The sequence below is a fragment of the Liolophura sinensis genome, chromosome 7 (assembly GCF_032854445.1).
Source record: "Liolophura sinensis isolate JHLJ2023 chromosome 7, CUHK_Ljap_v2, whole genome shotgun sequence".
NCBI classification, from domain to species: domain Eukaryota; kingdom Metazoa; phylum Mollusca; class Polyplacophora; order Chitonida; family Chitonidae; genus Liolophura; species Liolophura sinensis.
The window spans coordinates 15,620,311-15,692,399 of NC_088301.1; the positions used below are offsets into that span (position 1 = coordinate 15,620,311).

Below are 72,089 nucleotides of genomic sequence, written 5' to 3' on the forward strand. Positions count from 1 at the left end.
AGAAACCTACTCTTCCGACAGCCAATGGTATGGCCGGCCCTCGTATTTCGTCCAGGGCCTTTCAGCCAATCATTGATCGTCCCTTGTCAAAATGTATTTGTTTGTTTTCGAAGCAAATGCATGTACGTCAGATCCAACTTTTTCCTAGACTAAACTTTATACAACATGAACAAGCACTGTTGTGAACGGTGAAGTGCTTTAATCGGCACAAACACGGAACAAAAAGTCACTGTCCTATCAGGCATTACCGGTAATAGCGTACCAGGTTGAAGTGACAGTGTTACCAATGTTGTTGTTGTTTCGCCACTTATTTCTAGCCTCAAAATAGCCCTAACAAGATCTATGTGCAGGGAGTTATTTTTGCGCTAGTACTTGTTCTAAGACTACAGTGAAATAAATGTATTCCATCTAATTCTCATAGTTGTTACTCCAGATACTTCCAATGCCACGTTGTTTGCAATGCCAAAAGGTACCTAAGATACATTTTGACCTTTATAAAGTGAAACCTGATTTGGCCGCCAATCGTGCATATTTATGAAGGAAAGTTCCCGGCTTTCAAGAGTTAAATCAAGTAAATCACGATAAACCAAGGTAGATGATGCTTAATTAAAGCCCAAGTATACTTTATGAGCCCGAGGTCAGTACACTTTGACTGGGCGTTGTTAATATATATCTCGATGGATATGGTGTGATCATGTAATAGCCCTAGTATACGTTGTGGTCCCGATGTCAGTATACTCTGTCTGGATGGGATATCATCAAGTGATAGCCCGAGTATACTTTGTGGTTCTGATGTCACTATACTCATAAGATAGCCCAAGTATACTTTTGTGGGCCTGATGTTAGTGTGCTCTGGATGGATGGGGCGTCATAATGTGATAGCGCGAGAATACTTTGTGGGCCTGATGTCACTATACTCTTAGGATAGCCCAAGTATACCTTGTGGGGCTGATGTTAGTGTGCTCTGGATGGATGGGGCGTCATAATATGATAGCCCGAGTATACTTTGTGGTTCTGATATCACTATACTCTTAGGATAGCCCAAGTATACCTTGTGGGCCTGATGTTAGTGTGCTCTGGATGGATGGGGCGTCATAATGTGATAGCCCGAGAATACTTTGTGGGCCTGATGTCACTATACTCATAGGATAGCCCAAGTATACCTTGTTGGCCTGATGTTAGTGTGCTCTGGATGGATGGGGCGTCATAATGTGATAGCGCGAGAATACTTTGTGGGCCTGATGTCACTATACTCATAGGATAGCCCAAGTATACCTTGTGGGCCTGATGTTAGTGTGCTCTGGGTGGATGTGGGGTCATAATGTGATAGCGCGAGAATACTCTGTGGGCCTGATGTCACTATACTCATAGGATAGCCCAAGTATACCTTGTGGGCCTGATGTTAGTGTGCTCTGGATGGATGGGGCGTCATAATGTGATAGCCCGAGAATACTTTGTGGGCCTAATGTCACTATACTCATAGGATAGCCCAAGTATACCTTGTGGGCCTGATGTTAGTGTGCTCTGGATGGATGGGGCGTCATAATGTGATAGCGCGAGAATACTTTGTGGGCCTGATGTCACTATACTCATAGGATAGCCCAAGTATACTTTTGTGGGCCTGATGTTAGTGTGCTCTGGATGGATGGGGCGTCATAATGTGATAGCCCGAGAATACTTTGTGGGCCTGATGTCACTATACTCATAGGATAGCCCAAGTATACCTTGTGGGCCTGATGTTAGTGTGCTCTGGATGGATGGGGCGTCATAATGTGATAGCCCGAGAATACTTTGTGGTTCTGATGTCACTATACTCATAGGATAGCCCAAGTATACCTTGTGGGCCTGATGTTAGTGTGCTCTGGATGGATGGGGCGTCATAATGTGATAGCGCGAGAATACTTTGTGGGCCTGATGTCACTATACTCATAGGATAGCCCAAGTATACCTTGTGGGCCTGATGTTAGTGTGCTCTGGATGGATGGGATATCATCAAGTGATAGCCCGAGAATACTTTGTGGGCCTGATGTCACTATACTCTGAATGAATGGGCCGTCATCATGTGACAGTCCAAGTATACTTTGTGGTTCCGATGCCAGTATACTCTGGCTGGATGGGGCGGCACCAGGGAATAGCCCAAATATAATATGTAGGCCTGATATCACTATACTTTGGCTGGATGGGGCGTCATCATGTGATAGCCCAAGTGTCGTTTGTTGGCTTGCTATCACTACGCTCTCGCTGGATGAGGCGTCATCATGTTATGGTGCAACAATGTCCTAAATCCTTTCGGAAACATCGCTTTGAAATTTTATAATTGCTGCCACATGCACTATGAAATAAGAAGAGCGAATTTCAAGGAATGTAGAACTACGTGTAGGTAGATTGTATATTTAGAACTTGTCACAATTGCGTCAGCAACAGTCTGCTGCTCTTCCGGGACTCATTTCCCGGCAACTGTACAAATTAAAGCCCTCCCACCCATAGGAGAATAAGCAAATCTCCACATCCGGGCGCCCTGAGGACTTGCCTCTTAGGATCATCTCAAATTAGCCTTATAATAAATTATTTAGCCAACAGGGCTAAGGCTGAAGATATATGGTATTCAGTCTCAGACACGGTATAATGTCCTTATTTCGTATCGATCACTGGTTGGAAATTGTGCAGGGGTCTATTGTCAGATCAGTGTTCAGTGATTACTACTAAAATGGTTCGTGTGTGGGGTAATAGATTTGGCAAGTTCAGCATACACGAAAGCTTACGACGCATCTCAGTTCACTTGCCCCAGTGGCTGATAGCTGTAGGGCATAACGATTCACAGCGGACAAGTAGTAAGTGGAGTACAAGTCCAGTTGTAGCGTCGTTATTTCGTATACACGAGCTCTGCATAAACGAGAGCTTATAGCACGCAACTCAGCTTAACTCAATTGGTCTTACGGAGTTGGTTCCAGCCGGAATACACATAACGACTGGAGTACAACTTCACTTCAATTGCGTCGTTATTTCATGTTTCGCTTAGAGTCCTCCGCAACAGTCGAGTTGAGCAGAGTTATGTCCTAAACTCTCGTGTAAGCCGAACTTTAGATAGAAAAGCTTGCACAAGCTAGTATACCGTCAAGTTGTTTGAACATTATCTGTGGGCGAGAATCTCGGACAAAAATTTGATCACCGCTCAAGGTTCAGTCCCATGGTAGCATACAGTGACATGTTAAAGTTTAAATATAGTCAAATATAATGTGCCCGGGAAATGAAAGGAAACATAGAACTGTGGCCAAAATACTTAAAATTATTTTCGTTACCAAAAAGTTTCTTACCAAAAAATTTCACAAGAGTAAAATTGTTTTTTTTTTCAGACAATATTTTGCGAACTTTTTTCAGACCATACTTTGCGAAATGTTTCACATTATTTTACCTCTAAAAGACAGTTAGAAGTTATTGCAAAGATCATAAGAAAATAGCTATTTTCTAAATGTTCCGTAGACAAATAAGGTAAGCTCTCATAAATAAGTGATGTAACGTCACATCACTTAGATGTGATCCAAAAACGCCACCGGAATTTATCCTAGTTTAAATACAGGTTTGTCTACAGAAATCATGCAGGGTATCTTACTTCCAGGAAATACGTATAGGTAGGTCATTTTGTCCAGATTGAGTTGTATATCATTCAAAGAACTTAAGAACGGTAAGTGAGAAATCATTACTGGTAGAGATGAATGATAAAGAAAATGTAACCAAAAATATACAGCTGGTGGATCTGTTCCATATGAGAAATGAAACTAGAGTTTTTTTTACAGGAAACACCTGCTATATTTCTATCCATTGCATCACAGTTTTAAAGTATATAACAAAGAACGAAGTATAATACACAAGTGTCACAACAGTCTTCCTCATCCGATTTACACTCGTTGCCGTTATCTATATGCCTGTAAACCTTTAATTGTGGTATAGAATTGTTAGTTAAAGAGCTAAAGAGCTGGCTTTGCATAGGGCTGACCGCTTTTGATAATGCGCTGTGCGATGGATATACACTTAAGATGTCGCCTTACCGTCTGTCGCCTTACCGTCAAAAGCGATTTTAGTCGATTTTCGACCCTGAGTAAGATTAAATATAAGTCCTTGAGCCATGTTTCCGCGTGTTAGTTAATTAGAAGTATACAGAAGGTACAGGAGCCTTACGAAAAACCTTTTCATGTGGACTTCGGAATATACTCAGTAAGATCTGAAGTAATGGCACCTTAACATTGCTATCAAATACGCCCACATCTTAAAAAGCGAGATATTCAAACTTATGCCCATAGTTGGACCTGTCTTAGCATGTACTTTTTCCTGCAAAACAGTTTAAAGCGCCTGTACTGGAGATTTCTGGCAACAAATCTATATTCGCTAATTAAATCACAGTTTCTGTAATCAACCAGAATAGACCCACGCCATATTAGACGCACGCCTGTACTATTTAGAGTTCTAAAGTTTCAAACAGTTACAATGCCTCCATTTTTGAAGTTTTATGAACTTTAATGCGGATTTACCGAGGCAAATCTAAAATCTAATAGCCATACAGGATCGAAAAAGGATCAACACAGTTTTAATCATTGTGCTACTAATAACAACTTAAACTGCTTTCGTATTTTCCACGATAATATCTTGTTGGTGGAAGTTTGTTTCTGGTATCACGCCCAAACCTAAGGGCAAAAAAGAGCAAAGCCAAGTCCAACATTTAAAAGACATTCGATGACATTCTAACTTCTTCTCGCAGTATAGCTAATAAGCTGGCTGAAACAACTTCTCATAAAACATATTCAGAGAATTATTCTGTTGAAGTTTTAACATATTAAAAAGCAGCAAGAGAAAATTTAATTGCCCTTTACAATTGTCCTTTTTCTACTGAAGAGCTTAAAACTTCATTTATAAAGGCACATGACACTGTTTGTGGACCAGGTAACGTTTATTTTAGGTTTCTGAACCATTTACCATCTGAGCAACATGAGACGATCTTGGATTTACTTAATAATATTTGAATAACTGGTTAATTTCCACGGTCATGGAGGGAGGTGTGTGTTATCCAGGTTCCCAAACCGTATTAGGATCATACTGATCCGTCTAATCACCGCTCCAGCTGTATCAGTAAGGCTATGGACCGGATGATAAGGGATAAACTTGTTTGGTTCCTGGAAACATACAGTGAGGTTGGTCAACTTTAGGTCTCGTTGTTCGATTCCAAACGTCTATTCGTTCGGGTTTTACACTCTGTGGTTTCCGTCAAGGTCGATCATCTATAGACCATCTTATTCCATTTGGAACCTTTATTCCTGATAACTTTATGAATAAAGCCGGTCTCACACGTGCGATATTATAAGCGTTAATACGTTGTCTTTATATCAGATATATCATCGCGTATTATCGCAACTGAAAATTGTAACATATAACAATAGTTGGGCTAAGTATAGTAAAGGCGATATACACTTGGTGTCCCAAGAGTTTTGGTCATAAAAAGTCATTTTATCTCAAATATCGCTCGTAATCGCAGTATTTGGGACTATTTATGCATTAAGAAACGTACGTAAGTTAATCGCGATTTTTTTATCTCATTCAGTGATGTAACAATTTAACTATTTGCGATAAATGTGGCAAAAAATGGCGATGCCTATCTTTTGCAATAAGATTGATATCTCAATTACTGCGTTATATGACCTTTTCATTGTGCGAGACAACTATCTTATTTTTAGACATTAGTATCGCACTTAATTGCAATAATTACCGTAAGTAATAATTATCGCGTCATCTTTCCGAATCTATATAAAGGGGCTAACCACTCCGCCACTCTTCATCCTCATTTTTATGTTGGGTGTGACGAAGGAAACAGCTGACAGAATAATGGCAACACTAACACGTGCAATGGACGCCGATGGCATTTACCGCCGAAATTTGACACCGAAACTTACTATCGCAGTATTATCGATGTATTTTCGCATACATTGTGATAATTATCGCATATTATCTCAACTAAATCGCTATACAATCGGACAAAGCTATATCGTAACTAGATATCGCGAAATAAAAACCATTTGTGAGAGAGGTTTTATGAACAATGTGGTGTCGACATTTTTCGATATTTAAAAGGCCTATAACAACATTTGGGAATTTTAGGAGACCTTTCGGATATGGGAATTACAGGTTACTTACCATTATTTATATTAGAATTTTTTATTTGATCCCATGAGTAAGAAATGGTGCTACAACATCGCAATGTTTCATTACTAACAGTATTATCAAAGCTGATAACTTAACCAAAACATTAACATCTGCCACAGAGTGCTCTTTATATGTTGACGATTTCCTTATATGCTATACTAACATGCTAAAATATGAATTACATTGAACGTGAGCTGCAGCTTTGTGTCAATAAGATCGAGAAATTGGCAGCTGAAAGAGGTTTTGAATTTTCAACGTCTAAAACCGTCGGTATGTTTTTGTGTTGTAAACGGAAGCTTCATCGATACCCTTCGCTAATATTTTATGGTAAACTACTGAACCTTGTTGGAGAATATAAATTATTAGTGTTATATTTGATAGTATATTATCATTTATAACCCATATAAATTTGTTATAAGTTAAATGTACGAAGGCTCTCGATACAATTTAGGTCGAGTCTAGAGCTAACTGGGGTGTTAACCGATCTGTTTTACTAAATCGATTGTCAGTGAAATGTAAATTGGGCTATGAGTCCATCATTTACTGCTCCGCAAGGGAACCGTACATAAAAATGTTGGATCTTGTCCATCGCCATGGTTTAAAGCTCAGCTTTGGTGCTTTTAGAGCATAACCAGTAGAGAGTTTATGTGTTGAGGCTAACGATGCTTCATTATATAACGAGCCTTCAATACATCCGCCTTGAAGTCGGGCGGTCATGTAAAAAAATGGTACTTGTTGCTGCCTCACTTGGCGCCCAACACTGAAAGGGTAGAGCATGGGATCAGAGCTAGTTTGCCAGGTGTCCGTATAAAGTTACTGGGTGAGGTGTCATGTCGGGTGTCTTCGGCATGATACTTAAGTGGCGGCAGCACTTTGGCGGCAAGTGGCGGCAAGTTTGTATTCAAAGATGGGTCGAAGGATGTAGAGAACAGCCACTGACTGAGAACAGTGAATATCTTCTCTCCATCTTCCACCTTCATCTTCTATTTATCCGACCGAGGCCAGGGCCTTATCATATCATCTCCTGACCTTAGGCTTTTTGTCCTTGCACAGAAAGCAGTTATATGCAGCGACACACTCTCCGGCCTGTTGACTACAGTTAATAATAAATGTAACAATCCGGCAAGTCTTCAGATTCTAGCCTTTCATTAGGAAACTAATTAAAAAAGGTAAGGACGTTATAATCTGTTAGATACCAAGTCTCATTGATACCTTTGGAAACTCAGTCGTGGACAAGGAAGCTAAATCTGCCCTTAATAAAGCTATATCTAGAAGATTCCTTTTACTGGCTCTTGCTGTAATATTCTTAAGTATATTTGTCGACTGTGGCAAGATGAATGGGATCTACAAGCTCGTTAATAAACTGCAAGACATTTGTCATTGATTATAATTCATACACAGGTGGTATGTTTAGCACAGCAGTTTTGGTGAGGTGCCGTTTCGGGTATTCTCGTTTGACGCTTAAATTTATCCTGATGGCGGTATTGCTCCCGAGTGTGTTGGATGTGATGCTCCATAAGGCATCAAATATATCTTTGTGACAGTCAACACTATGTGTGATTTTTTTTGGACGTATCGCTGTTTGTTGTATATTTTTTTAAACTAAGGTTTAGTTCTTTAGGTCGGATTTTAAACATGTTCTTTTTTTTCTGGATGTTCATTATATTCAAAGCACACTCGCCGCTGCATGTGATACGGCTGAAGTATTGCCAATTTGGCGTTCAGCAATAATCATTTATTCATTCATTCGTTCATACATTTCGTGTGGATTTTGAACGGCAACGCGCGCATAGACCAGGCTGATATTTTGTTCATGGTCATCATTTGGTAATAGGGAAAATTCGATTGGAATTGTACTGATCGATTTTTTGCCGACATTCTCCAGTAAAACATTTAAGCTTCCACTGGATAAATGGCAATGCTGGTTAATTTATTTATTTATTTATTTGACCGTACTCAAGAATATTTCACTTATACGACGGTGGGCAACATTATAGTCTGGGGGAAACCCACAACCATCCGCAGGTTGCTGGAGACCGGAAAGGAACAGGTTAATTAATTTAGCAAACAATGCCATACATTCTTAGGGATGGGGTCATGTCCACCATTTCATAAATTCCATATATGTATAAGTGTTGACATTGACGTTCTTGTGCCATTCGTCAGCCATAGTGGACGTTCTTTTTACCTTAGGCCATGAATCCCTCAATAAATTCCAAAAACAAGACAAAGCCGAAAATCCATCATGCACGTGAGCACGTGCTGACAGTTCCAGATTACCTTTTGGCAACATTAGTATTCCAGAACATACCAAAAGCTTGTCCGCTTATTAAGAAAAAATGGAATCTATCAAATTTGTGAAAGAGCTTTTCAAAGATTCACCGTGATGAGACATATGCGTGTCGCATAAGAACTGGTGGGAATGCAAAAGAAATATTGTGAAAGTTTTATAACAACGATATATTGACGTAACCGTTTAATTTTGATAAACCGGTTCTAACCAAGGTCGTTTCCGAATATAACTGCTCGGTTTTTCACCTGTGACTAAACTAATGGAACATTTAACACTAGGTTTGTTGATTTAACCTATGATGTTGCTCTTCATCATAACATAAAACGTTAAATGGTAAACGTTAAATAAAACGTTAAATAATGCGCCTCTAAACGTTGTGCGTCAGAGTTGCTTTAAATGTTGTAAGCTTAAATGTAGTTTAATGCTGTTATAAACACTTACACTGATGTTGCTTTGAACCCTGTACGCTAAATTGGCGCTGCCTTAAACGCAATGCATTATGTTGTTTTAAACGCTATATATATTAATGCTGCTCTGAACGCTCTACATTAATGCTGTCCTAAACCACGCGCCGTAATGCTGATAAAAGGGATAAGGGTGAAGCCATGGACTGTAAGCAATGAATGCACTGTCATTGCCCTAATGAATTGCTGTGCATAAGTGCTGCTTTGAACACTGTGTAGGTACATTAATTCTGTTTTAAATTATTAATTTTATTGCTATGCTAACGTCAACACAAGTGTCATCAACCTGTTATTATCACCAAGACCCCAAGAAAAACGGGTGAAGGGGAATCCAGTGTCGATGGTCGGGGTAAAACCTTTGCTTTGGGTGCCTTGTTGGCACATGAGACGCGTACCTTACTTAATGAGCCACATTGCTATGACACACAGAGATCAGGTTCAAACCCGCCGTTGGACAAGAAATTTGTTTCCCCTGATCTCACTGCTTGGGGGAGCCTTGGTATAATAGGCGGTCGGTGATACTCCTGTGGCAGCTTGCACAGGTCACCGTTAGTTGAAAAGCGCTAGTCTTCCACCAGTATAATATGCACATCTGTATGTCCCACATGGAAAAAAATGTCAGTGAATTGCCAACGGATGGCGGTTTACGCCGGGCACTCAGATTTACTCCCCTCTCCCACTTATGAAATTGGCCGCCATCGTGCAATTGAAAACTTCATGAGTATAGTATTAAGCAACAAGCAAATTGATAACTTAAATCAATGAACTTCCACCAGAATGGCGAACACACCGCGACTGTCATGATACAGCAGAATAACCCTCAAAAAGGTTTAAAACGATTTATAAAACTAAAAAGACCTGGGCTTTCTAACAACATGTGGTGAACATAACCTGACGTCTAACTTTGCCCTCTGCATAGTCCATTATAAAGCCAAAAGTACTTTCCTAGTACCACAAGACGCATATTCTCCGAAGCAATACGTGACAAGCATAAATGAAACACCTCCAAAAGGAAACCGACGTTCAGGAAAATCCAATACAGTTCAACCTGGCCAGTACTCTCCTTATGCAGAGAACCGTAACCGTAAGTCTACTCAACCTCTGCTGAATAGCCTGCACATCTCGCATATGGTGACTTAAACATAGTTATTTAACATAATCCTGACCGATCAATGGAAACAACTCTACTATCTTCCGGCGGGACGTCGTTAACAGCAAATGACAGTTGTCATGTGCAGACACCTATAGCTCTATATACGACAATAATCCGATTCGATGGCGAGGCCAAAGAATTGAAAAGATTATGTGGATTTCAAGGTTTACTGTAGAATTTGTGTAGCACAGCTATTATCCACAGTGAATAGTCGTGTTGTAATAGCTCAAAGGCGCGATTTGACGACGGAAAGTAAAGACTTCCAAAGAGCTCCTGGACGCTTCCATGTCGTTTTCTCTGACGTTTTTGTGGTATAAGGACAGGGCTATGTCTGCATGCCATGTTCTGTGAGATTAAATAAATTAGTAAAAGCTATACAGAAAGAGAAAACCTGCAAACGAGAGAGAGAGAGGGGATATTTGCAAGGATATTAAAATGCAATGGGAAACGAACAAACAGAGAGTGGCTCAAATGGCCGTCGGAATTCCATTTGCCCGCATTAAGTAGAGATTTAGAGCTATCGCCTTCATGGCTGTGAAAGAAAATGTTTCAACCAGTTCTGCTCCAGTACTACAACCTGTTACTGTACGTTAGAGGAAGTTTTATTTTCTTAAATATAATTACTTACAACCCTTTTTGACAAACAAGGGCCTCAGCTTCTCTGCTAATTTCCTCGCATTCGTGTTCTTCGGTCGACATCTTACTTTTGCTAGTTCTTGTTTGATGATGAATATTAATGAAGACCCACCCCTACTTCAACCAATGAAAATTTGTAGCCTTCCGCGAAGGCTTTTCTCTGCGTTCGCTTTATATTACTGCCACCACTTGACTAGCCTTACCTTTGGAGCTTGCGCGATGCACGTGGGTTTATTTTGGTATAGCCTCATCACAATATCTTCACGCCGACCTGTAATCATCCTTTGTGAGTAAAATTGTTTCCGACAAAGACAATGCGTGAGTATTAAGTATAACAGACACGGACAAGGCTGAGAGAGAGTTTGTGTTTTATTACTACCTTTAAGCTCTTCGGATAGAGAAAGGGAGGTAATGCCGAACAAACAATGCACATGGCATATGCCTGGATACACTGTAGCAAGCAGTCTAGTATACATATTAAATTGACGTTACGACTTTCTTGAAGAGTAGCATCTCTATATTCAGCATTTGAGGAAATTATCCCTAACGTCAAAACTAGCCTAAACAATGATTTAAGACACCATTCAATATATAAAAAAAACAACAGCATGTAGAGTAAAGCAAGAGCAAATAATACAAAAAACGTTACATCCCAATTAGCGTCAATGAATGTCCTTTCGTGCCGACTCATTGGCATTTATTTGCATATTTTAAAATAATACATAGCATGGTTGATCTTTTGTGACGGTGTTACGTGAAGTTTTAGTGCAACAGCATTTGAGGTTTTGGGCAATGGGAGTCCAGTCGGTTGTACTCTATATGGGTTACTGCATGAGCATACAGTCTGTGTGTAAGATTATGGACAGTGACCCGGACGGGAATCATTATTCTTGGCCCAGTGCAATAATAGCGCAAATCCCACCATCGGTGCATTTCTTTGAAAATGTGAATGTCGTCTGTTACGCAATAAAGTACTACACATCTGCTCGTCAGCACATTTTTCACTGGTCATAATTCTACAAGGGCCTTATATGACATGGCGTTAGAATTTATACTCTTACCTTGTATCCACACAAGCTCCAGAAAACAATTACAGAGAGCAAAGCAATTAACTGAAACAACCAAAGTTGGCATACTGCCACAAATAATGAGAAATATGTTGTATTTTTTTTTGTATTGTGACAGCCACCGATTCGCAGCTGTATTTGTTGTCACTGTTCTGTTACATACAGGTTCTGTGCGAGTTTACTTTGTAGGTGGAGCCTGATGACTGTCCCTGGCAAAGATTAGGGCAGTATGCAATTTGGTGTTAGGCAAAGGACTGACGTCAGAACAAGCGTTTAAAGTCGACTTAAAGAAGAACGTTGCGTGATCTTCCCGGATAGCTCAGTGGGATATTGGAATGTTTTGGAGCTTTGTGTGTGTGAATTCGAAACACGCTCTACCATATACCAAAGGAAGGCGCACTCAGCACTAGTCGTCACAAAAAACACAAATTCCCAAGTGTGGTTTACTGCAAAATAATCAACAGCCCAGACGTTAGCGTGGCTTCACAGCAAACTTTTAAGTAGTAGAGAAACGACGAGCAACAGTTGAACTTGATTGTAGTAACGTCAAAACTATGGATTCTTTTTCAAGAATCGCACAGTGTCATTTCAAGCAAATAATAAAAAGACATTACATCACAATTAGCGTCAATGAATGCGTCATCACAATTAGCGCCAATGAATGCGTTTTTTTGCCGGCTGAGCCGCAATATTTGCATAGTTGAAAATGATGCGTAGCATGGTTTATCTTTCGTGACGATGTTACATGAAGTTTTAGCGTCAACTAGAGCCCAGTTCTTTGTTACTCTATATAGACTACTACCTGAGCATACACTGGGTGTGTACGATTATGGACGGTGACCCAGTCTATGACAAATAATGCGGGAAAGTAAATCTGAATTGATTGAAGCTTAATCTGGCGAATTGTGATAGTAGATTACTAAACTTCTGTCACATTGACGTCAAGGCTCCGAGATATCCAAAGTGTTCTTAATCAGAATGCCACAAATTAGGCCTACTAGTTCATCTTAGTACAAACTCTGTTTTCCTGTTCACATTTGTGCCTAAAAGAATTGATGACGCCACTCTGCAATTTCTCACACTGGCAACATTTGTTGTATTTGAAATGAAGGCGAAGAACGAAACCGTCAGAAAATAAATATCACAAACGAATGGACCCTTCATATATAACATTCTCATATTAGGTAAAGGGTTGACGTCACAACAAACGTTTCAAGTCGTCGAATCCAGCTCTACCGTACACCAATCGAAGGCGCACTCATGTGGTTTAAATTGTCACCCATCACCACTCCAACCACAAACTCGCAAGTGTGAAATATTGCGACCTCGCTAGCACAGTTGGTAGATCGTCCGCTTCAGGTGTGGTAGATTCAGGATCAATCTTGAATCTGTAAGGCGTCTCAGTGACGCAGCACTGGATGAAAGAGCCGTGGAAATCCGTCCTGCAAAAAGGAGATACATTACATGCACTCTAAGGATTCCTTCGTCGTCATATGACAGCAAAATTGTTGAGCATGACGTTAAACTCCAAGCACTCACTCACTCGCAAGTGTGAAAAATAATCAACTGCGCAGACAATAGCGTGACGTCACAGCAAACCTTAAATTTTGGATAGTTTTCACATAAATCCGTCGTGACCGCTATGTCACGTGACGTAAGTTACCACATTTTTTGATTTACAATACTTCAGTCCACAGGCAAACAGCCTGAGCAGTTTGAGCAGTTTTGTTTCCTCTGCAGCTGCTCATAAAATTGTGATTAATACACCATTCTATCCTTCGTATTCCCCATGGCTATGCAGACATTTTCGGCAAAGTGGCTGGCTGTATTGAAGGTAGTTGGCTCACTTATCCGTTAAAATGATGACGTTGCTTTAGAGTTTTCATAGGCATTCTAAAACTATATTATTAAGTGGGAATTTAAGTGCAGTAACAAAAAGGAGTAATTGTCAGTCAGTGGAAATATGATTTGAATCTATATTCAAAATTATTATTTTTACATTATCTGAAAAAAGTAATAATAATTCTGGGGTAATTGGACGACATTGATACATTTATTTATTTATTTCAGTGGTGTTTTACAAGAATATTTTACTTATAGACGACGGCGGCCAGCATTATGTTGAGAGGAAACCGGACAGAGCACAGGGAGATACAAATGCCATGCATTCATGTACAACTTACTTTTCATTTTTCACTTTCATTTCGTCTTTTGGTAGAAACAAATGGTGACGTCAGTGACAACAATAAACCCTGGTCATGTTCGTGCAAGTGCATTTGCACTGAAACCTAATGAATGGAAGTAAAGCCACTGACTTAACAGATGTAATTGGATTCCGCCACGTGACCTCATTTAGCAAAGTCGTAAATATTGTCTCCATGCCCGCTGAACCAGTTTGGACAAGTTTTTATAGAGCATTAGTACTTTGAGGTACTAATTTAGTCGACGACACTGAAAAAATTGTTGGATCATTTTATTGGTCACCATAATGAGCGTACCAGCGTAAGCTGGATTCGGTCACACGACCTCTTTGATACATCTGGATATGTATGCTTTAATTTTGCAACATCATATTTTGCAACATCTTCATCAATGTTGCGATCGTTTAATAAATTAAACGCATTTTTTTTCATAACCTATAAAACACAAAATAAACCTATAGGATTAAATTTCAGATTACTAACAATGTTTTAATTGATTAATTTGGAGTTTGTCGTCGTTTTTAATTCAGCATCAATCTGATACGTGAGCCTATCGCCAACGACGCTGACGTGGCGTTTGAACAGTGCTTCTGCTACGTTCGTAATCGGTGATCCCTACCAGCACTGCCTTGCGAAGCACAAGCGATATTCAAGCGATATGATTGTCGAGTCAACCCGTCAACTGTCCACCCTTATTCGACTAGTCGAAAAATAGGACATACGGTATTTCATGCGATTACGGCACTCGACAAATCGCATCGTCTGAACGCGACGTGTTAAATAAACTCATATTTTCATTTAAATTGTCGACTTTGACAAATCGCATCACCTGAAAGAGACGTATGGAATTGAATTGTCCGATTTTTATTCCAATTGTCGAATTCGACAAATCGCGTCGCCTGAACGCCACATATGACATAGACTTACCCGATTTCATTCGTTCCTTTGAACGTGGTTGCAAGAAGAATATATAAGTGAGGACATGTAGATATTATGCTGGTCACTCTGTTTCATTCTATTGCCAACCAATCAACGGCTTCATTTTCACAAAGCGTACTTCATAAATCAAAGATCACGTGTCTTTTTTTAATTTCACTACACCAGTTAATGACTTTGTAGGCTCTTCCGACGGCGGGATTTGCGAGGAAAGTTAAGAAAACGTGATTTACTAAGCGTCGTGGAAATGGTGCATGAGCACTGAGAAAAATTAAGAACTATACAAATCATATATTACATGTACATGTATATAAATCATGACCTTGTGTGTTGGAAATTTGGGTTTGCATAATACAGCACTGCCTATACGTCAGATGAAATCGCAAGCTCTTACAATAGCACGATTGGTGGTTCGAACCAAAATCAATGTTTATATCGCGAGCAATATATTTCATAGGTCTCGTTCAAACTGCATGTCAATTATAAGACTGACATCGAAGATAGAAAAAGAGGAAATATACATGTGGTGGTGTACATGCATATAAGAGACAGGCATAGCCACTCTCCTAAAACTGACATATTTTCATATAGCTTTATTTTAATAATGTTAAATTCAAGATTTTGGCAGTTGTGGAGAAAGGAAACTATTTATAAATTTAGAGTAACACTACAAAATGTTAAGAAATGTTGTATAATCTAACACTACCTTCATGTAAAATTCACATTTTTGTTTTTGAATGCGCCGAACCTTATTAATGCATTTCCCACCATAAACGTTGACAACGTGTTACAACTACATATACATGTAGAATGTAGGTGCGTTGTATCATTTGATCAAATAGAAAATGTTGAGTTTTAAGAATGTCAGGCTTATACCATATCAGAAGGACACAAAAGTCAAGACTCACAGAACTGTAAACGTGTACAGGCATGTACGGTTGGTTTATTCTAGTTCTTCAAGCATGGATCATATATACAACAGAAGTTGAAATTTTAACACACTGGTGCAAAAGATAACGTTTATGACGTGGTCAAAACCTTAATGTCAAAATGTCTCAAAAACAGGCTCTTGCAACGTATTTTAAATGTTGACCTACAGCATGTCCGAAGCCAAATCGTAGGGTTATAGTCTTAATATTCAACGTTTTACCTTTTCTACAATGTGTGTAAGTCAATAGTTCACATGTTTTGTTCTGGGTGATTTGTACATTAATCCAATACTCCAGAACAATCCAACGCCCACATTTTGAGTTTTTTCCTGTTCTAAGTTTGGCCTTTTAAGCACTAGCAACTTCTGACTTCAGTCTTACGTTGCTGAACACATACGGGCTGATTCCACAAACCCATTTCTGACTTAAGTCCATATTTAAAATCTTTTCACATTACTTAGTTTTTGGTATACTGTAAGCTGAAATTTAGTCTTAAGATACTATTAATGAGGTGGGCAACTTTTTTTTTCTATTTCTAAAGCCTTGAAGTAAGCTGTAAGATTGTATTCCAAATTTTTACTTAATTTAGAAATGGCTTTGTGGAATGGGCCTCTGGACTTAAGGTATACTTTAAATATAACCTGTTCCTCTTAAAATGATATGAACAAAAGTTAGGTAATTTAACGTTCATTCCTTAATTCATGAATTGTGGGCAACCCGGTAACGTGTACCAGTATCATAAGACAGCATTGCTCACTCAAGCTTGCATACGTGTCGCCACTATACGTGGAAAAGGCACCTCATTTAAATACACACAGACACACATTATATATATATATATATATATATACACACGTTTGTTTGCGATTGTTATATACCATACCTGCTAGTTTGAATACTACATTACCGCTAATGGAATATACTGACTGACGATCACAAGTTCATGGTTTATGCTTATATACATGTACATATATACACCGACATAATGCCCATTGCGATAGGTAGGCACTATACTTGCTACCGTGAATTCCTTCACTTAGGAATAAGTGTATTAGAATGTCATAGCGAAGTATGGACAGTGTTAAAGCTACAATACAATGTATTTTCATTTACAAAGATAGAGTATTAAACAGTCTTCTCAGTTACTATTCTACCACGATAAGCTCATGTTCTACGTGACAATGAGAAGGGTAAGTCAAACTAGACATCAAAATACGCCAATGAAATCAGAATCAATGAAGTATAAAAAACAATTCAATTATTTTCCTGAGATTAAAATTATTTGCAGTTATATTCGCATTCCTGGCCCATAGATTTATTAAATATAAAAGGCAGCTTAAATATTTGTAAAAAAAGAACAGTTACTGGCAAAATAATGGCACGTGCCTATGCCAAATATGTGAGCATAAACATAAATGCCTATAAACGTTCAACTTAACAGGAGCCTCACTCTCTTTGTAAGTCTATATATGCTCTGTAATGAGTACACGTGCACCACTAAAACGCAAGAATTGCACAAACCTCCTTAAGTACAAATTAATCACTTTACACCTACTTTCAGACTATACAAGGCTAATCCCTTTCATTTCATATACAGAAACTACAAGTCTGCTGATACATGCGCACTCACTGTTACTCACAAATATATATATATATATATATATATATATATATATATATATATATATATATATATATATATATATATATATATATATATATATATCTTTACAATCATTTGCTGCAACTAATAGTCTAATAGAGAGCGAAAAGACCTTATACATGTAATTTGGATGTATGTAAGTTGAACAATTATGTTTCAGAATATGATTTCTGCGCTCCGCCGTACGTTGGAAGGTCTGTCAGCAACCTGCGGATGGTTGTGGGTTTCCACAGGGCTTTGCCTGGTTTCCTCCCACTACGATGTTGGCCGCCGTCGTATAAGTGAAATATTCTTGAGTATGGCGTAAAAGACCAATCAAATAAATAAATAATTTCTGCGATATTTATAATCATGCATTATACAGTATCAAAGGAATACAGAATCGACGCTGATTGGCTGAACCGAAGGGCAACAATGACCTAATTTTGCGTGTAGTTTCGTGCTGAAGTAACAACAATTTTTAAGTGCAAAACTTGGTGTGTATAGTGTTTTAAGAACAATTTACAATTCATAAGCATTGTTGTATTATGTTGTTATAGCGTATAAATACGAACTAAAATCGTTAAAAAAACATCTTCACTATGAGTATCGAAATATATATCTTGCGAGTATCTAGCAGAGAGACCCTTCATGACAACATCCTGGCCAGCACAAAGTATTAAGTTTAACGAGAAACTGTTTTCAAAACACACAAAAACAGGATAGTCTAGATACAATTCGCTACAGTGAATGCCGTATGCTAAGGCAACATACAAGCCATTGTGCTTGGCCTTCCATAAGCTATTACCCCCGTGGGGTTTCCGGGGTGATAAGAATAGGACCTCAGCCCTCTAGGCAAGCTTGTCGTAAAAGTCGACTAACCTAGAGCTCTCCTGTGTGAGCCCGGTGAATATAATAGTCTCACATCTTCCCGGTTGTGTGAGAGGCAACCGGGGAGCGACCTGTTTGCCGTGGGTTGCGACCCGTAATCTACGAGGACGGGATCCTGGTGGCTGAGGGTGGGTTGGTCTTGCGAGATCCTCACGCCCAACACGCCACTTTGGCCCTTACTTGGAGAGAGACGGGAGGTCGGATGGGCCCGGTCCGATCAATCGGCTTGGTCATGTCTTGCCTCTGCGTTGTCCCAATTGCTTCAATAACAGCACATCATTTAGCGAACAAATTTTATTTCTGAAATATCGTTTGCGGGACTACGTTTTGAGGCGGTGGCTCATGGGTCAATCGAGTAGATTGAATTTAACCTTTGGTATAAATCAATCTGTTCGAGTATACCTCATATGGAATCCTTGGTGTCTTTCCTGCTGGGTATTCCCAGGTTCAGGCATCGCCCTTGTTGGCACTCCGTGGTGGGTGGGGAACATATGGGGTGAAATTTACAAATATATGCCATGTCTTCTTCAAAACTTTCTTTAAATGCTTCAAATGTATGTAACCGGTCTTCCTCTCAGCCGACTTTGTCTTTAAGTGCTGATAAAAAGAGGAAGTTATCAGACTCGCTTGATAATGAACAGAACAGTTGGCCGGCTTTCATTGTTCTCTCAACTAAGAGTGAACAAAAGCCGGCTTCAAAAATTCATCCGTTTCTGTTGCAAAGGGCTCTCCAGGGTGCAGCTGGAACTCTTAAAAATGTTAAAAAACTGAGATCCGGAGACATTCTCATTGAATGTTTCCGGCAACAACAATCAAAAAATTTACTTAACTTAAATAAAATATCTGATATATCTGTTTTCACCTCCCCTCACCATTCCCTGAACAGCTGTCAGGGAATCATTCGTGACAGGGATGGTGATATAGCTGACCTAACTGAGGAAGAAATCTGCGAAGAACTAAATTCACAGGGTGTTATCAGAGTAAAACGCTTCGTTACGAAGAAATCTGGTAACATCCTTAAACTTAATACTTATCTGCTAACATTTAACACTACCTCCCTTCCGTCGCATATTTACGTTGGCCCCTATAGGGTTAATGTGGATTTATATATCCCAAATCCTATACGTTGTTTTAATTGCCAACGATTTGGTCATGGCAAGGGACAATGTAAGAACAAACTCATTTGCTTCAGATGCGGCAGTGAAGGGCATGATGGTTTCGGCTGCAGCAACACAGTTAAGTGTTGCAACTGCAGTGGTGATCACATGGCTTCATCAAGGGATTGTCCGCTTTTCGTGAAGGAAAAACAAATTATCAACCTGAAAATTAAAAACAACATATCATATCAGGAAGCCCGGAAATTAGCCTCACTTAGTAATACTTCTCCACAGACTTCGTTTGCCAATGTGGTCAAGCGAGTAGCAACTGTTGCTACTCAAACCTCTTGGACTTGGCCCATTGGAAACGACAAACCTAGTTATGTTTCTTTGCAAATTTCGTCTCAACCCTCGTTAAATTCTTCCTCAACTCAGACTACTTCAACACACCAAATAAAAACAGTAAACAATACAGAGCATCCTGGTAAACCAGCTGAGCCCAATTCCTCTAAAAATAATGACAAAAACAAATCCAAAAACAAATCTCAAAATAATAATAACCAAACAACTGATAAACCTAGTGGCCCGACAGAGCGTCCCTCTAAGGCCACTAGGGATCCTATACAAACTTTTAATAAGTTTGGATCGTTGGAGGACGTTGGTCCTTCAACATCAGATGCGGAGGTGATGGATATATCACCCGCACCAGGGAGATCTAACAGCCGATCTCCACGAAAGGGTCGCCCGCGGTCCAAACACAAAGAGAAATCTCCGATACGTCTCCCTCCATAATGGCGATATACGATAAAATTATACAGTGGAATTGTCGAGGTCTTAAAGTAAATTTTATTGAAATAACACAGCTAGTTCAATTACTAAATCCTATTGCCCTTTGTCTTCAGGAGACTCACCTGAAGACATCTGACAAAGATAAAATAAATCTTAAAAATTATTCTTTATATACTACTTATTCAAATGAAGAAGAGCGAGCTGCAGGCGGCTCCTCAATATTCATAAATAACAATATTATCCACAGCCCTGTTTCTCTGGATACAGAGCTTCAGGCTGTGGCCGTCCGTGTTTCGTTGTCTAAAACAATCACATTATGTTCCGTTTATATACCTCCAAACACTTCTCTGTCAGCTTCTCAGTTACATAATCTTACAGAACAATTACCTAAACCGTTTATTATTATGGGAGATTTTAATTCCCATAACCCTCTATGGGGCAGTAATAACATAAATAATAAGGGCAAGATAGTCGAAGACTTCTTATCTAACGATGAACTGTGTTATTTCAATGATGGTTCTAATACCTATTTACATCCGGGTAATGGCACTTATTCTGCTATCGATCTCACTATCACAGATCCATCACTTCTCCCAGATTTTTCTTGGAGGGTGCATGACGATCTTTGTGGTAGTGACCATTTTCCTATAATCCTAGAACATATCACTTCTAATTCTTTAGAACGTGTAGCTAGGTGGAAATTCGATAAAGCAGATTGGATCGCATTTGAGATGTTCTGTGAGGCTGACATCACTCCAGAGAATCTCAATGCTGCAGAAGATCCTCTTTTAAAATTTAATGAACTTATATTAACAGCAGCTGATAGAACCATACCTAAGACCTCGACAAATCCCAAATCCAAAAGTAAACCCTGGTACGACGATGTCTGTCGCAAAGCCATAAAGGATCGCAAAAAGGCCGAGCGCAGATTTAATCATTGTCCTGATAATAATAATTTAAACCAGGTCCGTATATTCGGAGCTAAGGCTCGCCGATTAATTAAATCTAAGAGACGTACTTGTTGGCGGAACTTTGTTTCAGGTATTACGTCAAAAACACCCATGCGTAAGGTCTGGAACATGGTTCAGAAGCTTAAGGGCAAAAACAACAAAGCCAAAATTCAGCATTTAAAAGATGGCGATACCCTATTAACATCGCCATCTGAAATAGCGAATAAACTAGCTGAAACAATATCTCAGAAATCTTCTTCTGAGAATTACACTTCTGAGTTTCGACGTATTAAAATACATAAGGAGAAAATTAAATTGCCTTTTTCTTCTAAGAGTTTAGAAGATTATAATCGACGTTTTTCAATTGAGGAACTTAAAACTTCTCTTAAAAAGGCCCACGATACTGCGTGTGGCCCTGATAATATATATTATAAGCTTCTGAATCATTTACCATCTGAGCCACTTGAGACTCTCTTAGATTTACTTAATGACATTTGGCAAACTGGTAATTTTCCGCCGACTTGGAGGGAGGCGTGTATTATCCCGGTCCCTAAACCGGGTAAGGATCATACTGATCCAAATAATTACCGTCCCATAGCTCTTACCAGCTGCGTCTGTAAGACTATGGAACGGATGGTAAATGATAGGCTTGTTTGGTTTCTTGAAACCAACAAGCTACTATCTAATATACAATGTGGTTTTCGTCAAGGTCGATCTACTTTAGATCACCTTGTCCGTTTCGAAACTTTTATTCGTGACGGTTTTATTAATAATGAACATGTGGTGTCGATATTTTTTGACCTTGAAAAGGCCTACGACACCACATGGAAATATGGTATTTTAAAGGACCTTTCTGATATGGGTCTTAAAGGCCGCTTACCATCATTTATATCTGAATTTCTATCTGATCGTCAGTTTAAGGTACGGGTGGGGCCCACTCTTTCTGATTCGCATGAGCAGGAGATGGGTGTTCCCCAGGGCAGTATTCTTTCGCCAACACTGTTCAGCATAAAAATTAATAGTTTAGCTAAAACGTTGACATCTGGCACTGAGGGTTCTTTATACGTAGATGATTTCCTGATATGCTACCGTGCTAAAAATATGAATAACATCGAGCGGCAACTGCAGCTTTGTCTCAACAAGATTGAGAAATGGGCAGTTGCCAACGGTTTTAGATTTTCTACATCTAAAACCGTCGGTATGCATTTCTGTAATAAACGGAAACTTCATCTTGACCCTGAGCTTAAATTTTGTGGAGAACCAGTGAAGATTGTTGGGGAAAATAAATTTTTAGGGGTTATATTTGATAAAAAATTATCCTTTATACCTCATATAAAAATGCTTAAAGCTAAATGTACAAAGGCTCTCGATATAATTAAGGTCGTGTCTAGCACCGATTGGGGTGCTGACCGATCAGTTTTACTTAATTTATATCGTTCTCTGGTGAGGTCTAAATTGGACTATGGATCCATCATTTACGGTTCCGCTAGGAAGTCGTATATTAAAATGTTGGATCCTGTTCATCACCAAGGTTTGAGGCTCAGCCTTGGTGCATTTAGAACCTCACCAGTAGAAAGTTTATACGTCGAAGCTAATGAGCCTTCTTTACATCTCAGACGTATAAAACTATGCCTTCAATATACTACAAAGCTTAAAGCACACCCAACAAACCCTGCCTACGACTGTGTTTTCAATCCGTTGCATGTAGACAAATATAACAAATGTCCTAAAAAGATCCCTTCGTTCGGTCTTCGTGTTCGGGACCACGTTGTGGGAGCTGGCATCGAGCTTGAGAATATAGCTCCGGTTTCTTTTCCGGAGTCCCCTCCTTGGCTTCTCCCACAACCTAAATTGATATTTGATCTACGTAAACATAACAAAAGAAATACGAATCCTCTAATAATTCAGCAAAGTTTTTCTGAGATAAAGGCTAATTATCCAGATTATAAATTTATATATACTGACGGGTCGAAGGATGGGGAGAAGGTTGCGGCTGCGGCTGTCTTAGAACAGCGGGTCACTTCTCTTCGTCTTCCATCCTCATCTTCAATCTTTTCTGCAGAGGCCAGAGCTATACTTCTGGCTTTGTCATATGTTTCTGCTGGGCATGCCCAGAGGGCAGTGATCTGCACGGACTCGCTCTCTTGCCTTTTGGCAATTCAGAATAATAAATTTAAAAATCCTTCCATTCTTGACATATTAGCCGTACATAAAAATCTAATTAAAAGAGGTAAAAATATTGTATTCTGTTGGATACCAAGTCACATTGGTATCCATGGAAACACAGTCGTGGACAGGGAGGCGAAAGCTGCCCTTAATAAACCCATATCGAAGATGAAAATTTGTTACACTGATTTTAGATATCATATTCTTAAATATATTCGTCGCCTTTGGCAGGATGAATGGGATTTGCAGATCCACAACAAACTGCATGCTATTCATCCTGTCATTGGCAATAATTCTTATACTCTTAATAGGTCTCGTAGGGACCAAGTAGTTCTAACAAGGTGCCGTATTGGGCATTCTCGTCTAACACACAATTTTATCCTAGATGGGAGCAGTGCTCCTGAGTGTGTTGGTTGTAATGCCCAGTACGGCATGAAACATTTTCTCGTTGACTGTGTGGACTTTGCTCATATTAGGCAAAGATTCTACACAGTCAGCTCTATATTTGATTTATTTGACAGTGTCGCTGGCGATACTGTCATTAATTACTTAAAACATATTGGATTATATCATAAGATATAATTTCATTTTATTTCATAGATATTTCTAGTTCATATATACATATTTGTGGTTTTCAAGTTTTTAAAGAGCTTTGATTGTTTTACCTAGTTTTAAACATGTCTGTTATTTTTCATTTGTTTTGTATGTTCATACTTCAGTCTTGAAAACCATATACTGATTCCTGGTTTTAAACATGTTCTCGCCACGATATGGCTGAAATATTGCCGATGTGGCGTAAAGCCATAATCATTCATTCATTCATTCCATAAGCTATTATGCAAAGTTGTCAAAAATACAATGCGTTAAGGCATCTTAATTCTTTTAAATGTACACAATTTTACGTGCAGCTAGAAAACAACAAACATAAATTCATTTAAATCAACGTTCTGAACCTTTGATTGGCGATAGTGCATTAAACGAATTTAACACTAACTCGGCTCCGCCTCTAGGGTGACAGAAAGGACATCAGATAGCACGAGACAAATGTGATTCTGCGAGAATAAATGGTTCTTTGCAATGAAAATGAAATTTAATTCTCGCTACGAAGGATATGCGGGAAATACACTACTGATATGGCAAATATCAGTATGTATGGTATATGCAGTTTGAATTTCAGACTTCTTTTTCAGATTTGCCATTTTTCATGTAGGCGTTTCGTGTAGGCTTTTCGTATGAGTCAATCTCGTTGATTCCAGAGGGTATCCCTCCACTGTTCGTAGTCTCCGCCACCAGCTGACGCATGTCCGCTGTTCGTGTACAGTGACATGACATGATAATCTTCGCGAAAAAATCAGCGCCTTGGTAATCTTTGCGGAACATCAACGCTCGTTTTTCTTCGCGTAATCCATAGCAGCCTTGCCCCAAACATCTTTCTGCTGGATGTCCCCTCCTCGAAGCTGGAGGAGCGAAAAAACAGCGGGATTCCCACTTTTTGCAGCGAAATGCAGCGCAGTTTGATGATTGGCATCTTGCAGGCGGATACTTGCGCCATACTCGACCAAAAGTCGAGTTACGTCCTCTTGGCCTTGTTCCGCAGCGTGGTGTAACGGAGTGGTTCCCCAGCGGTCCCTGACATCTACCACTGCTTGGGCGTTGATCAGCGCCTCAGCAATCTCCACAGAACCTCGGCATGCAGCAAGGTGAAGTGGGCGCACGTTGTCCTTGTCTGCGATATTCACATCAGCCCCGAAATCAATAAGAATTTCCACTAACTTACCATGACCTCTCTCTACCGCGTGATGAAGCGGTGATTTCTTGGAAGCTATGTCCAAGATGTTCGGATTACACCCAAACCGGAGAAGGGTTGCTAGTGCTTCCGGTTTCCCGAGCAATGAAACAAAGCTGCACGCTGACTGAGAGTTTTCACCCATGACATTGAGCTTTCCCTTTTTCATTTTGCTCAACATAATGAATTGTCCTCCAATCGCAGCCCTGTATAAAACTAGCATGAAATCGTAGCCTTCCGCAGGGCGGGCTGATGATCTTTCCATGACGTATTGCATGAATTCCTTCTCCTTTAGCTGAGATACGAAATAGCGAAGAAAATGCGAGTTCGCGAAGGAAACCTGCTTTTCGATGGAAAGTTGTTTTAGGTAATTTATCCAAAACGTCTGGAAAGCAGTGTCCTCTACTGCTGGGTTTGAGAAGACATGCGGAGCATTGCCACGTATAACTTCCTCCGTTACGACACTGGCGAAGGCTGTGTAAGCATCAGGGTCCAGCCATATACAGCCATCGTCCATCGTCTCGCATGGTGAACATGTTTTCAGACGACATTTCTCGACGATAAAGTCAGGTGGGGCATATTCCACGATCTCGTTAATATTTGTTCCAGCCAGTTTTTGGATGATTGTGTTCAACACGATGTGGTCTGGGATAGAAAACAACCATTCGCCTTCTTCGTCTTCAACAAATTTAAGAAAATGAAAACTTTCGGAACATATGAACCTTGCAACGTTTTGAGGAAAATGGGGAAGATATCCATCGATATCTTCCGCAAATAAGGCTCTAAACAGTGTCAATGTTTTCTCCTTTTGAAGCAAGTTAATTAGTTCTGAATTGCTCAAGGTCCCATCACTGAATGCCAGCAATATCATTGTGAAGTATGCAACCTTACTCTGACCTTCCAGGCGTTTTAATGCAGGACACAAGATATTTGCCGGATTTCTGAATACATCAGCAAAGTTATTTATGTAATGGCCACTTTTGTTGCCAAAATATTCCGTCGCCACCATTCGGCAACAGTACGGGAAGGCAACAGCATCGGTTACTGACGTTATCAGACTTATATTGTTTGAGTCAACAACTGTTCCAGATTCGACAAAATGCGCTTGGATCATTTCAACTTTTTCCTTACCCGTCAACTTTGAAGAAGACACACAGACGGGATTTTGAAACAAACTGACGTGGCCAAAATCTGCTTGATATTGTTTCCATATTCGACTGCAGCAAGAGATGGCAATTTTGACATCGCAGCTCGGGTTGCAGATAGACAAATCCGGAAGCAATGATTCTGCCCATGCCTTTATCTTATCGCGTGAAGGATAAACCCTCCCAAATATGTCATCGCAGACGAATAAGATCCTACTACCCATATCGCGCGAAGATACTATATCTTCAGGGTGACCAACACTGACCGTGGTATAGCCATTCTTTTCCATAGTCCGACTTAGATTTTGGAGGATCATCGTTTTACCTTCTCCAGGACCCCCTATGAGGAAAACCACATGTCTGTCTTGCAGATGTTTCTGTGCGTCAAAGAACGCCCTCGTTGGAATAAAGGGGTTCCCGGTCCCTGGCAAAGGCTGGGTTTTTCCTGAAAACATATATTTTTTCCCCAGAATTCTGTCTGGATAAGGAACATACAGTTCTTCACATTAGTCGCGTCAGAAAAACTTTAATTGGAAATCCTGTAGCTTCTTCTAGAAATGGACTAGGTTATTCTCTTATAAAAGTATCTAGATAAGGATACTTGAAGTGATAGCAAGAAAGAATTATTATGACGCTTTGTTTATTCATGTATATCATAGAGCAATGAAACTGTTAATCTGTACTTGCGCAAAACATTGTTGCATATTCGTTTTTATTACTTACTGTCGACTACATTTTGGGATTGAGCAAATTGTGCGATATCCCCGTCTATCTCCATGTCACGACAGTTTCGTTGACTCATTTCAATCTCATACTCTTCATCTGTAAGACAAAGATTACATTTTGGACAATCGCTTATAGATAATATCAAGTGACAAACTGAAAGGTCAATTTGATCTAGATGTGACAATCACAAAACTCGCGCCTGCAAGAAAGTATTCTCGTTTGAACGGAATAATATACAATGAAGTTTTTTTTTTTTTGGATTGGTGTTTTACGCCATACTCAAGAATATTTCACTTATACGACGGCGGCCAGAATTAAGGCGGGAGGAAACCGGGCAGGCCGGAGGGGGGGGGGGGGCGATTGGGTGGGGGAAAACCATCAACCATCCGCAGGTTGCTGAAGGCCGTCCCACGTAGGGCCGGAGAGGAAGCCTGCATGAACTGTGCTTGAACTCAGGTTGACCGCATTGGTGAGAGGCTTTTTGGTTATGGCGCCGCGCTGGCACGCAAGTTAATATGTAATGTAATACATTGTGCGCTATAGTCACACAACTTGTCAAGAGACGCTGTTGCTTACAGTTGAAGTCAGAATGACACGTTTAATCGAAATCGTCCTCAGATGTGCAGTCTAACGTGAAATATTGTGGTTACTTGGTTTAGACGTTTGCTAATAACTGTCTTCCGTACGTTTTATCTCGTTTGCCATACAAAATCGGCTTGGGGGCTCTGTGTACGATGAACCATTTGTGCCACCTTCCCTTTTAACTGCGGTGTCAACATGCTGTCGTGAGCCGTAGAAGCTGACGTTTCGACAGTTATTCAGATTGTAAGTGTACACATTGATTACAGTTGCCGGTGATTCTCTGCGTTCTTCCTTCTCACAGTCTTGTTCTGTCAAATAAACTATACCAATGTTAAATCACTCTTTACGAATTAAAGGAAAAGACCTATAGAAATCGAAGTAGGCGTCGCTGAATAAACTACTTAAGATCATGCATAAATATACTTTCTTTATTCTTTAGATTTTTGCGAAAAAAGATAAAGGCGCTCGATCATTTTAATTCTACGGTGTTTTTTTAAGGACCATACTACCAGATGTTAGTAGCTCTGACGTCACAAGAAGTTTATCCAACTCTAATCGCAACACTGCATATTGCAATAGCTCTTTTTACCACTAAAACATCACAGAAGTAAAAAATTCCTTGGCAATCTAAATTAACCGGACGTGTAATTTACGTCACGACATATACCCATATTGGTATATTACTTCAGATATAAAGTGCGCACATCTGCGAAGCATGTTTATAAAGCCGATAAAAATATGTCGTAAACATTACACGTCTACACAAATATAAACCTTACTGTGTGAATATATGCCTAGGAATTGGCGAAGTCTTCGTCCTGAAAATTTCGGAAAAATATCCAATAAAAGATCAATGTGTCAAGGTCACTGAAAAATGCAGGTGGATTATGTTTGATGGATCTTTCATGCAAAGTTTTCACAAGTATATATTCTATAACTTAAATAGTCCCAGTGACCGTGAGAAATTCGTCAAGGTCACTGAAAATAAACTGATTTTTTCTTGCATGGTTTGGTAAACTCTCTGTAAACGTTCAAGAGATAAACTGTTTACAAGTTAACGGTGACACGGGATCAAACTAAGTCAGTGAAGAACAATAGGGTTCTTCCCTCTGACTAGATGCACATCGCATCACGGTATAATATTTATGGGAACTGCGTGTTAATAAAGCTCGACAGATATGGTGCTTGTCTGTAGCAAAATATAAGTGATCATGAATTACCAGAGTGACCTTGAAAAAGTTGACCAAAATCGTGAGAAAAGTATGGCTATTCGGAGCCAAAGGCCTAACGACCTTGAAAAACTACGTCAGTGTCGAAAAACGAAAGTTGTATTTTTACGTAAAGCTGTCACGAAATTGAAATGGTTTGAAAGGTATTGTTTGTACAAGCTTGTCATAAAATGTAACTGGTATGACCTGAATGAGCCAGAAAAAAACTGCCGAAGGCCAGCTAAAATAAATAGGATTCGTGCATATTATAGTTTATATGTGATAAAACCTGGCTAGAAGGATTATTCAGGACATTTACAAAGGAATGGATGTACATGTAACAGGTTTGAATCAACTGTCTCCAAAATAGCCATCAGCCAATAATGGCGATGGTGTAACATGACGGATGGGTATGGGTTTAAAGCATAAATCTATCAAACAATAAAGTGTCTACAATAGTTATACCTCTTCTTTACGCGTACGTTTCAATAAAAGTACAGTATCTTTACCGGTCGAAGTTCATGCTGACCGTTTCAACTCTTCAGGTTGAATTCAGCTCACTCCGGCTCGACCTTGTTTTTCTGCCTGGCACGAAACTTGAATGAAAATGACGTGTATGTCTGGGACAGTTGTGTTGTATTTTAGTTAACACACATGTCCATAGCATAGGAGTAATTTTGTTGAAGGATATATGAAACATTTGGTTTTTATTTCTTAATATGTAGTATATGCTGTGGCTTAACAAATAAAAGTACCAAAAAATTGTCAGCTTTCTTCTTGGGGTGTAAAAATGGCTTTAATTTAATTTTCGTAAGGCCCCAGTGGTCAGTTCACAAGCTTAATATTGCTGCCGTGATGACGTCAAAACAACTTTTTCGGTAGTGGGGGGGGGGGGGGGAGAGCCCAAATCAGGGCCCAAACTGGTCTTCCGTTACAAGGTATGAATATTCCGAATATTTCCAACTATTGACGGAAAATATGCATAAAGTAAGGAGAGGTTATAACGAACTAAACAAAACATGCCTCAAAAATAAAATAAAAAATGTAGTTTGTTTGGCATATATTTCCCATATGTTCCTTTAAATCATACTCTTTTCAGAGTACGTTTTTTATGTATCTTTTAATCATATCATGGTACGATAAATTTCATTTTGTGGGGGAGATGACAAACACTATAGACCATTCAATTATGCCTCCAAAACTGAGTGTCTGTGGTTGATGATAAATTGTAATAACTATTACCATTGGTTAACATTTAAAACCTTGAACATCGTATTTTAACTTCCCTCACACTTTTAATCGACTAAACCTTTTCATGTCAGAGATGTGTATAGGCGTGGCGTTAATGTTAAGACGCAAGCTGCTCGTGCAAAATTTTTCCATTAGCGAACTATTACGTGCATATAGTAAACAAAAATTATGAAACAAGAGACGTGGCTTTCTATACCTACCAAACAACCGATAGAAATAATACCTATATATAACCTTGAACAATGCCCGAGGCTACTGATACCAGACTGATATGGGACTGCTGAAACGCTTCGTCAGCTTGTATTTGTATCCAAACGACATACATGTCTGAGGTCGTGTGTTCCGGTTCGGAGGAAACAAATAAAACTTTTAGTTTAGACGCTATAAAAAATATATTGTAGGTCTGTACATTCATTGTAACCACTGTAGGTCTGGCAGCTTTCCAAATAGAACCAGTTATTTATTTTCAACAGAAAATTCCCATTTAGAAAATGTAGGCTATGTGCTAGTTTGATAGTTGACCTGTACAGGTATATGATGCAATTGTCGAAACCGAGAGAACGTCCTCACCTCGCATCCGACTCGGTCATTTCTAGATCAAAAAGTAGGCTATGTGCTAGTTTGAAACCTATACAGTTTATATGTATAGGTAAATGATGCAATCATCGGCAAGACTAATTTCTCACATCAGCTATGTTAAACCTGTAAATTTGTCAATTCGTTCGTTGTGACATGGGAAAGAACATGCAGATGTCAACTATGAAAAACGAAAACTTATATAAACCTATTTTAGTGCTATGCTTGTGTAAGTATTTTAAGGCGGATTGCTAACATTATACAGAAACCAATGGTGTGTCTGTGATACGAGACACGTAATCAGGTTCACCTCGTGAGCTGGGATTATCTGAGGCCTCCTTATTGATGACTATCTCGCTGTGACGTATCTTCGTGTGACGTACCAAGTTCTCGTCTTCGGTCATCGCCGAGCTTTTATAATATGCGACGAAGGATTTACCTCTTAATAATGACAGCCTTATGTACTTGCGCCCCAGTTCTGTACGGAAGTGTTTCCGTTAAACTAAGCAAAATGAAAAAAAATAATAATAAAAGATACAGATAGCACAACAGTTTGGCAACCATAAATTTGAACAGTTGTATATATATATATATATATATATATATATATATATATATATATATATATATATATATATATATATATATATATATATATATATATATATATATAGAGAGAGAGAGAGAGAGAGAGAGAGAGAGAGAGAGAGAGAGAGAGAGATGTTACAATACGAGCAGTAATCGTTTTCCAGAACTAAATACAAAGATAATGGTTGAATGTCAGTGACTTACAGCCAGCATTACTAGAGATATCTGGCTTGTATGTTAAGCATGATGCAATTGAACTACCGGTATCCATGAATTCAAACGATTCCTACATAAGCGAGTTTTGCAGTCAGATGCATTCCTACATGTAAACTATATACCCTCGAGGACATTGTCAAATCAGCGAAAGCATGCAAGTAATAAATGATGAAGAGAAATGAAATACGATGCATATTGTCTAAGTCCTTCTGTACTAATATAGACTTACATGTATTTAAGACGTTAAAGTCGCAGACAGTGTGTTCGGGTCATTGCTTGGGCATGTCTGTATATCCGGCGTCGGGGTATTACTTTACCATGCATCCCTGGTTTTCACATACACGATTGAGCATATTGCGAAATACCATCAACAGTTCAAGCCACTGTGTGTCTTGATGTATATGCCTAGGCTCTGGAGAGGAAATACACATCGCATCATCTTCAGTTTTAACTCAGTACAACTGGTAAAAAGACAAAGAGGTCATATAACTATACAAGGAAGTTAGATAAAGCATGCTATAAAGTTATGTGCACGCATGTGGTACAGTCACAAGACGAGCGACAAAAGCATAATTTGAAAAGCTGACGAGCACGTGACAAAGCGATGCTTGCTATCACGCTCAGTTTCGATTCGCAACATCGCTACCACGATTATTCAGATATACGTTATTTAGGTAATGAGCTCATCGTCTTTCGAGAGAACCCTCGAATAAGATGACTCTGCCATAATAATAATAATAATAACAATAATAATAATTAAAGCTGTTACGTTTCTTACAGCGATACCTACGGCCAAGCATCAAGGCACAACTGATTGTCAAAGAAGAAAACACTATAAAAGTAATGCACTAAACTAATTTGTCACGATCTGAAAAATTAAGAGTTGGAAAACATCTGTTTACCAACAGATGCTAACATACATAACGAATAGCTTTATTCAACTGCCGAAGTACATAGACAATGAGAAATTCAACACATGCAATCTGCATGGGCAAATTGTAACAGTATTTACCAAAATACTGAAGAGAAAAAGCATGACAAAAATGAAAATATTCAACTGGGTTGGAACCCCACACTACGAAATATCACATACAATGCGCTAGGCCTTGACGATCGTAGCACCTGGTTAAGTATCTACATTGTAGTATGTACATTTCAGATTGCTAGACACATTTGCAATCATCTCACTCTAGTCTCCCATCTGGTTTGCCTAGACTCAGTCCTGTTTTCATAGCGGGTGAGGACAGGGTGCATGTAGGTGACAGGAAATGCAAGAAGGCTATAAAGATATGAAATTTTGTTTAAATAGTTAGAAGGAATAAGCGGTGCTATAAGCCATGGTTTTGGACTTACATTCCTGATAGCACGGTGGGGTAAGGGGAAGTTTCGTCAGAATTGTTGAGAATTACCCATGATGCATTGCGAACAGGGCTGGCTTTAGGTGCAAACATTGAACATTGTCCTGTGATAGCTGTGGAGAGGAGGGAGAGTTGTGCATTTCTCGGGTTAAATGGCAGGCAGCGGACCTCTGGGGCAGGTTACCTGCAGCACACACAGTCAAACCTGTTGTATGCGGCCAGTGAAGGGACACGTAAAAAGTGATCGCATATGACAGCTGGCCACATAAGACAGGTTGTGAAGACCAAGCCAAATCACAACTGAATTAAGTTTCAGGAAATCTACACATGTAGGCCTAGGCCTACATAATAATCTTATACATAATTCCCGTCATTGTCAAGCCCTAAAAAGCTATGTGCTAGTTTTTGGCCTATGTAGCTATAAATGACTATTGTAACAAAGTTTTGGACTGTAAATGGCAGACTGCTGAGATGTTCAATCTTATTTGCCATTACCGGTGAAACAACAACAACAACAACAACATGTACAAGTGAAGGAAGATCAATTTCTCCATGTGTTCGGTACAGGCAATATTTTGGCCACGCGAAATGAAAACACAGCACCATTTGCCTGCAAAGATTATGCCCAAGCAAGCCAGATAATTTGTCAAAGAAACCATTCATTGGAGGAACCACAGGAGGTCAGATTATATTCGATTATATCCGAGCCTGCCCGCTGTTTATGGCATTCGTAGTGCGGACCTCAGCATGGAGCTAATCCACTGCCACAGTGCAGGGGTGTCCGGACAATAACCATCTAGGCCTGATTAAAGAACAATAGAGTTCACTGCTATTGACCAGTAGTGTTCAAACTTCACTTGTCATCACAAAGTGGCAGGTTGTAACTTTTAATCACTACAAAAACTATTGTAGTCGGAGCTAATCCGACTGTTCAATATTATCATTACAATAATCATCATTACTGTTGAAAGTCTCGGCCGCTCAGGACAGGCTGATAAAGAATTTGGTGGCAAAATACATTGTCCGCTGGACGCGTTGGACAGGTGTCCGCATATTACAGGTCGTTTAATATGGAAAATTGTTTGGTCGCGGCAGAGAGTGGCCGCTTACGGCAGATGGACGCTGATTACAGGTGGCTGTAGGTACAGGTTTGAATGTATATAGTAATACACAGTTACCTCCAAGGCCTATGTCAAATGCACAGGCTTACAATTTCTATTTGGGTTACAATTTGGTGGAAGTCTCAGATCTTTCGCGTTACCGGCCAAAGAAAATACGTGGCTGAAAAAAGTTTTTGACCATATCTTAAAAGTTACAAAAATAGGCAAGGTCCGAAAGCAGATTGCCAAATACACCAGAACAGACGAAAGCAGTATCAAACTTAGACACTTTTTATGTCATAATTTCGACCAGAAGCGAGCTTCCAAAGTTTTCAATGCATGTCTAAGATTTTTTCAAACCTGTTCTAAATGGGATGACTCTACAAGTACATTAAGTTTCAAAAGAACCCATGCGTTCGTTCTTGAGAAGAACATTTTTAAGGCTTTGATCAAAATCCAAGATGGCCGCCATGTCACGTGTCCAAATTTCACCAAAAAATAGCAAAAATTGACCTCGTTACCTTGCTTCTATAATCACTAAATTTAAACAACATCCAGTGCAAACTTTTCTTTTTTCAGCTCTTAAAGCTTTCAAAAAAAACAACGGAGGAAAATTAATAAAAATCCAAACGATTTCAACAGGTGTCCCAGCACAGAGTGCTGAGCTACCAAATAATAATCCGTTAAATTCAATAGAGAGTCTGTTGTCTGAGTGATGCTAAAATCTATTGTCTTTTTGCAGCAGAGCCTATTCAGCGAGGGCAACGGTTTATTTTACACTAAAAAAATTAATCTGCTAATTTTAACAGAAAATCTGTTGTCTGAGTGATGCTGGAATGTATTCTGTTATTCCGGCAGATTATTTTGTTAAATATAACTCATATATTCTCTTAATTCAACGTAAAGATTCTGTTAGACTGACAAGATATTATGTTGAATATATGACAGAATATTGTGCTATAATAAGACAATGCTTACCAGCATTACTCAGATGATATTAAAACTGTTAAAACTGAGTTTCTGTGAAAATTAACAAATTAATTCTATGAGTGTATGAAATATATCGCACATATTCTAATATTCAGCTAAATATTAATTAGACTAAGAGTATATTATCTTACTACATGCGACACAATATTATGTTGTAATATATAAAGGAATGCATTCTTGTATCACTCAGACAAGGAACTTTCTGTTAAAAATCAACAGATTATTTTTTAATGTACAGTGTAAATAAAGGCAAGCTTAGAAACGCACACAGCATATAATCGTATTTTTTCTCAAATGTTAAATTGGTGTTTCTTGTGGTTGAAAACGTTGCATGTAGATGTATAAATATAGACTTTTACAGGTCAAAATGTTTTATAATGAGAACGTTATTGTTGTTCCTAGCTCAAAATAAATGATTTAAAATAATTTTTTTAAGTCACCAGAAATCTGCTTGGATTTATACTGCATCATATCGAAAACTCACTTAATGAAATCTATCCCTGTCTCTTTAAAAAAAGGATGCCCTGTGGGCAAATTCGATCACTTCCATATTCCCTATGCCAGTTTCTCGAAAAGATCGATTAATCACTTTATAGGTTTCCTCCCACCATTATGCTGGCCACCGTCCTATGAGTGAAATATTCTTGAGTACGGCGTAAAACACCGATCAAATAAATAAACCCATAAAATAATGTACGTCGACATACGTAATACGATTAGTCCCTGCAGATACATGTATACAGGTTATATATCCACAGGGATCAAATGTGCGTGATACATTTTACTACGAGTATGATATACAGTATGTGGCCTACCTGTACCTCTATGCAGGTGTGTCCGAAAATGACTATGGAAAGGTAACGCTATCTGCCAAGAAAAATGCAACCCCTTGCTTCCTTGGTAACACATGAATAGACCGTTGACGTATGTTGTCACAAAAAGTGATCACTACCCTTGTAAGCTATATGCTGTATATGCATAAGCCTAAAAAGAGACAGAGCGATGTTCTATTGAGTCCTGATATACATGCGCGGGGGTCACGTCACTGACGCATGAGATCAAATTTCAAATCTATATACGATACACACATATATGTTATATGTGTACACAAACATGCAGACAAATACCTTAAATAATTATGAGGTACTTATGCTATACTCGTGATATTACATGTCAGTCCTAAAACGACCTTTTGCGGCACCAGTTCAGAAATGAACATTATTGGCATGGTCCAGATTAAAACTTCTCGTACCGAAGGGTCCTCTCTGCACTGTCTCGCTGTACAACAGTCCGCCATTACCGTCGCAAGGTGAGGAATCTTGAACGGAATATGAGGGCTACAGGTTTTATGACGACGAAGTTTATGTAAAAACATATATACAGATTCTGTTTTTTTTCCCAATCATTAGGTAGGTCAAAATTTCAGCCTATGAACTGTGGATAAATTAAACGTGCAGGACTGCTTTGACGCCATATTAACTGTGACAAGTGGCGTGAAACCGATGAGTCACGGCCCTTGCTGTATGGGTTTTTTAAAGAGGATTTCCGTGGAAAAACCCCAATAGAGCGTCGTGATGAATACTCACAAGACACATTATCAGGTCGAAATATATATATATATATATATATATATATATATATATATATATATATATAGGCATATCTATGAACTATAGAACTTTGCTCCTCTGAAATCATTTGTCGTGGTGTAGACTAAAGTAATATATGCCGTCATTCCATGCTAAAAATGAAACCACTTGTCATTTGTGAATGAAAAATGTATGATACGATCTTAATGGTGCGAATTTCCATGATCAAGAATATTTTAATAAAGAAGTAGTCAACAATGAATTTTTTAAAGGCTTTTTAAGAAAGAAACGGTTATTATTTTTTTTTTTTTTTTGATTGGTGTTTTACGCCGTACTCAAGAATATTTCACTTATACGATGGCGGCCAGCATTATGGTGGGTGGAAACCGGGCAGACCCCGGGGGAAAACCACGACCATCCGCAGGTTGCTGACAGACCTTCCCACTTACGGCCGGAGAGGAAGCCAGCATGAGCTGGACTTGAACTCACAGCGACCGCATTGGTGAGAGGCTCCTGGGTCATTACGCTGCGCTAGCGCGCTAACCGACTGAGCCACGGAGGCCCCGAAACGGTTATTAGTAAGCCTATGTATTGTCTTATAATATTATGTGACGTGTGTATGTGAGAATGGGCTTTACACCCAGATTTACGATTTGTTAAGATAATCTGTTGACGGTTGTAGACAATCGTTATAAATCTTGATGAATCTGAATGCAGTGACCCACGAGCCTCAAAGCACTGCCGGCGCTGTGAGTTCAAGTCCATCTCATGCTGGCCTCCTCTCAGTCCGTTCATGGGAAGGTCTTCCAGCAACATGCACATGGTCTTTCCCTCCGGATACTGCCCGGCTTCCTCCCACCATAATGCTGGCCTCCGTCGTATAAGTGAAATATTTTTGAGGATAGAGTAAAACACCAATCAAACAAATAAACAAAAGATTGCTTTGGCCCGACTACACGAGTCCTAAGCTCAGCCGCTTGTACTGTACCAGTAATGTTAATCTGCATTAAAATTGAAGACAACCCAAACTTAAAACTTTTACCGCTTTATAAAGCAATATCCAGCAGATCTGTTTGATATAAATCGATATATTTATTTAGGCCTATTTATTTATTTATTTAATTTGATTGGTGTAGGCTAACCGATAAACTTTTACAATATCATATGAAGATTATCTTAATTTAAATAGACCACTCTGTGGATGTCATTTGTCATACTACTCCTTTGAAGTATGCGCGTCTCGGGACTAGGATAAATTATCAACACAATTCAGAAGTCTACTTCTACGTCTTTGCTTAAATTAAAACTAAAATCTGAACCCCTATAACACATACCTAGTGCGTAGTGTTCGCACAATCTATATGAGCCATGAACACTTCGTTTGCCTCTTTCTGTTTTCTGAGTTATGCCGTATCAACAGTCAACAATATTAATTTACAATTATAAGTTGGTATAGAGCAAGCTTTCTGGAGCTTTATTCCCGCCAATATTGTCTCATATATTGAGACAATATATATATATATATATATATATATATATATATATATATATATATATATATATATACCGACGGTACATAGTCTCAGGCAGGCCTATGACTCGATTCAGGATTGAACCCCGGATTCACCATTCACGACGCTGCATATGTAACCCTGAATGTACATGTACGCCTATAACATAGCTGTTGGTATAGATGCGTGTGTAGGCCTACTCTGATTGAATACACACGTAAGAAACTGAAAAAAAAATGTGTAAAATGAACTACATATATGCCATATATCTACTAATAGGCCTACCTGTCAATAAGCCCTACAAGCATTATTACTCTCACCGCATTGTTGGCCTACTACAGGTAGCCTACACGTATATATCTGAATGGAGGCTATGTATACACGTATATGTCGTGAGGCCCCAGAGCCTAAAATTACCCCTTCCCAGCCACGATCTCATACTGAAACCCCTTCTGTCTCTACGTGAGTTTCATTAACTTCAGAGGGAAACACAATCGAGACAAATAAATTGTCGCATTTTGAACACACGTACAAAGTTCGCCTATAAGTAACATCTGCCACAGAGTTTTTTTTCTGCCTTTTTCCGATGATTTCCGAGGGTAGCCGACAGAAGTGTCAGCGTCACCATACAATGTAAGCTGGGGAGGGAGGCAGAATGGTGATCCCCAGCAAAGGGGACGAGGACAGCTCATTTACTGTTTCTGTCAACGAAGATGTCGGCAAAACCGTTCGTGGAAAATTGTGGACCAGGTATATAAATCAGTGGACTATCGATATTACTCGATCCTCCATTGTAAATGACGAAGGGCTGCACTCTAGCTGAAAATATGGCAGACGACAGCCTGATGTTGTTGTTGTTGTTTTGGCCAGTCAACAACACTTTGGCAGCGACATGCTCCGTGACAGTGCTAATGATAGTGTGTTTTACTAAATAGCTTAACGAAGGTACAAAGAGAAAATGGCCTGTGGAAAACCCAAGGCGGTCTGTGGAAAACAAAGGCGTTTTTTTTTAATTTAAAATTTTACACACTGTTTTCAGCATAAACTATGTCAGATTATTTGACCCCAGGCATGTTTAGTCACAGTTGGTCTCCTACACGTGGATACAGTACTGTACTCTCATATGGTTAGCTTTATAAGTGAAGCTGACTCCTGATTTAACAGTGTACTAACTTCTCCCAGATGTTCGCAAATGACCCAGCTTGTAATGTTGCACAGCTGACATTTCTAACCGATCGCTTCATCTGGTATCAAGTTATCATGTTGTCTGTGTTCTTCACAGTTGTCTGAGTTGTTCACAAAGGCTTTTCCACTTGAGAGTGTATTTATTGTCTGTGTTGTTGGGTTACCTGGATATGTATGAGTTAATGTGTAACCTACCTACTTATTTAAAACCCAACAGCTAATGAATCCCTGAGCCATGTGACGGCGAGAACAGGCTACCTACCTCCGTCTGATTTCTGCCAGGATTGAGTGTGACTGTGTACTGCTTGGTATGTCAGTACAACGTCAGTTCAGCTGAACCACACACATGTGGCTATTTTTAAATATATTTTTCTATATTTGTGGCTACATTAAAGGATACATGAAGCTCTTTGGTTTTATTTCTTAATGTGCTGATTACTATGTGTAATAACATATAACAGTACGAACATATTTTTCAGCTTTCACTTTGAGAGGTAAAAATACCTTCAAAGCTCAGTTTCCTGAAGACCCCAGTGGTCAGTCAAGAAATTAAGTAGCTTGCAACGATGATCCCTGTTTAAAAAGAACTCTGTGGGGGACAGACCGAACGGATTTGGCCAAATATGGGTGGGGTTGTGGGTAACAGATAGAATGGGGGCGGGTGTATGGGCGCGGAGCGGGCGCTAAACTGGCCAGAAGAAGCCATGGAGTATCTGTGTATATGTCACCTTGCCCACACTGTCATGACTAGCTATACGGTTCAACGGGCTGGGGGTACTTCGGGGTGTTAACGTAGTTCCAAGCAAGATGACGTAATTTCCGACAAAAATTTTACCATTTACGGAAAATATGCATAACATAGAGGGGTAATTAACAGGTATAAAATCCCCCCCCCCCTTTTCTCAAAAAGGAATTTTATTAACAAAAATTCCAGGGCATATTTTTCTTCATTTGTTATTGAAACTTAATCATTGTTTTATACTCCCTTTTTGTGTATCCTTTAACACACGAATGTTTTTTACATCATAGTTTACACATGTGTATATGAGAAATACAAAGAGAGATGCCTGTTTTAATCCATGTCATTGTCTTTGAGCATAACTAGATTGATTTTAATTTCTCGTGATTTTATATATATGTTGTATAATATTCACTGTTAAATAATGATTATTTTGAGCATTTCATTTGTTGGGTGATGTTTAGTATAAACCGAGATATGGTCGAAAGCAAATTTGTTGATATCTTACATCAGAAGACCCTTAAATTAAATATGCATTAACATGGTGTGCAACTTACGTGTACATTAAGTACCAGCTGTTGTAAAAGTACACAATGTAACTAAAAAATCACAGCCTCCTGGTACTCTGTTATAAATTTTATACATGTCTTGTTTTTCCTCAAACAGACAGGAGAAGAAGCAGTGGTCGATTGCCTTGTTCATGGGCTGTAGTGCCCTGTATGCCTGCCGTACTGTTATGCCCCTCTGTGTCATGGCAATTTCCAAGGACCTGGAATGGGATAAAACAGAATCGGTGAGAGATCTAGATGAAGCATGGTGGGCACCACTCATACGCCATGCTTATATGTTTAAAGGAGAAGAAAACTTAAAACAATGACGCTATAGGCTGAAAAGAGCACATTTTTTTTCTATCTGGTGGTGCCTGCTGCATAATTTTGCGATTTTTCCTCGCCATACACATAAAGTTTAAAAACGGCAAAGCTGGCATAAATCGCTGAGTTCATCGTGTCCTCCATCTTTAACACCCCATAATTTTTGCTGGGGTGTGTTGCCTCTCAGCCAGTGAGAGTCGTTAAAACTGCCGGCTTGTTTTTGTAAACTCGGAACCTACGTTCAACATTCCAGTTTCCCGATCGTCAACCGGAAAACAAAGTGTAGTGTTCACTACCTTCTGGGAAGAAGAGTTCTACCGGAAATGTACGAACTGCACTTCGGCAGTTTCTGACGGCAGTTCTCCTCCTAACACAGAAGGCTTCAGGACTAGTTCTTAGACAAAATGTAGTCCACAATGGGTTTTGGCACTGACTTTATTTATAATTTGTCAACTGAGGTACATATTAGAATTTTTTTATGGCAAGCACCTGCGAGGATAAATGCATACTCTTTTCAATGGTATTTGTTTGATATATCAATTTTCTTCTCCTTTAAAGTCAGTGTACATGTATGTACATATATGTGTATATTTTGATAGATTAATGGAATATGATGCTGTAGAGAGTGATCAGACCTAAGACTGTTTTCAGTCAGTCAATTATCTGACTTAATGCAAGATTGAAAGTAGTTGGGATGGGAGATGAAGTGTCAATTCGCATATAGATGACGTTTAGCAAGCTGCCTATGTAAAATGGCTGCTCTCCCTCTAGAAAAAAACCCCCCAAAAAACAATCCTGTGTTCCGGAAAAATAAAATTGTTTAGGAACATAAATTGCTCTGAAACCTTATAACAAGGTTACATGTTAGAGTTCGCGTGAATGCACCTGTTTTGCATGTTTACCAGATGTTTATTCAAGCATACTAGTATTAGGAGGGAGCTATTCTTTGTAGTCTGATAAAATTATAATCTTTGTAAAGTCCTATCACTGACCTACTCAATTAAAGTAGCATTGTCTCTAGAATGAAATGAATAAGGGAAGCAAGCCACACTGAAAATTGCTCTTTGTTATGTGAAGAGGTTGAGGGATTTGTAGGATATTAATACTTATAACTGTTGTTTTCTTTTTCAGTCTCATGTGTATGTATAGTGCTGTCTATTTCTCAGGGTACCGTGCTGTCAAGTTTTTTCTGGGGGTACACATTGACACAGTTTCTGGGAGGCTATCTGAGTGATCGCATCGGGGGCGATGTTATTCTGCCCATAGCCGCTACTTTATGGAGCCTGTTGACCTTCTGGACCCCAGTCCTGGCCACTCTTGTGTCAGACAAGCACATGGGCATCACCATTCTGGTCATCTCGCGGGTTATGCTGGGCATGTGTCAAGGTACGCTCTCAAAATCATCATTCCATCATTTCAAGGATTCAGATATTTTGTAATATTATTCACTGATCTGATAGAAATTAAACATACTATTCTTTGGTATGTTTTTTTTTTTTTTAGAACGTTTGCTGATTTGAAATTCATCCCCATCTAATATGCTCTGTATTAATATGACCTGAATGAAAGAAGTTGTCTCTCTTCAGGGAAAAGAAAAATAAAAAATTAAAAAAAAGAAAGCAATTTCTTGTTGTTGAAGGTTGTAAAGTGTTGCTCATGTAAACAAACACCCTTCTTCATGTTGTGCAATATACATTATGACCTGACCCAAACATCAAACATGTCTTGACATGCACTGGACATGCACTGTACATGTACATGTGTCTTGTGCTGAGCATGTACACTTTCTGTGAGGGTGTCTTTTACATTATTCATTGTTAAAATATATCCTTCAAGCATGTTTCGGTGTGATACATTTGAAGGCCAGCCGCCTGTGTGTTGTCAACATAATTAGATTGGTACCCAATTCCAATATTTATTCAGAATTTGTAATACATGGATGGTTACCTGTTTGATTAAATGTTGTAGTTATTCTGTGCCATTTTGTCTCTGCTCTCGCTGCTTGCGGTTACACTAAGTGTTTGCTATAGCATGTGTGGCAGTCTACCACAGATTTGTTGAAGACCCCTTGTCTGACACCAATATGGCCTGCATATCTGTAGTTCACATGTGAGAAAGTTTATCAGTAACTTACCAAAAGCTATGTGGTTTACTCCATCTGTAAAACTGACATCCATCATATTAAAATTGAAATGTTCTTGAGTATGGCGTTTAACGACCATGTCATCAATATTAAAATAAGTCTCTACCGCCATTATGCATTTTACAAGTGGGATTCTCTCTTGCTGTGTTCGGTAGGCTGTAGTCTTGTTTATCATGTCATTTGATCATCATACTTTTAATATGTCTTGTGAGGTTTTAGGCTATCTGTCATACACGCGTGACACAAGGCACAATGTCAGTTTCCGTGCTTAAACGTTCACATATCTCACTGTTGTATGCTGTTGCTTGTTGTGGCAGTTATACAGGTAACAACTTTGCATTTCAAATCATGTAATAAGAGATATACCTTAATTCCTCAACCTTTATGCATATGAAAAAGCAACTTTTAATGCAATTTATGCACAGTTTTAATTTGATTTTTGAGACAAAACTACATTGGTTGGATTGGGCTTCACAGAAAGTATAATTTTATCAGTCTACACAAAATAATGCCTTAAAGGAGAAGAAAACTTAAAACAATGACACTGTAGGCTGAAAAGAGCACATTTTTTTTCTATCTGGTGGTGCCTACTGCAGAATTTTGCGATTTTCCCTTGCCATACAAGTAAAGTCTGAAAAAGGCAAAGCTGGCATAAATCACTGAGTTCATCACGTCCTCCATCTTTAACACCCTGTAATTATGCTGGGGGTGTGTTCCCTCTCAGACAATGAATGTTGTTAAAACTGCCGGCTTGTTTTTGTAAACGCAGAACCTATGTCCAACATCCGATTTCCTGATCGACAAGCGAAAAACAAACTGTACTGTTCACTACCGTCTGGGAAGAAGGGTTCTACCAGAAATGTACGAACTACACTTCAACGGTTTCCAATGGCAATTCTCCTTCTAACACAGAAGACTTCAGGACTAGATCTTAGGCAAAAAGTAGTCGCCCACAGCGGATTTTGGTGCTGAATTTATTAATAATTTATCAACTTGAGGTACATATGGCATGCACCTGCAAGGAAATGCATACTTTTTTCAGTGGTATTTGTTTGACATTTAAATTTTCTTCTCCTTTAAGAGTATGCTTGAGTAAACAGTTTGCAAACATGTGAAAAGGTTGAAGAATTACAGTAGCATTGATTTTGGTCAGAAACGTTGACGCCATAAAGTGCAAACCAATGGACAGAGCACAGAAGCCCGCAATGTGCAGTGGGAACAGTGTTATGATACATGTGTAATGATGTGATCATATGATGCGATTTCGACAGATGGAATGAAATTAGGGCCGGGCGGTCTCGTAAGCTGTGTCAAAGATGATGTGATTGGCTGAATGCCAAAATCACCTGTCCTGTTTTCATTCGACTATTTGAAATAAACAAGTCAACAGAACAATTGCACTATGAAACCACAGTTTACATATATGATAATGAGGTGCAAGTGTACGTACTGTAGTTTTGATTTGTTGAAACATTGTCCCTACACCTCCAGGTTTTCACATGGCTCCTACAGTGAGTTTAATATGCAAACATGTTAGCCAATCAGGACGCTCGTTTGTCACAGCTGCCATTAGCTCTGGTAATTATGCAGGGTGAGTACTGATAAGTCGCTAGGGCCCTTTGTGAGCATGTATGACTAGCCCGTAACCTACAGCCTGTAGATTGATTAGCATTAGATACTGATGTGATCAGTAAATTCATGTAACATAATTGGAAGGATTATATTCTTCACATGGCATTTTAACTCGTTCATGCAGTGCACAGGCTTGTGTAAATATCAGGGTTGTCTAATGTTCATGTAGGCCGTTGCTTTGTGAATACATGTATATTTTGAAGAAAAGAAAAATAAAAGTGCTGGCAGATGCAATGCTGAATTTCTTAGCTTTTCTTTTCTCAAAGATACATATATAACTGTAATTGTTCAAATCTAGAACAAATGTACCCCCTTTAAACTTGCTGATACATAGGTTTGAAGTCGTCGTTATTTTTTAGTTCATCTACTTACTAAGCATGTACATGTATGTGTGCCAATGAAGAATGATAATCCTTTCACATGTTATCTTAGTTTGAGATCAAACTCTTTTGTTGCTAAAGGTAAAAATAGTCCTACTGTGTAAGGTGACTTGTCAAAAATGTCGGGCAACTTTTGTTGACCTTATTTTACCAATCCCCTGTCACACCTTGTTCCGCAGACAAAATGACACTGCTTTTCATCAGGAACTTCTTAGGTTCACAGACTCTTCTCAGTTTTCTCCACAATTCGTCTAATCTAAGTAAATTTTTTATGAGACTTTCTTATATGCTCATGTTATAGTAAATGTAATAAAAACTGCCTAATATTTCAGGTCACATGGTACAGTAGGAGTTATTTTACCTTCTGAGATAAGAGTTTGAACTCAAAACTCCCTTGTTCTTTGATACAGAAGTGTGTCTTGTTTAGTGCAGGTCTTTTCTGTTATATTCTCCTTATTTTTGCTTTTTTTAATTTATTCTTCCTCTTCCTTTATTATTATTATTTGGTGTTTTTTGGTGTTTCATTTTTTGTGTGTGTGACAGTGTATGTGTGTCATTTGCATGTGCATCTCTTCATTCTGACACAATTCAAAGGATGTGATATTTTTTAAAAGCTTGTCATCATCCAGTTTGCTATACAAAATTACATGCCGTTTATGATTTATGATTTATGGTTTATTAATATTCATAGCCAACAGGCCAGGAGCCCACATACAGGTCTGATAACAGGGATACATACAGAGTAACAGAAGCATATTATACACATATGTAGAGCTAGGTAAATATAAAATACAATTTTTGTACAAAGATAACACAGGTAAACATATGATACAAGATATGTAAATCTTCGTACAGAAATGTTATAATCATATGTATAATAATGCAGTTATAAATATGTGTTTCAGTTATAAACCTGAACCTTAGCCTTCACAAGGCTGTTGCTCTGAGATACTGCATATTTTATCAATGCTTCCTGGAACACATGCACTGTCATTACTGTTGTTTGGCACATGTTGCAAGAATTCGTGTCCTGATTACACATGTTGGCAGCATGCACTTGTAAGGATAGACTGGATAGGCTGGATCCTTATACAAGTGCAGTTTTAACTCCATACGCTCATACATGTATTTGGCATACAGCTTGATTTCCTACCACTTTCATCCAAACTCTTTTCATTTGATGGTCGTCAGCATGTACATGCGCTATTGAAATTTTGTTTGAAGTTTCTATAATGAACATTGCTAAAACCCTCTTGTTCAAATGGCACTTCTGTGATAAACAGATGCCTTTAAGTCTTTGCTCTATGGTAAACAGTCTGTCTTGTCTATGTCTGTTGTCTTGTTTGTTGTTATTCCTGTATTCTATTTGTGAGGCTTGTTGGCTGCATCGTCTTGTCATCTGCATGTCTGTTCGTTCGGAGTTCCAGTTGTATGGTCGTGTTGAGAATTGCTTGTTCAGGCCACATGGTGGCGGTTGTTATTTCACTGAAAGCTTTTTTGAATTCGCAGGGCAGATGTAAAGATGGTCATAGTCTTTTTATTCATTTGGCAGAGAGGGGTTTGCAGACTTAAGTCTTGATCTTTCTACCCATACTAAATGCGCACTTTGGGCTGTTCCCTTAAGTGGGGCTGTCTGTTCTTCAGTGTTCTCCAGTTTTTCCCCAGTTTTCAGGTGTATTTAATTATTTTACTCAGTGCAGTTCATTGTGGATGAATGTAGCTTTTGCTGCCTGGTGATTTTCATGTCAGATGATATGCTGAAATCTAGGATGTGCTCTAAACTCCTTTTTTTTTTCTCACCAGGCTTCCATTACCCAGGGTTCACTAGTATGATAGCGAAAAAAGTCTCAGAGAAAGAACGATCTTTTACCTACGCATTTATAGCTGCAGGCTCCCATCTTGGGTAAGGGTTGTTTCTCTTACGTGGTCGCTTTTGCTCATTTCTGTAGAATTTCTTGTACTCTTTTTCTACCAGTTGATCTATGCTCTCCGTGAGCTTTGAAGTGTCTTGTATTCTTTTTGTATGTATTTGTTTGTTTGTTTGTTTGTTTTTTTTTTCATCTAATTTCCTTGTTTGCTTTTACTTATATTTCTCTCTTTTATTTGGTGGCTTATTTAAAATTAGTAACTTCTGTGCCATTGTGAAGTACCATTGTTACTCTTGTTACTTTTTCTTTTGTTTTTATTTCTTTGTTTGCTTTTCTTTATATTTCTCTCTTGTATTCGGTTGCTTATTTAAAATTAGGATCTATTGTTCCAATGTGAAGTAGCATTTTAGTATCATTTCCCTCCCTCATGTTGGCTTCCTCCCCGGCTGTGCGCGGGAAGGCCTGCCAACAACCTGCAGATGGTCATGGGTTTCCCCCTGGGCTCTGCCCCACTTCCTCTCAGCATAGTGCTGGCCGCCGTCGTATAGGTGAAATATTCTTGAGTACGGCATAAAACACCAATCAAATAGATAAATAAATCTTTTCCTTCCTGTTTTTAGTTTAATTTTCAAGTGTTTGTTGTACATATACCTGTAAATTTCCAAAAACAAAACAAAAAAAACAGATGTATTTGCAATTTTTAATTCTTGTGGTTGAAATCTTTGAAGTTGTGATGATTTTCTTTGAAGCTTCATGTAAAATTTTGTAGATTAAATTCCAAATAAGTAACCACATTGTAAGGTGATGATGATATCTTTAGTGTATTCTTTATGATTTAAAATATGGAAATACATATACATGTTTATGTCTTGAGTACGATTGTTTCTCATTTGCCTTTGCCAGGTTAGTAACATCATAATTAATTTCATGAGACAATACCATAATATGTGTGCACATGGATAGTCTGCTTAGTCAAAAGAAAGAGATTTTTATACCATTTTCTCTCATGTTTGCAGCACTTTGATGTGTGGCAGTCTTGGCTCTTTACTACTAGAACGATATGGGTGGGAAAGTGCGTTCTATGCCTGTGGTAAGTGACAATATTGTGATATCACATGTGACTGTGTGAGCGCTGCTCCACAAATTCATCACAAGTTTATATCATTATTATGCCATTTATCAGGAACTGACTATGATAACAGTATTATTTAGTCCAGTGGAAGCTGCTTACAGTACGAAGGGACATATCATGTAGTATCAGGTGCCTTATCATTTTGCTATGTACATGTATTCAAACAAACAAACTAAGCTTGCCGTAGTAAATGGCAATATCAGCTTCTTTATCCGTAAACGCTGAAGGACAAAGAATAGTTTCTGGGCACTGTGGAGTTGGATATAGTCTCTTTCTTAAAGTAAGTTACCGTTATCACTCTTTCTGTGCTAGTTGACTATTCTACTTCTGGCTATTATTAGATGTTTGATCTGTTAAATCAACATTGGTTCAATGAAAGATACTCAGAAATGGCTGGTTTTGAAGAATTGTTATGAAAAAAGCTTACTTATGTTCAGATATAGGCTAAGGTTATGGCAACATTTAACTGTGCAAAACTAACGAAGGCTGGAGAACAGGAATCAATAAGTTTCGTATAGATTTGAAATCGAACTACTCATGGTAGCCTACTGACAGCTTTGCCAGAGATGCTTTGCTTCTCACAACACAACAGTACGTTTTACCCTATTGTTGAACCCAGGGCCTCCATGGCTCAGATGGTTAGCGCACTAGCACAGCGTAATGACCCAGGAGTCTCACCAATGCGGTGGCTGTGAGTCCAAGTCTGGCTCATGCTGGCTTCCTCTCCGACCGTACGTGTGAAATATTCTTGAGTATGGCGTAAAACACTAATCAAATAAATAAATAAAATAATTGTTGAACCTTGTTATAATAAGTTGAATGTTGATGGATTAACTGAAACTGTCATAGTAGCCAGCTGTGCAAATATCCATGCCTCCAGAAAGAAAAGTAATAGAAATTCAGGACATTGGGGATGAAGGGATGAATCAGTTTTGGTGTAAAGGGGCTGTGTGATTGATTTATGTCTGATGTGTTTGTAGGTATAGGCGGTTTAGCCTGGATGCTGTTTGTCAGATACTACCTTATAGGGCAGTATCGTCAGAAGTACATTCCAGAGCTAGATAGTATGGTTGTGGCAGAAAAAATGGCTGCCAGACCCAAGGAAAAAACCTCTTCAGTTCCATGGCTGGTATTATTTGCTACCCCAGCATTTTGGTGAGTGTATTATAGGCTGGACATATTTTCCATGTTGGAGTAAAAACCATTTGCCTGAAACTTGTTTTATGCCACTATAAGAAAATTATGAGCCTGAACTAAAAGTGTACACGCAAAAGTTCAAATCATGTGATTGTAATTCTTTTTTTTTACATTTTGATTTATAATTGTTTTTGCATGAACATACATGTACATTTTGAATTATGGTTGTTTTTGCATGAACATACATGTACATTTTGAATTATAATTGTTTTTGCATGAACATACATGTACATTTTGAATTATAATTGTTTTTGCATGAACATACATGTACATTTTGAATTATAATTGTTTTTGCATGAACATACATGTACATTTTGAATTATGATTGTTTTTGCATGAACATACATGTACATTTTGAATTATAATTGTTTTTGCATGAACATACATGTACATTTTGAATTATGATTGTTTTTGCATGAGTATACATATTTACATTTTGATTCATACACGGGAAGAGGTCATGGAATGACAATAACATTAAACCTCAAGTATACATACATACATACATACATACATACCTGAAGTGACAAAGAAGCAGATTGTAGCTGACTAATAAATGAGCTGCTATTCTGTCTAAAATTGTATCAAAGGAAGACATCTTAAACTGAATTGAAACACTATAAACTGTATAACTGGGTAGTTCTAGTCCAACTTCTGGAACTAATCTCAACATTTATCTTGGACCAAAGCCAACAATCATGAGTGTGAACACCAGTGGCACTCTTGGCTTCTGTTTCCCATTTATATACTAAGTCTACATTATTTTGTGTATATGGCAAAATAGTGGAAGAAAATTTATAGCCAGAAAGTACAGGTAGCATGCTTTCATGCATTTTCTGTTTAAATGTTTTTGTCCATTTTACAGTGGTTTTTGTACAGTATACATTTACTTTTAATATATATTCAATATATATAGACTGATAATCCAGTATGTACCGGTACATGTATGTCATATATTTTTCTTTACAGGTCACTCATTGTGGGTCACTTCTGTCAAAGTAATGCATTTTATATTTTATTATCCTGGTTACCTTCATATTTTCATGAAAACTACCCATCAGCTAAGGTAAGCCCTTTGATAGTTTTGGATAACCATTTAAAATGTTCATTTTGTTAACATCCTATTGCCGGATTTTAGCCTTGTGCTGAATGAAATCCGTCTTTATTCATGTTATTATTACTTAGAGCACAAAATCTTAACCAAAGAAACACTTTAGTAATACATTTGAATATGACACATTTTTCTCAGTTGTTCCAGTGAAAAAAAAAATTATAAAACACAGATATAATGAAAAGTTTCTTCAAGAAATGTTTAACAATTTGTGCTACATGACGTTATAAGGATAGTGTGCTTATTGTCGGTGTGAGACAAGTGATGTTCAGTGAGTGCAAAGCTCGAATCGAGTGTAATTTGTCAAGAGCTGACAATTCCTGACATCCCATCCAAAAAAAGGACCTGCTCTGTTGAATCTTTAAGCCGCAGAATTTGTACACCAATAGCTGGCTAAGCCATTGTTTGTCTAATTACATGTACGAATACAAACAAGAGGGTGATAGAGAGCGGACAAAAGGGAGATAAATTTAGTATGGAATAAATACACAAGATGGTTGACTATTGCCTCGTAAATGTGGAATATTACTTTGTAAGTGTGATGCTGCTTTGATTGGACCAGTTGTTGTTGCACATTAGAATTTGTGGAACATCATGTGACTTGTGTTTTGACCAATGAAAACCGAGAATCACTCAGCAAGGTATAAATAGTTATTGTAAATGCCTTTCATGTTACTTTGTGCATGTAATTGACTAATGCTACATTCATATGTAATGGTAGCTCTGTCATTTGTCTTTCAGGGCTGGGTTTTTAATGTTGTTCCATGGTTAGTGTCTATACCCTCATCAATATTCAGCGGCTGGTTCGCAGATCATCTCATTTCTAAGGGTAAGTCACTTGTTCAAAAGCCGATGCGGGTTATTATACATATGTGTGTGGAAATGCCGTGTAAAGAGGCTATATCAGAGATTTTAACAAAGAATAGCTCCAATGATCGCCTTTCGGTAGATGTCAGACTCTTACCTATACTGTGTATAGTGTTAAAATGATTCTTAACTTCAAAAAATTTGTAATGCAACCAGCCTGGTAAATTTTGTTTCCTGCTTGCGTTGCTAAATGTGACATGGAATATGAGGGTTGCTTATGGCGATTGGAAAATGAAATATACACAAGTACTACACATTCGGTAAGGTTGCATATCACTCAGTCTGTGGTGAAAACTCTTCAGTGAATAGCCATGGGTACCAGACAAACCTTCGTGCTTCTATTGCCCTCATATGGGGGTCTGACACATATCTTCTACATTTTTTGGCATAAATATTAAAACGCCTTGTCTTCAAGTACAGAAAATATGCTATCCTCGACTTCAGCTTTTAAAAATATTATTCAAGAAAAAATGTTTTACAAAATGTGAAAGTTTAATATAAGTGTTCTCTTTTCTTCTAGGTTATAGTGTTACTCTTGTAAGAAAACTGATGGCGGTAAGTAAGAAACTGTAACCCCCAGCTTTATACACCAGTCGTATTGCTGGCTTTATTAAGAACATTTGCTATAGTTACTTTAGTCTTCATGATATGTTTCTTAGGGAAAATGTACCAGACACAGTTTTGTGATTCTTGTTGAATCTGATGTTATTGACAAGACTGATGTACAACACTGTCCTATTCTAGCTTCCCATCCTACTTGGTTGGTGTCACTGTGAGTCCAAGTCCAGCTTATGTTTGCTTACTCTCCAGCTGTTTAGAAAGTCTGTCAGCAACCTGCGTGTGGTCATGGGTTTGCCTCTGGGCTATTCTCTGTTTCCTCCCACAGTAATGCTGTCCGCGGTCGTACAAGTAAAATACTCTTGAGTACGGCATAAAACACCAATCAAATATATAAATAAATAAATACCTGATTGGCAAACCATCACACAAGAAAAGTGAAGTGGAGGATGGGTGAGTGGTGGTCATGTGATATGCCACCGATGGCATATTATGGCTTTCCCTTCTCACAGGATCACGATGACATTACCCTCTGCATGGGGTATTTCGACAACTGTTACCCAATCGCTGTCCTCAAAGCTGTTTCAGCTGTTGTAGATACCACATGCTCTTTCCAGATTGGGCTTTATAAGAATTCGTTGACAAAATAAACATGATAGCAAACAAGCACCATCATACCAACCAGGTGTGAACAACATGCACAATTTTAGGTGGTTTACCATATATCACATGCCTTTCAAGTCTGTATGCATCAGTATAATTTGTCTTTAACTTTCTAAAAGGTCAGTGGCTTGCCCTGTATACTCTGCTTACTCCATCCTTAAAACTGATTACTGTTGCATATTAATTGAAAGTTGTTGATTAACACAACAATCATTTAAATTAATAAACTTGTTTGTGGTTGTGTTCCAGAGTATAAACCTGGCCGGAGTGGCCTTATTCCTTATACTGCTCACCTACACTACCACCTACGCTAGCTCTCTCTTCTGCATGGCCATGTGCATCTGTTGTTCTGGCTTCCACAACAGTGGCATCGCAGTCAACCCTCAGGATATAGCTCCTGGCTCAGCAGGATCTGTGTTTGGTGAGTACCAGGATAGACAACAGTGACTACCGGTACTGGTTCAGAAATTAAGGAGCTACACCTGTGTCAAAATCTCAATGTCTTTATGAAAGTAGGTTGAATGATAAGAATTGAGATTGGTCTGATTTGTTTCCTAAATTGTAAAAAGAAATGAGCAGAGTATTGAATCCGCTTTTGTGAGTTTCAGAAATAAGTAGTTAACAGCGCTTATGGTGTTGTTTTCATTGAAGGCCTCTTGTCTCCCAAATATATTGCAGACAAGTCTATATAGTACATGGAGGAAAGTTTTTCAGTAACTTGCCAAAAGTCAATCCTTTTTCCCAGGCCTGCACCCATAAAAACGATTGCCATCAGAAAGTTGAAAAATTATTGAACATGGCATTAAACAAGAGTCAAATAAATAAGTAAATACATGTAAATTTGTGGGTAAATATGAAAATAAATGAGTTTATTGGTCATGGGCACTATATTTTCTGACATTAGGATCTCTCTCATTTATACACTTTTGACGTTTTTTTTTTTTTTTTTAACTGTCTTATTTTTGATTCTTTGTACAGGTATCATGAACATGGCTGGGGCAATTCCAGGTTAGTCAGACCATGTTAATATTTAGTGTATTTTACCAAAAATTTGGTTTTTAAAGTTGCTTTTCAAAAGGACTTCAAATGATACTTTTGATGCCATTTGTTTAGTTCTGCTGATAAAAAGGGATCAAACTTCACAAAAAATTCTCAAGTGAACTTGAGATGAATCCGTAAGAATGTGGACGAATCTGTAAGAATCAAGCAAACCGTCCCTTGATAAATGCTGAACTTCAGGTGAAATACAGTTATTAGGAAAGGAAAGCGAGATTTGCTTTCAGATTAAACTTCTATGTAGACTTGGAAATAACTACATCTCTTGTGTGAATGGCTGAAGTCAAGAACTGTTTGTACATGTATTGTGTTAAATATGCCATTCTGTTGTGAGGATGAAAGATTTACTGTTAGTTGTTGGGTTAGGGGTTTACTGTTTGTGGTTTGATTTAGGGTTGACTGTTTGTGGTTTGGTTAAGGGTTTGCTGTTTGTGATTTGATCAAGGGTTTACTCTTTGTGGATTGATTATGCATTTACTGTTTGTGGTTTGGTTAAGGGCTTACTGTTTGTGGTTTGGTTAAGCATTCACTGTTTGTGGCTTGTTTAGGCATTTGCTGTTTGTGGCTTGGTTAAGCAATTAATGTTTGTGGTTTGGTTAAGCATTCACTGTTTGTGGTTGGGTTAAGCATTTACAACCAGCATTGTCTGGTGACATCCTGAAGGATTGTTTGTATATGTGTTATTTATGATTGCATGTTTTATGGGGGTTGTATATGTGTTATTTATGATTGCAGGATTTGTGGGCGTGTATGTGCCTGGTGACATCTTGAAGGATGGTGTTGTATATGTGTTATTTATGATTGCAGGTTTTGTGGGTGTGTACATGGCTGGTCACATCTTGGAGGCCACCCACAGTTGGAATGCTGTGTTTAACCAGACAGCCATGGTGTGCCTGTTTGGATGGGTTGTCTACAGCTTGTTTGGCACTGCAAAGAAAATTGTCTGAAGATCTCATGAACAGAAATTGTTATTCACTTCTACGTCTTGCCACCCTTGTGTTTTGTGGTACGCTCCGACACAGCTGAAATCTTTGACGTTTATAAACACATTCTTCTCTATGTGTATGATAGTGACAAGCCAAGTCTTTAAAAACCTTCTGTTCATGTTATTATTCTGTCTTTAGCAAGGTTCCATAAACCAGACAACTACATGCACGTGATCTGCATTTATTGACTGCAAATGGTTTGTACACACTCAGAAGATAAATAGTGACAAATCTTTGATGTCTATTCTTAGCTACATTTCAACAGACCTTGCTTTGTAAAGGGGGACAACTCTTGATGAACTAGAGGGCAGAGCAAAGTGAAAACTCACCATACCGCATCTCTGTATACAGTTAGGTACATTAAGGGTACACACATGTACAACAGAGAATTAATAGCATTATCAGAACTACTTCTGCACAGATCACATACTATACACCATTCTCTTTTGTCTATGTGAGTACAAAACAATATTGTTTTGTAATTATACATGTAATTTAATGAAATGAAAGCTGATGTTATCATTATATAGCTGTCAGATTATGCTGTCAAATTTGGTTGTGCTAAAAGTTTTTTTTCTTGTCAGTATTGATATATGATACTGTAGCTCTCCTGTGTATGTGTACTGATGGATGGAGAGCTTCAGACAAAATGCTGCGGATACTGGGCAGCTCCTGTCCAATCCAAAATGAGGCTGTGTGGCAATATGAAGGGTTTCTTTTGGAAGAGTTGGTACATTGTGCACAGCATGATAAATATTAGCATGATATGGAAGCTGTGGTGAATTTCTTTAAATTTTTTACCTTGAAATTATGCACAAGATGAAGGTTTTTTTGTTGAGCAGATGTCCCTTTCTTTCTTTCTGTAATGGTTAGCCAAGGATCTGTGTCTTTACAGCTAAGCAAGCCACCCAATTTTGTTATCTGTCGCTCTGTGGTTGTCAGGAGGACTGCAGTTCGGTATGACAAAACACACAGCTCATATTCATCTATCCAGTAACTTATTAGATTTGAATCAAGCTTTCACTGGTGTGAAGTTTTATGTCAGGAGCATGGCGTAATGACCTAGGAGACTCACACCAGTGCGGAAGCTGTGAGTGTAAATCCATCTCATGTTGGCCTCCTCTTCGGCCGTATGTGGGAAGATCAGCCAGCAGCCTGCAGATGGTCGTGGGTTACCCCTGGGATCTGCCCTGTTTCCTCTCACCATAATGCTTGTTGTCATATCAGTGAAATATTCTTGAGTACGGAGTAAAACGCCAATCAAATAAATAAATCGTCATAATGCTGGCCCCCATCGTATAAGTGAAATATTCTTGACTTTGGAATAAAACACCAATGAAATAAATAAATAAATAAAGTAAGCCAGGAGATTTATCAGGTATCTGGCAAATGGGAGTGAATTACATTGGGCATTCTGAACTCCTCTCACAAAGCAGAAAGATTTCACTGGGGACAAATGTCTGGGAATAATATTAAGCACCAGTCAAACAAACGTGTTCACACCTGTCAGATAAATGCATGTATCGAATGTGGGATCATGTCAGAAATCTTAAAAGAAAGAATGTTTTTTTCTTCAGTGGACTAGTTCAGGTGTTAATGTACTTTATTTTTAATGAGATGTATTGACATCATAGAAATTCAGACATTCACAGGTGCACACATATTTTTTATATTATATGGATGAGAAAACTGCGTGCTTATTGTCTACCAAAACACTCTTGATTGTATAGATTGCACTTCAACCTACAATGTAGTAATGATATGTACCTCACTGATTGTTTAGATCATTTCAGCAAATGTCGCAATTGATTTTACTGTATTTCATTTTGTTCCAACCAGATTGCATTTAAAAAAAAAAAAAAATTCAATTGTCTGTATGCTTTAATTCTGTTCCATGCTTAAGTTACACCTCTTCATCCAGTTGAGTGGATTGGTTTTTTTTTTAATTCTGTTGAACTAAATGAGGTAAGAAGAATTTTGGTACATGTTTTTATGTGTACACTACTGGAGTTTATTGGGTGTGACAGGAAATTTTGAACATGACAATTAAAAAGATGTTTTGAAATTTGTTTGGAAGATATGATGATATCCTGTTGAGGAAGATGTGAACCAAGACTAATAATTTGTGCCTACAAGTGAGCATTTTTGCAGGCAGATCTACCGAAATATTACATTTGGTGTTGACACATATGCTGTTTCCAGTAGGATATCATCCTACCTACCAAAACAAACCTCAAAAGAGCTCAAATCAGCTGACATGACTGAACAAGCTCTCAAAGTCATGGCTATACATGGAGTGGTACAGCAGATGCATGCAGTTTATTTATGGTAATTTATACATTTATTGTTGTCTCATCCTTCTCTGTTGCAGATTTATGTGTACATTTAGAAATATATGTACATGATAAGAGTTGCAATGTAGTAGAATAATGTGGGTATTTTGATCTGTATTGCTCTTGTGACAGTGCACAGATTTTGTTCATGGGGTATCATGATTAATGACATCAATGTACTTATATATTCTACTTACTTATATATATATATATATATATATATATATATATATTTTTTTTTTTTGTGGGTTTGAAAATGGTGTGGAAGTGAAGAGAATCTATGAATGTAAGAGTGTAAGAGAATAATAGTTAGTATAGCTCTTGCACAGAGCTATTAAATAAAAGAGGCCTGCTCTGAACTACCTCCCTTATTACCATACAGCAACTATGACGTAATGCGAGACTAGGTGTTGAGGCGTGAAACTATGAGAAGTGGGAGCTAACCTGTTAAAACTGGCTGTATGGAGATTATTTCATGAGAGACAAATGTTTTCAACAAAAATGTAAAAAAAAAAAAAATACATGTATCAGTCACAGATGTTGAGATATCTTGAATATAGTCTTTATAGTATATAGTTTTTCAGCTCACAGAATCTGGCGAATCTGCCTATTATATTCAGTCAGCATTAGAGCAAAGATGTTAATATTACCTTGTAATTGATTAAAAAGATACTTCATGTTTTACTCGGCTTTCCAACTAAGTTTACGAAACCAAAACCTGCCTTAAAGCTTGGCCTTCAACTCATTTATGCTACTTCAACTTGTCATTAGCAGTAGCCATGATATTGAGGTCACACCTAACCAAGATTTACTCACAAAAAAAAAAAGATACCTTTTAAACAGGAGCTCAAGGGAGGTAATTTGGTAAGGCCCAATTGGAGTAACAGTAGTATTAGAGTGCGATACATTTACTTATATACCTGTACATTGGTGATGTCATTAGCACAACCAGTCAAATGCTGAAGTTAAATTATGTACAACTTGGTTCCATTAATGCCTGATAACAATATGCCCTGATTCTTACACCATTTATTTTGCATTATAGAATAATTATATAATCCAGACCATGGCCGTTACAAAAATAAACTTTTGAGGGCCTAATTAAATTTTTTCTTAATTTACATGTAATTTAAATTACCTTAATTTAATGTTGGGTTTTCCTTTGATACCAGTACAATCCTTAAAAGTGAAATGTCATAATAGCTAGATGGTAGGGTTCTTAAAGTCTATCGTTTGCAAACTATTTGTAAGTGTAGTCACCATAAACACTATTATCATTTTGTTATTACTGTTCAGATGTGACTGCAAAAATTATGAAAGTTGCAATTCATAAGATATTGGCAGAGAACAGCTGATTTTATTGAAGGTTATGGTGTAGACAGCTACCAAACATACATGTACATGTATAGACAGGTGTATAGAACACCTTAAAAGCATTTATTTTTTTAGATGTGATTTCAAAACTTTGTGAGCTAAACAGTTATACCCAATGGCAAAATTACTGATTTGAAAGTATGCAACGCATCAAAGAATGTTAAATTGTCCAAAATCACAGAGCTTTAATTACAGTGGAGAAGGCATTTTGATGGATATACAATTTCTTGGTTTATTAACGCGAGCTTAACGACTTTAATTAGGTGTGTACAGTGCCTAAAATTAGCCCTATTTTCCCACCAAATTAATAATGATCCATGCATAACTATTTTCTGTGAAATTGCAGACAAACAAACAAATTTTAAAGCCACCAAAAGCATTACCTCAATTATATACTGTAGTACTTTAATCTTTTTGCATGTTTCCAAGGTGTAGTGTGTACTCGAAAGGCCATCTGTGTACACTGATTGGTCAATCAAACCAATGTGGTTTTGTCTCCAAAATCAAATTAAAACTGTGCTTAAACTGCACTGAAAGTATCCCTTTCGTATGTGAAAAGGTTGAGGAATTTGAGTAGTGGAGATACTGGTGATAAAGTAGGTCTGTCTCATTGGGGGTCTCACGCCCAGATCTATACATGGGGAAGTACATGTAAACAAATCTTACAGCTCCATAAACAGCAGTGGAGTCTACCTACTGGAATAACAGTACCACTTATGATTGTTCTCTTCTTTACAGGGTTATGTTATTGAAATCACTGCTATTGTTACTGAAGTAGGTAGGGGGCACTCAGCTATTTTAGGAGTTGAAGATCTCTTTCCATTCACAGAAGTCTAGAGAACCCTGTTGGAATCTGCGTGCATGCATTCAAGAGATGATTTCTTTTCATTGCTGACTTTCATTCTGACCAGATACAAAAGTGGGTACTTTGCACTGATGTAAATTGCTGTGTTAAAACTGGAACTCCGATGTCCCCATGTGTCAGTAGACAGGATATCATATTCTGCCAAATATTGTGATAATTACAAATTGACAATGACTATTTGTACAGTTAGTATATGTGAAGAGGGTAGACAACAGGAAGTTTTTTCTGAGGTGCAAAAATAAATGAGGTTTTTATTGAACATGTATCAGGTTGTTCTGTGATCAATATCTCATGTTTATGTTGCATATTGCCTTGAGCCATGCGTGTATGTACATGCATATATTTTAACATTACATGCATGTCAGAACATTGTATGTCGGGTGCACATGTAGTTTGGTACAGCATCAGTTTTAACATCCTATCATGTCTTGCATGGTGCCTGTGTGAAGGTGCATGAAAATCCAGTCGTATATGGGAAGGTCTGCCAGCAACCTACGGATGGGCACGGCTTTTCCCTAGGCCCTGCTCAGATTTGAATCAAGCTTTCGCTGGTGTGTAGTTTTAAGTCAGGAGCATGGCGTAATGACCTAGGAGACTCTCACCAATGCGGTAGCTGTGAGTGTAAATCCAGCTTGTGTTGGCCTCCTCACAGACCATACGTGGGAAGATCTGCCAGCAGCCTGCAGATGGTCGTGGGCTTTCTTGAGGTCCAGCACAGTTTCCTCCCACCATAATGCTGGCTGCCTTCATATAAGTGAAATATTCTTGAGTACGGCATGAAACTCCTAGCAAGTAAATGAAGCTGGATAAGCGTTATGTAGAGCCAGTACTGGCTGGCATATAATGAAGCACTACCTTAATTGATTGAATGCCATGCCAAAGATGCCAGAGGTCCCTCCCAGGGCTACCAGCACTTGCCCTTTAATTATCCCTCGATAGAATGATCATCAGGCAGGCAGATTGCCCTTTATAAAAATGCAGCTATAACCAAACTAGAGGTTGAACTCTGGTATCTCGCAAGGTGATATATTTATTTGATGGCATGGTGTTTTACATGTACACCATACTTACATTGTAAAAATTTTTCTCCACTCGGGCCATGCCAGACATAAAAAAAGAAAAAGATACTTTTTGCTGCTTTGTTTGGTGTCCCTATAATGTGGCTGTGTGGGGTGTCCTGTCTGGTGTGTTTGGAATGATGCTCACCCTGCCACAAGAAGACACATTACCCTGTGTAGGCCTATATATACATGCTCAATGACTTTAATTCTAGTCATCATGTAACTTAGTAGGTGTATGACATTAAAGAACCCCCAAGGAAGCAAGTATATTTCACTCAAACAACAGTGCCCATCACTGGTTAGAAGAAACCATACCCAGGAACCCACGACCGTCCACAGGTGACTGACAACCTTCTCCCGTACAACCATCTCGCATATTTGGCGTGGATGTGGTAATTAAAATGAGCATCTAGTCTGCACGGCTGTCATCCATGCAGATCCTATTTGCCTAATCTGACATAACATAACACATTTAACACTACACAATTAGCTGGTGATGGTCAAATATTCTGCGTGGGAAGGTCTGCCAGCAACCTGCGGATGGTCGTGCGTTTCCCGAGGGCTCTGCCCGGTTTCCACCCACCATAATGCTGGCCGCTGTCGTATAAGTGAAATATTCTTGAGTATGGCGTAAAACACCAACCAAATAAATAAATCAAATATTCTGCTTTTTTTTGAGAGAGCAATGCAAGTTTCCTTATATATAGTGTGTTGATTTATACTCACTTTGACCAAAAACACAAAACATAAACATTTACTGGTGAGAAAATAAATACATGTAAATTAATAACAATCCTACAATGCAGCGATATAGTATCATAAACAAGGGAAATAAACATTATGCATTCATGTACATGTAGGCTAAATATTTTAAAGGTTCTCGGTCAAAATATGCAGGCTTAGGGCAGATTCCATGAAGATCACTGGAAACAGAAGCAAATGTGTGTTACCCTTACAGAATTAATAATAATAACCAGAAATACATTCTACTGATCGATTTATATATGCTAAGGAAAAGTGTACAGTTACTGTGACAGCTAGTAGTTGTAGTTATAATGCCAGGAGGCATTAAAGATATTAAACTGACACTGGACTTCTTTCACAGCAAATATCCAAATCTCCACTTTGAATTTACTTTCAGCATTCCTGACTTTGACAAGCAAATACTTGTTTGTTCGAATGTTTTCACATTCTCATGAAAGCTTTGTCCTAGCTCCTTCCATATGAAGGCGTTTGAAAGAGGCTAACCCGGGAAAGTTTGAGTGAACAATTTATATTTACTATAAATCAAATTGTCTGTATTTACCAAGAACAGTTCAAATTATTGCCTTTCAGTAAATACAACACTCATACCTGCATCGTTCTGTTTAGTGTTTAAATGCTTTTAACGAGTTTTAATTTTGAACACTACCGTGTGCAAAGACAAGACCAATAATTGTGAAACATATTTGGGTTATTCTACAATAAGAAATTCCATTGGATTTGCATTTATTGATTTTTTGCCAAAAAATACCAGTATATAGCCTCTTTAACCGTCACTCAAAAACATGCATTTGACTAATCACGCATAATATTATCAATATTGTCACAAATACACGCACCCGATGACGTATGTTTCACCGAACGAGTGTCCAGAATGATGTCTCCGTAGAGTGTGGTGGGACACCGAGCGTGTGGGACATCCAACCATTTCATCACATTCTGAATATGTCAGTCATAATTAAGTGTAGCACAGATGTTTGGCATTAAAATGATAAAAAAAATGAAACTATATGAACTAGAATGTAAACATTAACAATTTTGCCATAATGCAATTAAGTCAGAAAGTCTATTTTATGATAATCAGGTGCCTATTTGCAGGTACAGGTACACATAAGCACTCTGCATCTTTGCTGTGGGAAACCAGGTGGTAATCAACACGAGCTCAATTCTAGCATTTACTGCATGTTGCCCTGAACTGCACGCGCATCACCTGTGTTTTTGTGTGGGTACCAGAATACATTTTTCCTGATGTTCACCAGAAGGAAGGAATTTTTGGGAGTCTTTTATCAGTAATCTTTCACTCAATGGTAAAAAAAAGTTATTCCAACATTCAGTGTCTTGATTAGAGCTGGAAAAAAACTTCCTGTGGTGTCAGAAATAGCGTCAGTTCACCTTAGAATTTAAACAATTGAACGTGTTTAAACCTTGTTACAAAAATCCCCAAAACATCAATGAAAGAAAGTATATTTATGCATAGTTTTAAGTTGTCTATTTAGTAATGCCTACTTTAAATTTTGGAAGTCTTTTCCTTCAAGACACACATAACCAGAACACACACAGGTAAAATAAAACTTGTTATTATTTATTATAAATTGAAGTAACAATCGGAACACCAAACAACTGTCAAAATGTTAATTTGTATCTGTTAAAAGATACCACTACAGGATACCAGCATAATGTACAAGCTGTAGATTTACAGCGTCGAAAATGCAACGTTGTCACCCCATTGATGGATAAATGGTGACTTTGTTATCTTGTGTTATTTCTGCACATGTGTAAGACATAACATCACATACATTCTCACACTATTGGTGTGAGAAACTTTACACCGGACTTGCTAGCCTACTACTGGAGAGTGATTATTTCAAGCAACATGAAATTGAACTGAAAAGAAAACTTTGGTTTTAAGGAAAATGAAGAAAGTTGTGCCAAAAAAAAAAAAAAAAAAAAGAGAAAGAAAAAAAAAAAAGAGAAAGAAAAAAAGATTTTTGAGGCATGTTTCATATCTTTTAATAACAACTGTTTTTGCATATCTGTTTCAATGGTCGGAAATTTGTAGAAATGACATCGATGAACTTACAGCAAGGGAACATGGGACCAGCTCGTCTAACTTACTCCCAGATGTCTTTAGCTTTAATAATATATTAAATAAATATTTTTACACTTCTCCAACCAGCTGATAATGCTGAGACTGTACATGCTTATGTTCAGCTGTTTAATCTTATAGCCATTTCAGCGGTGCAGTAAGTTGAGAGAGTTCACAAAAATGATTAAATGTGTATAGTGTGTACATGCTGTAACTTTCTGTCCCATGCATTCAACTATTCTCCTGTCCTTTAATTTTAAATGCTTCATATCAGAGTTTGCATTTGATTGCAGGAGTGTGTTGTAATCAAGTCTAATTTTCTCTGACGACTACTTTTCTTACACCAATACGGTATGAATATCTATACGTTACAAGTCATAATTTTTGCCAGCAGGTTGCCAAAGCTTACGGGTGTACCCCAGCAGTCACTTTTTCTAAACAAAATAATGACCTCCATCGTCGTGTAAGTCAAAAAAAATTCTTGATTACCTGTATGGAGTTAAACAATATTGAAATAAATGAATAAATAAATAGGCCTAAATATACAGTGTACTTAACAGCTGCATCGGTTTGTCATTTGCTTGTTGGAAATATATCTGTACCTTGTAATGGTACAATGGTGTAATCTTGAACAATTCAGCTCACCTTTCTGCAATACTAATGTGGCTAATATCAACTGAATCTACGTGAAGGCACTTCAGTCTTAACACTCTGTGTCATTATATCAATATGTGAGAATCTCAGTACCCAGTGCTAGCCTACAGTTAAGTTTAACAGACAGATATGGCCAGAGGCCAAGAATATCTTTTAGTACACCACATCCACCGAAACCCACTAAAATATATGTAGCACACATATGAAGATTATAAATTCAGTCCATGCTGTTTAATTTGTTGCTAAAATGTTTTTTGCAGTTCTAAGTGTTTTTATTTCTCCATCTATAAACCATGCTGACTACCCTACACGGAGGGCTCTTATAATACTAAAGTAATGATATTGCCTAAATTAATAATCCAAACATCACTTATAATTACCAAGATATAATAAATGAGCCCCCCTAAAAAACAAAAACAAAAAATGTTAAATCGCCCCCCACCCAAAAAAAAAGAGAAAGAAAATGGATTAATTTGACATCATATATAGATATACACATGAAATACTTTTCTTAGAAATGCTTGTGATGTTAAAGCATTTGACATCTATATACACTTGCTTTAAATACAAGAAGTTACACCCAATTACTACCGTGTATTCACATGCATTTCATGGGAAAAGGGTTGGATGAACATGCACTTTCGATGAACATACACTCCTGGTAGCTTTCATTAAGCAAAAAAAAATTAAGCATTAATCAAAAAAAAAGAAAAAAAAGGGAACTGTAAAGAAACACCAAAGAATTTAACTGGACTTCACCGCCTACATTTCAGCCACATGAAAAAAAAAGTCATAAGTTAAAATATCAAGTACGTGTGTGACATATGTGTGTGTAGCTCATGCATAAGTCTACCTAAATTGGCATTTTATATCTTCTAGAGCTAAATTATTTTTCACATAACGTTTCAGCAATGTTTTCTCCAGACTATATTGGGGAAAAAAAATTTGTACATCTGGAGTGGTACCTGTTCAAATGTAAACTACTTATATACGTGGAACAAACATGCAATGAGGTTAATTGCAATGTATTAGAAGTTAACAAATGGTCAACTGACTAACCAATCATAATACACTTGTTTGAGTGTGCCAAGTAAGATCTTAGTCACCTCGTAAGGAATAACATCTTTGACAATGCATATGTATTAATCCTCTCAAGAATGAAACATTCCTAGCACATATTCCTTCTTTTCCTGACGCTGAGTGCTATATTATATGGTGAAGCCTTTTCCCTTTTAAAAATAAAGCTTCGAGGACTATGGTAACAGCTGCTTAAATCAAGCGATACCTGTTCTACTCAAATACAATAGACACCATAAAGCTTTAATTTGCAATCATTTAGAGTGTTAGTTAGTGGAAAAACAACACCTAACATTTAACAGTAACCTAGACATGTTGTACTACTTATCTTTGGTTCTCATTAATTAATTTTGACACTCAAAATAACCTACATTGTACAGCACTTCATTTCCAAACACAAGGTCAAAGGATCAGAGTTTAAAAAACTTTCAATCAGCCACATTAAACTCCACTCCTTATTAACTGAAAGACGGGTAGTCCAATAAATAATTAAACTTGTCACTTTTGTTTTAACATTACTAACCTAATACAACAATAATTTCTGAAGTGACAGTCACACAAGTTCAGTACATTTATAAGGGTCAAGCTTTCAGGACATAACACAATAAAAATACTTCTAACAAAATCTATTACTTCCACTTGTAATGGTTCAGGTTGAGAAATTACATGCACTTGCCAGTCTCACATCTTTAGTCCTCTTTTTCACTTTAATATTGGAAGCAACTTTGCCTCTTATATGCATTTCATTTGCATACAATAGTTTAACATTTACACAACCACAGGACAAAATTCAATTCGTTTCACTTAGCCATGTAAAAGATATATTTCATGTTGTCGTCTTATTGTATTTGGCACAGTTTATCTTCCATCTCCTTTTGCCATCGCATAAAACTCTACATCCTAGTTCTTCACAATGTATCGTTAACAATAGCAGCTTATATAGTGTTAGACACAGTAATATACAGCCAGGCTCACAGAAGTAACAGTAAATTCAACTTAAATCACAAGAGGTGTAAACAAACGTTTAGGTCAACAAATTCTCACACATTTGTCAGCCATCAAAAATACAAGTCTCTTGAAATATTGGCAGATGGTGTTACAATCATTGTCAGCATTGGTTTCTTCTGTTCCTTCATTTTACCCTCCAGGCTTTTCTAACATCACAACATTTAAACGCAGCAAGAAGTTCTCTGTCAGCGAGAACATGTGCACTCTTAGTTGGGAGATGTGAGATGTAGTGGCAAATGGACAGCTGTTGGCCAAACAACGCTTATAACTGACAATGGCAATTGTGACTAGATTTTTTTCAGCAACTTGCCCAAAGCCTTCTGTATACAATTAATTCATCTGAAGTATGAGGGTCATGTCACTATTTATTCTACTGTGATCACTGAGAGTACAGACAGTGGAGTGTCTATATAATGAGAAGTGAGGGCTTGAAGCCACTCAGTTGTCTCAAGCGGAGATGTATACGTAGTTCAGATGTACCAAAACTATAGCATACTCGCAACAGGACCAAGGCTGCTTTCTACTTTCAACGCAGCAGGGCACTTCTTTCTGTCACTTTCACAATCTCATCTCACATTTACAAAATGTTTTTTCACAACAATGTCATCGACTATCGCCTTTTCTTTATCCTCCGCACCCGACACCATGGCAGTCATCATCCGGGCAGTGCCAGAACAAACAGTTACCTACACAGCTGTAGCAGACGAGGAAAACTGCCGCTAGAAATACGACGCTACAAATCGTGCAGGGTTTTCTCTCCAAGAAGAAGCTAGTCAGATACAAAACCATGAACATGGCGTGGTTGTATATGAAGGCCGGGTTTAACGGCTTGGGCATCAACAACACTGGAATCAACCATTGCAAGCAATACATGATTACTCGATGATATGTTCTCCACGCAACGATAATTAGCTCTACAGCAAATGATTCTCACACGGAGTATTTCGTAAGATTGTTTCTTTCCGTTCACTTCGAAGTTTCCGGAAGTTGACACACGACTCTTAGAGTTACGTGTAGATTACATGAAGCCGCGGTAAGTATTTATTTATGAACTATTTTTATAAATCACATATCAGATATAATATTGTATAATAAGCGACATATTTCTTGTTCTTTCCTTAGATATTTTAGATACACAATCTTTTAAAAAGAACGATTGTCTTGCTTGAAGAATTACAAAAGACGGCTATGAATTTGTCCTCATCGTTTACGGTCAAGGACGCACCGAGACACATGGGAGTGTGTTGACTGACAGGTTCTGTGGCAAATTTGTCTTCGTTGATGTCTTTAGATTGAATCTGTCATGGGTAAAAATAACAAGAAAGGTAATAGAGAATCCTGTTTCAATTGTTCACAGTAATATGTCATTAAGCTACATCACAACTGCAGTGTACCTGTTGAACACGAAAGGTTGAAAAGAGATCCTTCAGATTTCAGGGTTTATCATCATACATATACATGTATTTAAAACTTATCGTTGAATTAGAAAAATGTTTAAATTGATATGCAGCAGTTGGAATTGCTATTATACCATGAAAACAAGGCACAGTGTTACTTCGTTGTGGGGAAATTGCACATCGTCTGTGAAAAAAGTTTTTCTCATCCATCCCCAGGAGGACTTTGACGTGTATATCGATGCGGTACTTTGATGATGGGGGCGGCGTATAAAAAAACTGATTATATAAACTGTCTGGTGGCAGTGGTTCGTGGGGCTAAACATGGAACTATATATATAACATACATGCATACATTTCTTAAAAAAAAAACAAACAAAAAAACAGGAAAAATTGTAATCTTTGCATGCTCATTTAGGATGTATACATGTAGATGTAAGTTCTTTCATTGTCCTCATCAGTGCCGACTGTGTCGCGGGAAGAATTACAGATAATTACTGTAGCTGAGATTATCTCTGAGCTTATTCAGGCTCATGAGCAGGGCAAGGACATTAACCTGAACAAGTAAGTAAACAGGAGAGATGTGTGGGTGTCACAGTTGACATGCAGGTGTCATGTCATGGGCAGTGAGCAGGTGTCGTGGAGGACATATGGGTTTTGGGGTAAATGCGCTGTTGTCTTGGTGAATGTGCTGTTGTCATGGTGACTATGCTTTTATCATGGTGAATGTGCTGTTGTCATGCTGAATGTGTTGTGGTCAAGGGGAATGTGTTATTGACATGATAGATGTGTTATTGAGGTTGTGAATGTGTTGTTGAGGTGGTGAATGTGTTGTTGAGGTGGCTGTTGTCATGGTGAATGTGCTGTTGTCATGGTAAATGTAATGTTGATGTGGCGAATGTGGTGGGATGGTGAATGCGTTGTTGCCATGGTGGATGTGTTCTTGTCATGGTGAATGTGTTCTTGTAATGGTGAATGCATTGTTGTCATATGTTAGGTGTCAGATATTTAAGAAGGAACTAAAACAAAAAACCCACTGCCATGCATCAGCACTCCCAATCCACGGACAACTGGATTAAATTTATTTATTTCATTGGCGTTTACCGGCGTATTCAAAATTATTTCACTTATATGACGGCGACCAGCGTTATGGTTGAAGGAAACCAGCCCCGACCATCCACAGGTTGAACTGGATTCAAATCTCTTTCCAAATTGGCCCAGATTTAAAGGATTTTAAACAAGACACATATAACGATTGACAGCATCTGTGAAATAAAATCTAAAATTGTAGTGGGAAATGAGAACATGTTTATGAGTTTACATGATGGAGTAAGAATTAAGTTGAATATCCTAACGATTATACAATGATATGATTCTTTCAGACTGAAGACAAGAATCTCCAGCAAATATGGTCTTCCTAGTCAGCCAAGACTGGTTGATATCATCGCAGCTGTCCCACCACAGTATAAAAAGGTCAGTATTTCAATGCTCAGAGTCACATTTACATATTTTCCTTTTGGGTGAAAGAGAACAAAATGTAAGTCTTTGAAACGAAAAATGTAAATGTTTTAAAGCCATTTGCAGTTTACTTATTTAAATATTTAATTACCATCAGTTATTTCACATCCATTTCTCAGTATTTGTCGTTACTCAACAGATAAATAAGTTAAATTTATTTATGTTTTTTGGTTTTCTTCAGATTTTGTTACCAAAGTTAAAGGCCAAGCCTGTTCGAACAGCCAGTGGAGTGAGTATTATATGTATATTGTTTTAATGACTCAGAACTGAAGTATTCGTCATGTGATAAATCATTGTCAGAGAACTGTATCCAGTGATTTGGACAGTGGCCTATTCTATATTTTCATTATACATAGATTACTCCCCTTTTCATGGATTATCCCCCCTTGGCAGTAGGCGTCAGTTCAACCATCCAATGCTGTAAGCATTCAGAGTGTGATGGAATTTCAACAACAACAGTGTCCAACTGTGGCAAACGCGCAGGAAAAATTTCTTTAAGATTAACTACTTTTGAATCATTGCAGTTTACTTCTGTACATTGCGAAACTGACATAGTGAACAGCAATATATTTCAGTCCCATGTACTTTTATAATACTGAAATGAAGGATGTACCTAATGTTTAAGGAGGTAAATCCTCGGAATGGGAAGTTAACTGTGGATTACAAAAATACGAAATATGGATGATGCTGGTGGCGTATGTATACGTGTTTATTTTTAAATAATTCTTTTGTTTTTGATGATAAGAAATACCAGCAGTGCGTAGATTGAACCTAACTACAGATTACAGGTTATGCTATGGTAAATGATGGTTTGCATGTCTGAACTCTGTCGAGTGTGGCAACTGGCGCAATTCTACAAAAAATATCTTTAATAGGACTGACTGCTCAGAATTGTCTCAATTGTTATACAACAACATGATGAATGTGAGATTAGTTTATGAAGCTTGAAACTATGAGAAGTGGGACCTCGCCTATGAAAGCATGCAGTATGTGGGTTGTGCCAAGATGATGACAAATATTTTCTGAGAAACAGAATGTAAAAAAAAGTTTTATCAGCCTTTAAGAGTCGCAGAAATGTTGTGAGATGTTAAATGAAGTAAATGTTTTTCAGTTTAATTGTTTGCCGAAGCTGTTTATTGTGTTTGACTAGGACAGAATTTTAAAATCAAGAACTGATTAAAAAAATACACAACGTTTATCTTAGGCTTTCCAAATAAGTTTACAAAACAAAAATGTGTCTTAAGGCTAGGTCTTCAAATGTCTTATGCCCCTTTAATACCGAAACTTGCCATTAGCAATCCTCTGAGGTCCTTCCTAAGCACAGCTTATTCCTAAAAACGCACCTTTTAAATGTAATAAGGTCAAGGGAGGTCAAGGGAGGTAATTCAGTGCAGCCCTATTCTCAGCTTAGAATAGTTAATCATGTTTAATAGTTAATTCTTAGTTAATCGTGGTGGATGTGCTACTAAACTTGAAGTGGAATTTTTAGATCAGACATATGCACTCTGTTGAATACATGTGGGAAATATTTTGGAAATTTAATGTGCCAGATCTATTTCTGTTCATGTTTTGCGTGAATGTTGCATGTTTACGAGTGTTAATGATTTTGTTTCATCTCTGCAGATAGCTGTTGTTGCAGTGATGTGTAAACCACACCGATGCCCCCACATTGCCATGACAGGAAATATATGTGTGTATGTGGTTATTGCAAATATATCAAACATTGTTACTGAAACATTTTTGTGAATAATTAAAGTCAAAACATTTGGTTATAATTTCAACTCTTAAATTGCCATTATATATATATTTATATACTTGGTATAAAAAATCGCTGGAGGCAAAATCGATTAGAGTGGGATAACTTTTTATGTTGTCAATGCTGTCTGCTTCTTACCACATGAGTTTGTCGTAAGAGTTGGTTCATGTTTCTTTACCTTTCCAGCTATTGCCCAGGAGGTCCTGACTCTGATTTTGAGTACTCCACACAGTCTTATACCGGCTATGAAGTGAGTGATCAAATAGTGCTCAGTTTAGTTTACAAGCAGTAATGCTCACTTTAGTGGCAGTAATGCTCAGTTTAGTTTACAAGCATTAATGCTCACTTTAGTTTATAAGCAATAATCCTCACTTTAGTGGCAATAATGCTCAGTGTAGTTTACAAGCAATAATCCTCACTTTAGTGGCAATAATGCTCAGTTTAGTTTGCAAGCAATAATCCTCCCTTTAGTGGCAATAATGCTCAGTTTAGTTTACAAGCAATAATGCTCACTTTAGTGGCAATAATGCTCAGTTTAGTTTACAAGCAATAATGCTCACTTTAGTGGCAATAATGCTCAGTTTAGTTTACAAGCAATAATGCTCACTTTAGTGGCAATAATGCTCACTTCAGTGGCAATAATGCTCAGTTTTGTTTACAAGCAGTAATGCTTACTTTAGTGGCAATAATGCTCAGTTTAGTTTACAAGCAATAATGCTCACTTTAGTGGCAATAATGCTCAGTTTAGTTTACAAGCAATAATGCTCACTTTAGTGGCAATAATGCTCAGTTTTGTTTACAAGCAGTAATGCTTACTTTAGTGGCAATAATGCTCAGTTTTGTTTACAAGCAATAATGCTCACTCTAGTGGCAATAATACTCAGTTTACAAGCAATCTTATATTTTTAATCGTCGCATACAGGTACAAGTAATTTTACATCTCATCTGTAAATCCAGCAGAAATCAGTTTTCTTTTTTTTTTTTTATCCAAAGTGAGTTGTGGTATTGAATCGAAATGTGATGAGTCATTTATTTGTTTCGAAACAGATATTCTGAATTATGTTGAAACTTGGTACAAATTTCAGTTTTTGCTCTGTTGTAGACTTGGAGGTACACTTACATGTATTATGCTGAACGACACATATTTGCCAAAGCAAGAATAAAAATTGCTTGTTATTTCTAGTACTGTTATTGTATAAACTTGTTTCTCACAACTATATCTATTTGATATCCCTAAAGTATGTTTGATTTCTACCATTTGGTTATAGCCAACTTCAATGAGAGCCATTCGTGCAAGGTATAACCCTTACTTACAGACCAGACACAGAATTGAGCAGGTAAGAACAACCAACCTCGGACAGAGCTCTCTGTATAAGTTACAGACCAGACACAGTGATGAGCAGGTAAGAACAGCCAACCTCAGACAGAGCTCTCTGTATAAGTTACAGATTGGACACAGTGATGAGCAAGTAAGAACAGCCAAACTCAGAGAGAACCCTCTGTATAAGTTGCAGACCAGACAGCGAGTTGAGCAGGTAAGAACAGCCAAAACCTCGGAGAGAGCTCTCTGTACATGTTATAACCCATACTTACACACCAGACACAGTGATGAACAGGTAAGAACAGCCAACCTCGGAAAGAGCTCTCTGTACATGGTATAACCCTTACTTACACACCAGACACAGTGATGAACAGGTAAGAACAGCCAACCTCGGAAAGAGCTCTCTGTACATGGTATAACCCTTACTTACACACCAGACACAGTGATGAGCACGTAAGAACA

The 72,089-nt window shown here is 38.1% G+C and overlaps 3 protein-coding genes across 6 annotated transcripts in view; 2 read left to right on the forward strand and 1 right to left on the reverse strand.

Moving 5' to 3' along the window:
• Nucleotides 1-24,231: 24,231 nt before the first annotated feature.
• LOC135471236 (uncharacterized) lies at nt 24,232-35,858 on the reverse strand. Of its 4 annotated transcripts, XM_064750364.1 has the most exons (7): nt 35,751-35,858; nt 32,835-32,952; nt 31,711-31,893; nt 30,988-31,179; nt 27,747-27,950; nt 27,058-27,156; nt 24,232-26,779 (listed from the first exon to the last, which is right to left on the reverse strand). In XM_064750364.1, exons 4-7 carry the CDS (start codon nt 31,079-31,081, stop codon nt 24,783-24,785), a joined length of 2,394 nt encoding a protein of 797 aa, XP_064606434.1. In that variant the 5' UTR covers nt 31,082-31,179; nt 31,711-31,893; nt 32,835-32,952; nt 35,751-35,858; the 3' UTR covers nt 24,232-24,782. The 4 variants fall into 4 exon arrangements, with proteins under 4 accessions (XP_064606434.1, XP_064606436.1, XP_064606433.1 ...); XM_064750366.1 differs by lacking the exon at nt 35,751-35,858 and having other exon boundaries at nt 32,835-33,054; XM_064750363.1 differs by lacking the exons at nt 32,835-32,952; nt 35,751-35,858 and having other exon boundaries at nt 31,711-32,020.
• Nucleotides 35,859-38,655: 2,797 nt separating this feature from the next.
• On the forward strand, nt 38,656-56,898 carry LOC135470191 (voltage-gated purine nucleotide uniporter SLC17A9-like). The gene is made up of 12 exons (XM_064748996.1): nt 38,656-38,779; nt 40,620-40,746; nt 41,992-42,211; nt 46,784-46,883; nt 47,865-47,938; nt 48,961-49,135; nt 50,147-50,243; nt 51,030-51,117; nt 51,676-51,710; nt 52,626-52,797; nt 53,355-53,384; nt 54,240-56,898. The coding sequence occupies exons 1-12, from the start codon at nt 38,685-38,687 to the stop codon at nt 54,377-54,379; spliced, it is 1,353 nt and encodes a 450-aa protein (XP_064605066.1). The 5' UTR covers nt 38,656-38,684; the 3' UTR covers nt 54,380-56,898.
• A 9,955-nt stretch (nt 56,899-66,853) lies between these two features.
• LOC135470685 (elongator complex protein 3-like) overlaps nt 66,854-72,089 on the forward strand; it is a 13,396-nt gene continuing 8,160 nt past the window's right edge. Inside the window, 7 exon segments of the mRNA XM_064749720.1 lie at nt 66,854-66,963; nt 67,494-67,596; nt 68,415-68,505; nt 68,732-68,779; nt 70,174-70,244; nt 70,493-70,556; nt 71,575-71,643. Of these exon segments, the coding sequence (XP_064605790.1) occupies nt 66,942-66,963; nt 67,494-67,596; nt 68,415-68,505; nt 68,732-68,779; nt 70,174-70,244; nt 70,493-70,556; nt 71,575-71,643 (468 nt within the window). The 5' untranslated portion in view covers nt 66,854-66,941.

What these genes read in the sequence shown, in the direction of transcription:
- LOC135471236 (XM_064750364.1), bottom strand. Translation starts at nt 31,081, where the DNA reads ATGACCGAAGACGAGAACTTGGTACGTCACACGAAGATACGTCACAGC. An exon ending in AGATAATCCCAGCTCACGAG is followed by an intron (nt 27,951 to 30,987) that starts GTGAACCTGATT and finishes TTTATTTGACAG; the next exon opens with AACAAGACTGTGAGAAGGAA. An exon ending in TATGGCAAACGAGATAAAAC is followed by an intron (nt 27,157 to 27,746) that starts GTACGGAAGACA and finishes TTTGTCTTACAG; the next exon opens with ATGAAGAGTATGAGATTGAA.
- LOC135470191 (XM_064748996.1), top strand. Translation starts at nt 38,685, where the DNA reads ATGGTGATCCCCAGCAAAGGGGACGAGGACAGCTCATTTACTGTTTCT. An exon ending in AAGTGCGTTCTATGCCTGTG is followed by an intron (nt 47,939 to 48,960) that starts GTAAGTGACAAT and finishes ATGTGTTTGTAG; the next exon opens with GTATAGGCGGTTTAGCCTGG. An exon ending in AGATCATCTCATTTCTAAGG is followed by an intron (nt 51,118 to 51,675) that starts GTAAGTCACTTG and finishes CTTTTCTTCTAG; the next exon opens with GTTATAGTGTTACTCTTGTA.